We start from the raw sequence: 72,089 nt of genomic DNA, 5'->3' as shown, positions 1-72,089 counted from the left end.
AACAGGAAACTAGAGGCACGCATCCTGTTTCTTAGATCTGATGACAGATCTGGGCCATGACCTTGGTCAAATCCCAGATCTGTTATCGGATCTTACACAGAAATCACAAGCAGCTAACCTGAAGAAAAAAAATCTTCGTTGGTGCAGGGAGAAACTCGGCAACAGTTTGATCACGATCGAGTAAGATCCCACGATCGATGCTTTGATACCATGTAGAATGATATAGGATGTTGTACCGAACCCTGGTTAGAGAGAGAGAGAGAGACGACAACACATAAAGAGAAAACTTAATTCACTTAATCGACATTAGGGCTCTCTCTATGTTAAATAGAGAGAGTCCAAATTAATAAATTACATCCAAGTCCAATATTTAATAACTTTTCAAATAACCTCCAAAACTAAGAAGGTTTAACTTTAAACCACCTACTCTCAACATAAATCAAGTCATTGAAGGAGATCATTCCGCTCTCGAAGGAAAAGAAGAAAGTCTTTCCCTTTTCAATAATTGATAGGAAACGAACAAATTTGGATTTTAAAAAAGCATTACCATTTTGAAAGGCAAAGCGTTCGGTAATATCGTGTATTTTCACACTTAGTCAAATTAGAGATTTTCAAAAATTTGGCTAAGTATAGAAGAAAAATTGATAAAAGCTCAATATTAGCCATATGTTCTTTGAGTCTGGGCTTGGCATAGGTCTCATCGATAAAGGCTAAACTAGCTAATCAAAAGGTGGGAAAAAGTTTTATTTTTTACCTTTAAATTTAAGCGAAATTCGAGCAAAATTCAAGTTATATATCGTTAGATGCGTCTCGAAATTCTGAGTATAATGGTATTTTACTTTTTCGAATTCGGGCTACCGTTGGCCTGAAAATCACATTTTTTTTTAAAAAGACTGTCTAGATGGACAGGGTTCGGATTTGGATCGTATTGGATCCAATACATATAATCCAAATTAATATGGATCTTGACTCAGTCCAAGACCTATATTAATTAGGAATTGATCCAGCCCAAGATCCAAATGGATTTTGGATATGAATTTGGATCATAGATATGGATCCAAATCTAAAATCCATACCCAACGAAAATACAACTTTAAATTCAATATTTAGGTTTGAATTGAAGTTATTTAAAGTTAAAAAGACTCTCAAAGGGATAAGGTACCTTCTGGAGGCTTCTGGACTTTTAATTAGTGATAAATAATTAATAATTAATTTTTAAATTATAATTAATTCTGAATTTCAGAATGTGCTAACTAATTGTACTCTCTAGAAGAATCCTTACTAGTTTGAGAGAGGCTTAGGGTAGAGAAGTCTAGAAAGAAAAAAGACTACATGAATTAGGAAAGAAGGTGAAAAAGCCAACAAGAGTTTTAAAAAAATTGGAAAGAGGGTGGAGGACTCCCAAATGGGAAGTCCTCTCTCTAGCCCACTTTAGAAGGGGCTGGAAAAGAGGGGGCGGGGGCCATCACCCCGTATTCCTCTATAAAGAGTCAAAAAGAGAGAGAGAGAGGAAAATAGAGAAAAGAGAGAAGGAAGAGAAAGAAAAAGAAAAAGGGAAGAGAGGGAAGAAGAAAAGAAGAAGAAGGAGGAGGCTCCACCTTCTTCTCCGGGCATCCGTCTATTTTTTCGGTCTTCCAAAACCTTTTTTCCGGCCTTTCAAGCTTTAAGAAAAAGGTTCGGGTGTTCTCTTTTGATCTGGATGAGGAAAAGAGCCTAAATAAGATTTAGGCAATATTTTTGAAGAAAAACCATAGATTTTATTTCAGATTTACATGCTTTGATCCATGAAAATCGATGTATGCATACTTAGAATATGCATTTTTAATTCTTACGTTAGTTTACATGCATATATATATATATATATATCTGTGTGTGTGTGGAACATATGTATATACATATATTTTTGGACAGATCTGATCATCGCGATGGTGGGCAGATCTGAACCCTTGTTCGTTCTGGACAGATTTGTCCATTGGACTAGTGGAAGGATCTGGACAGGTTAACAAGGGACTACGATTCTTGAAATTGAATCTGAACCATGAAAAAAAATTATATATCTATTTAAAGAAAAAAAAGATATCATACTTGATGCAATTACTGTTCGGGACGGGACGGACAGCTGTCTAGTCTCAGTCGAGCCCCTGATTCGGCTATGCAGGTGGCTCGGTTTGGCCCCCAGTCGGCTGGGTGTGGTTCGATAATGCACAGACCCAGCTGACTGGGTTCAGCTGGGCCAGTAGCCTGAAAAAAAAATATTTTCATAAATAGAAAATAAAATAAAATTTTATTAAACAGACCCTTTTTAGCTCGGCTGGACTGGGCTAAACTGGACTGATCTGGGTCGGTTCAGTCCCAGCTGACTGAGTTCGGCTGGGGTTGGGACTGGGACCCTGTAAAAAAAAAGAATAATAATAATAATATATTAAAAATATTTTTTTACTGGGCCCAGCCGATTCTCTGGATCGGCTGGGCAGTGGATCAGACCTGACTCAACCGACTGGATTGGCAGGGCAGGGCCTGGGCCCCAGCCGATTGGGTCTAGTTTGGCCAGACTGCTACAAAAAAATAGAAGTTAAAAACATAAAAAAAAATAGAGAAAAGGTGGGGTGGGGGAGGGGGGTGGGGGTGGGGGTGGGTGTGTGTGTGTGGGGGGGGGGGGGGGGGGGGGGGGGGGAATTCCTCTTGGTTTGGCAAGCAGGTTCGGCTGGACAGGCTTATGTCTGCCAGGCCCAGCCGACCTGGGTTCGGCTGGGCCTTGTGTTTGTAAATGTGTCAAAAAAAAAGAGTATATATATATAATAATAATAATAATAATAATAATAATAATAATAAAATGAGAGGGCTTTTAACCCAGATTCTCCGCATATGCTGAATGTGGTGTTTATGTTAGCTCATGCTTGTATATATATATTCAGATTTTTGCACATTAAATGCATAGTTTTGAGCTTGACTAAACTCTTGTTGGGTGTACTTATTTCCAGATTTGTCTATTATGAATGATTAGACTTTGTGCATGTCAAAAGTCTAGTTTTCGCATGCTTATGATTGGTTGCTTTACATGATCAATATTTTAAATGCAATGTTACTTACATATGCATGTAGTGGGCATTTGCAACTCCTGAAATTTGATGTTCTGCATATGCATATTTGCATGAATGTTCACATATTGAGCATGAGATGATCCATAAAAAAAAACATGTATTTTGTATGATCATGTAAACACATGCATGTGAAATTTGTTGTTCATGTACATTCTTGTTTAACATGCATGAATGTGCATTTGCAAGCATGTTAAATGAATGCATAAGTAGCATGTTCATTATGATTTTTGCATTAGATGCATCGGTGGTCAAAAGTGGATCACTGTAGGCTGCATGGGTTTTGAGCAGGTGTTGCTCCATGTTTAGTTTTTATTATGCATTGAAAAAATCAACTTAATGTCTATTGAATTAATTGCATTGTTCCATGTTACCACGGGTTGTAGTCCCATGATGAGTTTGTTAAATTATGTATATATAAATAAATATATATATATATATATATATATGCATACATATACATATATAAGTATATATATACATATATGTATATATATATATACATATTTCTTTTTTGTTTTCTTATTCTCCAAATACCCAATAGGGGTATTTTGATAAATCCCCATGTAATCTCTTCCCCTTTTCTTTTCTCTCCTTTTTTACTTTTTCTTTTTTCTTTTTTCTTTTGCTTTTTGTAAGACCACAAGGGGCTCCACTCATCTTGTCGTTGGGGCCCCAACGGTCATATTTATGACCATTGGGGCTCCCAACGACTAGATGGGAGCCCCCTTGTGGTCCCTTCTCTTTGGTTTCCTCCTCTATAAATAGAGGAGGCTTTCTCTTGTATTTGCAAGGGTTTTTCACCCTCTTCTTTCTTTCTTCAATAATATCCAACTTATGACTTTTAGTCATTTTTCCCTTTAGTGGGTTTTTTATACACTTTTAGTGTTTGTGTTCTTGGCTCTTGAGATCACTCTTGAAGAGTGGTTTGCTTTATTGGTGTTTCCGCCCCTCTTCATTACATGGTATCAGAGCAAGGTTGGTGATCGTGCTTCTCTTCTTTTTATTATCTTGGGACGTGTGCCTCTCAAACTTTTGAAGAAAGGAAGACTATTCGGTACCTATGGAACACGATTCTAAAATAAAGCTTTCTTTTAATCTCAATGGATCCAATTACCTTATGTGGGCCTCCGCTATGGAAAATCATCTAAGAGGTAAGAAACTTTGGGGTTTTGTTATGAGAACTACTCCCGAACCCTCTCTTGTTCTCACTAAAATTGAAAGTGGGATTCAAAAAGCTTTAGATGACGATGAGCGCATCAAAGCTATCAATGATCATCAATCCAAAGTTGAGGATTGGGAAAGTAACCATGCCAAAATTTTGGCATGGTTTATGAACAATGTAGACCTCAAAAAATGTGCCAACATTGCAAAATTTAGAAGAGCCAATAAAGCATGGTTCTTTCTTAAGGGTATGTATACCCAAAAGGATCTAGCTAGACAATTTTTTTGTCAAGAAAAAATCCGTTGTACTAGACAAGCGGATATGAGTGTCTGCGATTACTTTAGTTCTTTAACCCCTCTTTGGGATGAGCTTGTTCTTCTTGAGCCCAAATGGGTGGCTCTGGAAGATATTGAGTTGAGAAGAGAACAAATCGAAAAAGAGCATTTTTTCCAATTTCTCCATGGTCTTCGGCCGGAATTTGAACAAGTTAGAGCATCCCTTCTCCATAGAAGTAAAGCTTTACCCATTGAAGACGCCCTTGCCGAAGTATGCCAAGAAGAAACTCGACTTGGCCTAAGTATTAAGAGTGATGAAGTTTTGGCTGTTACTAGGCCAGGATCAAATGTAAAAGCATATAGACCTCCCCACTTTAACAAAAATAATGGATATAGAAAGGGAGTGATTTGTCACTATTGTAATGAACCGGGACATATTAAACCGGTTTGCCCAAATCTTAAGGGAAAAGTGGCCACAGTTGGAGAAAATTCTCCAAAGAAGGAAGAAGAAAGTGTCAAAGAAGGAGATATCAAAGAAACTCTTAATCATATCTCCGAAGTTCTCCAACATTTTCTCAAGACTTCTTCATCTTCAACATCAGGAGCCATCATCGCCTATTCTTCATCACCTCCAGGTATGTGGATACTAAACTCCGGTGCTTCTTTTCATATGACATCTTATAAAAACTCTCTTTCTAATGTTTCTTCCGAAACCCATATCTTCTTGTTAAATTATGTATATATAAATATATATATATATATATACATATACTTATATATATACATACGTATATATATAAGTATATATATACATATATGTATATATATATATATATATATACATTTTTTCCTTTTTTTATTCTCAAAATACCCGATAGGGGTATTTTGGTAAATCCCCATGTAACCCATTTTCCCTTTTTCTATTTTTCTTTTCTTCCTTTTTCCTTTTTTATTTTTTTCTTTTTTTCTTTTTTATTTTCACCTTTTTTAAGACCACAAGGGCCCCACACATGTAGTCGTCGGTATGACCGTTGGGGCTCCCAACGACTACATGGGAGACCCTTGTGGTCCCTTCTTCATTGCTCCCTCCTCTATAAATAGAGGAGGTTTTCCTCTTGTATTGCAAGGGTTGTTCACCCTCTTTTTCCTTCTTCAATAATATCCAACTTATGACTTGTTGGTCATTTTTCCCTTTTGTGGGTTTTTGTATACACTTTTAGTGTTTGTGTTCTTGGCTCTTGGAATCACTTTTAAAGAGTGATTTGCTTTATTGGTGCTTCCGCTGCTCCCCCTTTTTCATTACATGGTATCAGAGCAAGGTTGGTGATCCGGCTTCTACCTTTTTGGTGCCTTGGGACGTGTGCTCTCAAGCTTATGAAGAAGGAAAGAAGATCTTTCGGCTCCGATGGAACGTGATTCTAAAGTTGAGCTTTCTTTCAAGCTCAATGGATCCAATTATCTTATGTGGGCCTCCGCTATGGAAAATCATCTAAGAGGTAAGAAACTTTGGGGTTTTGTTACGGGAACTACTCCCGAACCCTCTCTTGTTCTCACTAAAATTGAAAATGATGTTGAAAAAGCTTTAGATGGCGATGAACGCATCAAAGCTATAAATGATCATCAATCCAAAATTGAGGATTGGGAAAGTAATCATGCCAAGATTTTGGCATGGTTTATGAATAATGTGGACCTCAAAAATTGTGCAAATATTGCAAAATTTAGAAGAGCCAATAAGGTTTGGTTCTTCCTTAAGGGTATGTATACCCAAAAGGATCTTGCTAGACAATTTTTTGTCAAGAGAAAATTCGTTCCACTAGACAAGCGGATATGAGTGTCCGTGACTACTTTAGCTCTCTAACCCCTCTTTTGGATGAGTTTGTTCTTCTTGAACCTAAATGGGTGGCTCTGGAAGATATTGAGTTAAGAAGAGAACAAATTGAAAATGAGCACTTCTTCCAATTTCTTCATGGTCTACGACCGGAATATGAACAAGTTAGGGCATCTCTTCTCCATAGAAGTAAAGCCTTACCCATTGAAGACGCCCTTGCAGAAGTATGCCAAGAAGAAACTCGACTTGGCCTAAGTATCAAGAGTGATAAAGTTTTGGCCGTTTTTAGGCCCGGATCAAATGTAAAAGCATATAGACCTCCCCACTTTAACAAAAATAATGGATATAGAAAGGGAGTGATTTGCCATTATTGCAATGAACCGGGTCACATTAAATCGGTTTGCCCAAAGCTTAAAGGAAAAGTGGCCACGGTTGAAGAAAATTCTCCAAAGAAGGAAGAAGAAAGTGTCAAAGAGAGAGATATCAAAGAAACTCTTAATCATATCTCCGAAGTTCTCCAACATCTTCTCAAGACTTCTTCATCTTCAACATCCAGAGCCGCCATCGCCTACTCTTCATCACCTCCAGGTACGTGGATACTAGACTCTGGTGCTTCTTTTCACATGACATCTCATAAAAACTCGCTTTCTAATGTTTTTTCCGAACCCATATCTTCTTATGTTTCAACGGCCGATGGGACATCTTTAAAAATTGGAAGTATTTGAACACTTGATTTTAAAACTTCTCAAACCTTCTTTATTCCTAAAGTAAGAGTCGTTCCAAAAATTAATCTAAATCTTTTTTCCATTTCCCAAATCACCGATCATGGATGCCAAGTCTCTTTCTCACCTAAAGATTGCACCGTGCAGGTTCTCGAGTCAGGAAGCTGATTGGGCAAGGCCATAGAAGGGGTGATCTCTATTCTATGGATTTTTTGACTCTTCCATCTAAGTCATCTTGCAATCTTGTAAAGGACAAAAGTATTGGAATTTGGCATGAGAGACTTGGTCATCCAAATTTTGTAAAAATGTCTCTTTTTCCTTTTTTGAACAATACTTGTAAAGACAATCACATGACTTGTAAAGATTGCATTTTTGAGAAATCTAAAGCTACTCCATTTCCTCAAAGAAATTATTTCACCACTCGGCTTTTTGAACTTGTTCATTCCGATGTATGGGGACCTTCCCCTATTTTGTCCAAAGGAGGATTCTCGTACTATGTGGTCTTTATTGATGGCTTCACTCGATTTACATGGATTTACTTCTTAAGCCGCAAATCTGAAGTTTTCTCCTTCTTTAAAGAATTCCATGCGATGGTTAAAAAACAATTTTTGAGAAACCTATCAATTCTTAGGTCCGACTCGGGAGGTGAATACATGTCCAATGAATTTCAAAACTATTTAAAAGAAAACGACATTTGCCATCAACGTTCTTGTCCAAACACTTCACAACAAAATGGTCTTGCGGAAAGAAAGCATAGACACATAATAGAAACCACAAGAACCTTATTAATCTCAAAAAATATTCCAAAATCTTTTTAGGCCGAAGCGGTTCTAACCTCAACGTATCTTATCAATAGAACTCCTTCATCTTCTTTAAAAAATCTTTCTCCATTTGAGAAACTTTACAATATGTCTCCCGATTATAAAAGACTAAGAATTTTCGGATGTAAATGTTTTGTTTTAACTCATAAAAATGATAAACTTTCTTCTAGAGCTATTGAATGCATTTTCTTAGGATATGGCGAAAAACAAAAAAGTTATCGATGCTTTGACATATCAAATAATAAACTTTATATCTCAAAAGATGTTACATTCTTAGAAGAAGAAAATGGTTTTTCGCATAAACCAAAAGAAGATATAGATTATTCATTTTTATTTGACTTATTGCCTCAAGAAAAGGTCATCGATGATAATGTTGAATCTAGTGAATCGCTCATAGACGACTTTTTTGAACCTCCAAATGATGACCAAAATTTACAAAAAAAATGTACAAAGGCTGTAATAACCTCAATTTTTGACAACTAATTATTTAAGTTTATTGGAAAATAACGGGTGTTTTTCTAAATTTGGGCCTTGGATCCATTACCGAATCCATAAAAGAATGTGTAAATAACCCACAATGGGGTATTAAAACTATACTTATAATATTTAAATAAATAATTAATGATATTTATTAGAAGAAAAAATAAATAAATAAACTTTAGTATATAGGGTCGGACCCACAGTTGGATCCACGGATCCAACTGAAGATCCGTCACTCGTAGGCGAAACCGGGTCCATTATTAAAATGGACCCAGTGTCGCGGGTCACGGGCTCGGACCCAGACCCGATTTCATTTACAAAGGGGGGGGGGTGTAAAACAGAATCGTGCATAGGGCACAATTCTTGTTTTCAAGAATCTGAAACAGAAAGGGGAGGGGGGGTTACGCAGGGCGTAACCAACCCTGCAACTCGCAAAAAGGGTTCGGTGGGCCGATAAAAGGAGGAGTGAAGAGGGGTTTTTCCCTCTTCACTCAGTGGATCTCTCTTCCCACGTCTCTCCCCGTCTCTCTCTCTGTCTGTGAGCGCACGCCGGAGGGCAAAACGCCACCGGCTGCCATTGAAGCTAAAATCAAAATATTTGCTGCAAAGCTACATCTTATGCATATCGTACACTAACTTGAGGTATTGAATATCGTACACTAACTTGAGGTATTGACACGTGCACCACCCCTTGAGGGTTCACATGCTGATTAAGATGTGTAATGTCATCAAAGTGTGTATGTGACGTGAACATGTATGTTAAAGCATGCATTGACATGAATGCATAGGCTAAATAAAATCATATATGGGATATGAGCATGTGTATGGAATGAAAGCATGAAATTTAAATTAAAGTTGTGAACTCATGCACATGTATATGTATGTTATTGTTTCATGCACACCTTTAAATTGTCCTAAATGAATGCGCATTGAAAAGCATGTGAAAAGAATGCATAAGTGGCATACTCTTTATGGTTTTTGCTTATGAATGTAGTTGTTAAGACATGTAATAATATGTAATAATACATCTATATATATATATATATATAGATGTATTTACCATAATACCCGATAGGGGTATTATGGTCTTTTCACAAGTACCCAATAGGGGTACTTGTTTTATTTTTATTTTGCTGTTTTTTATTTTTTGTTTTTATTTTTTTAAATGTATTTTGGGATACCGAAAAGGGGCCCCACAATGGAGTCGTTGGGGCCCCCAATGACTCTATTGGGAGCCCCCTTTGGTCTCCCTTCTCTTATAAATAGGGGGAACCCCCCATGTATTTTGTATGGCTCTTAGAGAGCTCCTCTTCAATAAAAGAAATATTCTTTTATGTGTGTAGCCTTATTATAAGGCCCTTCGTATATCCCTTGGTGGATTTTCTCTCTTGTGCTTGTTTCTTTTGTCCGTGTTGAACATTGTGAATGCTTTGGCATTCTTGAATTCTTCCGCATACTTCATTACATGGTATCAGAGCCATACGATCTTCTAAGGTAAAATCGTGTCTCTCTCTACTTCCTTTCTTTCTCACATCTTTATTTTGTAGCAATGGAAGTCAAGATTGATCTATCATTCAAACTCAATGGGAAAAATTACATGATGTGGGCATCCACAATGGAGAATAATCTCAAAGGCAAGAAGCTTTGGGGTTATTTAATGGGAACCATTCCAGAACCCCAACTTAAGCTCACAAAGATGGAAGGAGATCAAGAGAAAACACTTGAAGGCGATGCTCGTCTCAAGGTCATTGAAGATTATAATCACCAAATGGAAGATTGGGAGAGCAACCATGCAAAAATCCTAGCATGGTTTATGAATAATGTTGAACTCAAGGTATGTGCAAATATTGCAAAATTCTGCCGGGCAAATGAAGCTTGGTTTTTTATGAAGGGTATGTTTACCCAAAAGGATCTTGCAAGAGCTTATTTTTTGCAAGAAAAAGTAAGAACCACAAAACAAGGTGACATGAGCATACAAGATTATTATAGTGCTCTAAATCCTTTGTGGGATGAATTTAGCTCTTTTAGAGCCTAAATGGGTGGCTATGGAGGATGTGGTACTAAGACAAAAACAAATGGAACAAGATAAATTGTTTCAATTTTTATTTGGGCTTCGTCCCGAATTTGAACAAGTTAGATCCTCACTTCTCCATAGATCTATGTTTCCTCCCTTAGAAGAGGCTATTGCCGAGATTACTCAAGAAGAGACTAGGCATAGCATGGGTAAAAGCATAGAGGAAGTTCTTGCCGTATCTAAACCCGACAATATGTTAAAACATACAAACCACCTCATTTTGGTAAGCAAGGAAATGGAGAAAGAAAAATGATTATATGTCATCATTGTTATGAGCCGGGACATATTAAACCTGTTTGCCCAAAGCTAAATGGGGCATTCAAGCCAAAGGTGGCTTCCGTTGAAGAATCATCCACCAAAGAAGATGACGGCAAGAACGGGGATCTCAAAGATACTCTTGGACAAATCTCCTTGGCTCTCCAACAAATTCTAAAGACTACTTCTTCAACCTCCGGTGCCGCCATTGCCTCATCATCACCTCCCGGTACGTACTCTTGGATTTTAGATTCCGGAGCCTCTTTTCACATGACTCCTCATGAAAATGCATTAACCAATGTGCACACCAATTCAAAAATATCTTGCGTCTCTACGGCCGATGAAACTTTTCTCAAAATAAATGGTATTGGAACTCTTGATTCTAAAAATGTTCAAAATTTTCTTGTTCCAAAAGTTAGAATAGTTCCTAAATTAAATCTTAACCTCTTTTCCGTTTCTCAAATAGCCGACCATGGATGTGAAATATCTTTCTCATCCCAAGGGTGGTTTGTGCAGGATCTCCGGTCCGGGAAGCGGATTGGGCAAGGCCATAGGAAGGGAGACCTTTATTTTATGGATAACTTAATACTTCCAAATACCTCATTTTGTACTTATGTCCAAGACAAAAATATTGAAACTTGGCATAAAAGGCTTGAACATCCAAGTTACTCTAAAATGTATCTTTTTCCTTTTGGAAACAAGTTTTGTAAAGAAAAAGATATCAATTGCAAAGATTGCATTTTTGGAAAAATGAAGTCTACTCCTTTTCCTATTAGAACTTTTGTGACAACAAGACCTTTTGAATTGGTGCATTCCGATGTATGGGGACCATCTCCGGTTCTATCCAAAGGTGGTTATTCGTATTATGTTACTTTTATTGATGATTATACTAGATATGTATGGATTTATTTTCTTAACTTTAAATCGGAAGTTTTTAACTTCTTCAAAGAATTTCATGCAAAAGTTCAAAATCAATTTCAAAGTCAAATATCCATTCTTAGATCCGATTCGGGTGGAGAGTACTTATCAAATGATTTTCAATCATATCTAAAACAACATGGCATTTGTCATAAAAAATCTTGCCCAAGAACTCCTCAATAAAACGGTCTAACGGAAAGAAAACATAGACATATTTTAGAAACCACTAGATCCTTACTTATTTCTAAAAATATTCCTAAAAGTTTTTGGGCCGAAGCCGTGTTAACCTCCACCTATTTAATTAATAGGATGCCATCTTCAAAATTGAACAATATCTCTCCTTATGAAAAACTTTTCAATATGACACCCGACTACAATCGTCTTCGTATTTTTGGGTGTAAATGCTTTGTTCTTTTACATAAAAGAGATAAATTGTCACCTAAAGCAATAGAATGCGTATTTTTAGGATATGGTGAAAATCAAAAGGGCTATAGATGCTTTGACTATAAGAACAATAAATTATTTGTCTCCAAAGATGTGACCTTTTTAGAAGATGAAAATGGATTTGAAATTTTGGAAAAACCAAATGAAATTGATTATATGTTTATCAATGATCTTTTAGAAGACTCAAATGATGACCTTTTGAGTCATCCAGAATTTTTAGAAAATACTCATGATAATGGTGTATCACCAACTAATGGTGACAATCTCCAAGTATACACTCGGCGTGAGGAAGCAAAACCTATTAGTGCTTTAGAAAAATTCTTGCGGCTTAATGAACCCCTAGAAGAAACCTCCCTTAGGCGTTCTTCTAGAGAATCAATTCCACCTAATAGGTTTGTCTCATATGAAACTATCTCACCTAAATATAGAGCTTGTCTAATTGCCTTGCATTCTTACTATGAACCTTCCCACTATAATCAAGCAAAAAATATTCCCCATTGGGTTGAAGCAATGAAAGTTGAACTAGATGCTTTAAATAAGGCTAAAACTTGGGAAATAGTTCACCTTCCTCCAAATAAAAAAGCAGGATGTCGATGGGTCTACAAAGTCAAAACAAAAAGTGATGGTTCCCTAGAACGTTATAAAGCTAGATTAGTTGTTAGGGGATATTCACAAGAATATGTCATCGATTATGAGGAGACTTTTGCCCCCGTGGCTCGCATGACAAGCGTTAGAACTCTAATAGCGGTAGCATCATCTAAGAAATGACCTATATTTCAATTAGATGTTAAAAATGTCTTTCTTAATGGTCAGTTGAATGAAGAAGTATATATGGACCCTCCGCCGGGAATTAATGTTAACCAAGGTCAAACTCTTCGGTTATTAAAAGCTTTATATGGTCTTAAACAAGCCCCTAAGGCTTGGTATGATAGATTTAGTGCTATCATGTTAAAATTGGGATTTCGTTCATGTTATACTGACACTGCTCTTTTTGTTAAACGTGCAGGTAATAGTATCATCATCCTTCTGCTTTATGTTGATGATATGATCATCACTGGCAATGATGAAAGTGATATTCTTAATGTTAAAAATATGTTAAAACATAATTTTGATATGTCTGGTCTGGGTTTTCTCAGGTACTTTCTTGGTATAGAAGTAGCATACTCTCCTCGAGGGTATATATTGTCACAGATGAAGCTTGTTGCATACATATGTTCCAAATCTGGGATTTCAGATGACAAAAAGGTGGAGACTCCCGAGGTTATCAATGTAAAACTTCGACTGGAGGATGGAGTTCTGCTGGATGATCCTACGCCCTACAAGCAACTCATGGCTCCCTCACCTATCTGACTATCACCAGGCCGGATATTGCTCATGTTGTGCACTCTGCAAGCCAATTTCAGCATGCTCCTACATCTGTGCATATGAGTGTTGTGCTCCGGATCATTCGATACATCAAAAATACTTTGACTAAAGGGCTATTCATATCCTCACTCTTTTCCTTAGACTTACTGGCTTATACTGATGCTGACTGGGGAGGAAACCCAAATGATCGAATATCAACTACTGGCTTTTGTGTTTTCCTAAGAGATTCGCTAATTGCTTGGAGGTGCAAGAAACAGCAGAAAGTCTCATTGTCTTCTACTGAAGCAGAATACAGGGCTATGACAACTACTACAATGGAGCTTGTGTGTCTTCGAAGTCTTCTTCAAGATATGGGAGTCGAAATTACCGGTGCTTCGAAGCTTTGTTGCGACAACAAAAGTGTCATCTACATTGTCAGCAACCACACCTTTCATGAGAGGACTAAGCATATTGAAATGGACTGTCACTATGTACGTGATGAATATCTTCGTGGGACAGTTACACTGCCATATGTCACTTCAGAATATCAACTTACAGATTTCTTTACCAAAGCCCTGCCTGCTCCTCGCTTCTTGTTCCTTCTTGGCAAACTTTCGGTCATTTCCCCGTAAAGTTTGAGGGGGGGTGTTAAGACATATGTAATAATACATCTATATATATATATAAATATAGATGTATTTACCATAATACCCGATAGGGGTATTATGGTCTTTTCACAAGTACCCAATAGGGGTACTTGTTTTATTTCTTTTATTTTGTTGTTTTTTATTTTTTGTTTTTATTTTTTTTAATGTATTTTGGGATATCGAAAAGGGGCCCCACAATAGAGTCGTTGGGGCCCCCAACGATCACAATTGTGACCGTTGGGGGCTCCCAACGACTCTATTGGGAGCCCCCTTTGGTCTCCCTTCTCTTATAAATAGGGGGAACCCCCCTTGTATTTTGTATGGCTCTTAGAGAGCTCCTCTTCAATAAAAGAAATATTCTTTTATGTGTGTAGCCTTATTATAAGGCCCTTCGTATATCCCTTGGTGGATTTTCTCTCTTGTGCTTGTTTCTTTTGTCCGTGTTGGACATTGTGAATGCTTTGGCATTCTTGAATTCTTCTGCATACTTTATTACAGTAGTAATGGTCAAATTGGATCATTAGTGGCTGGGTGAGCCTCGAGAACCAGTTGTTCTCTGTTTTAGTTATTTTGATGCATTGCAACAAATCAAATGTGATATTATTGTTTTACCACACTGTTCTATGTTGTCACGGGCTGTGGACCCGTGAAAAGCTTGGCATGCTGATGTGCAAGCTTATGTTATTAATTCTGCATGTAAATTTGCAAATGTAAGAGAGATGAATTAATAACCAGATAAAAGAAAGTAAAAAAACAGTGTAATTCACTTTCTCCTTGATGTCCCTGCTTTAGCGTGGGAATCTTGGATGTTGCGGTTTGGGGAAAACCGTGAGGATACAAAAACTCTGTGTGCATTGTTGCCCCTGAACCCGATATTGAGGTTCTTCTCTTGGCCACGGTTTTAGGGAGAGTCCGCAACTTTTCCTGGGGGTGGTGTGTTTTGACACAGTTGTTGTTGTTTAGTGTACCAATAAAGTGGCGTCAGTGGATGCTGTTTTCCATTGTGTCGCTGACTTTGGATGTTGTTTTCCAAGGTTCCGATAGATGGTGCTGTTTCCTGATATCGGTCGAGGGCTAAGTTCGGAACCCAGTAATAAAATACAAATTGTGTGTGAAGCTACCCCGAGAACCTACTTGACCTCGGGGACTGTACCCGTTTGGTGTATCCGCGGGCAATGGTAAATTAAAAAGAAGAATTTAAAGATTGTGTGCATTTAATAGGACATGCATATGGAAAGAGGGGAGTTTAAATGAAAGATAATAAGGGTTCATGCATTATACATAAATCATGCATATTCTTGCTCTGCATTAGTTCATGCATGTTTACCTGTTCACTTGGTTGTTATATATTGATCATTGCATGATGTTGATCTCTTTTGCATTCAAATGCCTTTATTGATTAAATTATAATCATTGTTACTTACTTACTGTTCCCTCATGCTTAATGTTTATTTTATTGTTGCATAAATGGTTAATTGCCTTATAATTGGGTTATAATTGTATCCTTCTAAATTATTACATGGATCTTATTTATGTTCTTTTTCTTATTTGATTCATTAGGGAAACTTGTACGCAGAATTCTTCGGATTTCTGACCCTCTCATTTTATTGGTTTTTCCCAGACACCGGTGATCAGTAAAATTGACTCGCTTTTGAGGGGATACGAGGGTCACGTTTACTTCAGACGGCTTCACTTACAGACAGAGTGGCTCTACTTCTGTTTTCTTTTAGTTCTTCTTATTTCTTGCAATTTGTTATTTCACTTTTGACATTGAATATGACTCTTATTGATTCATTAATAAAAGAGTTCAGTTGATTGGTTATGAATGATAAATGTAAGTTGGTTTGTGGTGTGTGGTTATCCAACTGAAATTGGAACTGTAGGGACCCCAGGTCTCTAGGAAGTTTTCCGCAACTCTTAGAAAAAAAAACTAAATAATTATTCCGCATTTTCAAAGGGTATGAATTGGGGTCGTTACAATAAATAGGGGACTTCTCCTTGTATTTTGTTTAAGCTTGTGAGCTCAAGCTTTTCCTCTTTTCTAATATATTGTGGCATTTCATGCTTTTGTGTATGTTTGTATTGCTTTATGCTTTTATGCATATTTGTTCAAGTATTCTTTGAGTGATTTTGTGCACTTCTCTTGTGAAAAATTAGTGCTTGTATGCGTATTGTCTCTTTGAGGACATTTTTACATTGATATCATTCAAATTCCTGTTATGCATTAAATCATGCATATTTACTTGTTCTCTTATTTGTATTATATTAATGATTGCATGATAATTGATTTCTAATGCATGATAATTATTTCTTATTGTTTAATAATTGTTTTCTATTGTTTAATAATTATTCTCTATTGCTTAATAATTGTTCTTTATTGCATGAATGATTATTTGAATAATGATTTTGTTAAAATTGTATCTCTCTAAAATGTTGCATAAATCGTATTTATGTTCTTTTTACTTATTTGATTCATTAGAGGGACTCGTACACAGGATCTATGATTTTGACACTCTTATTTTTATATTTTTCATAGCCTCTGAGGCCCAGTGAGGAGATCTGCTACTACGAGGAGCTACGAAAGATACACGACTGCTTGACAGTTTTACTTAGAGACAGAGTGGCTCGTACACAGGTCTATTTATATTCATGTACACATGTTCTCAGACTCTATGATTTAATTAATGAAGTTGGTTGTTTTCGTTGATGGTAATGAAAGATCCCTTATGGTTGTGGATTGGTTATGACTGTAAAAGCCTCGGGTTTCTGGGAATGTTTTCACAAATGTTTAAAAAACAAAACAAAAAATCACTTTTTTTTAACAAGTATGAGTTGGAGTCGTTACATGTTTTGACGCATCAAGCATATCAAGCAAGATGATATTCATATTTTATTGCCTTAGGCTAATATATATATATATATATATATACAACTCTGTGTATATGACTGTGTTCCAGTGTCATAAGTGTTTATAACTGTTGTGTCATACCAAGAGTATCCACATTTTGTCCTGTTCAAGTATATCTATACCCATGTGACATATAAACAAAACATTTGAACTAGTTAGTGTTTATCTGTCTAACATCCTTGGAAACCAAAAATCACTTAGCAAGGAGGCAGATTGTTAGCTATGAAAGGTTTTGCTGAAAGCACCTTGTTCCAAATAATGAAGGTTAAGTTCAGTACCTTCAATATGTAGTGTTGTGGCAGAATAATAATTTAGTGTTCTAGCTTTTTCCAAACAAATTTCAGCATCTCTCCAGTGTGAAAGACTGGAGTACAAACACGCAAGACCTTGCCATACTTCAGACTCACTGACTCTCTCATCCTCAACCTATGAAAGAAAAGTATAACATTAACCACCGAAACCAAAACAAACGGGAAAAAGTAGACAACGATAAAAGAAAGAACATCAATAGATTACAGAGCCAGACATGGGGTTCTCATGACCTTCAAAAAATAAAGCATTTGATAGAAATTACGGACATGGATGAAAATAATAAGATGCTCGATTCACAACATTATGCAATTTTTATTTTCATACCATAAGTAGCAATAGATCTGCAAGACAACTTTAGGACATGCAAAGTGTCATGAGCCTTTATAATGTTTCATACACTTAAGTGCTGAAAAGCCATTTAAGGCATACATCTAATTCATTTCTAAAGTGAGTCTGTTGCTCATAATCAAAGATTAAATATTTAAAAATTGAAAGTTAGCAGAAGTTTTATCAGAGAATCAGTAAAAAGTTTATGAAAAAGTTCCCCATAGAAATAAAGTAACCACAAGAAAGAAATATCTGGGCATGGACACAAGTACACAAAGATCCGAGTTGCCATGAACTATGTAACAGCTCTGCCAGCAAATCCCTCAGATTTATATGGCAATGCTCCCACATAGGGACCCCTTGGATAGAAAAAACTGCAGAATTGATGTCCAAATTGCTTGTCATTGTTGGTTCATTTGAGGTATTAGAGGAAAACATGGAACCGCTTTCTTCACTTGCAGCTTCTGGACTCAAATCCAGTGGATATATCATAATTTCATGAAACTTTGGTATTCCCATATGACCCACTTGCACAGATGAATTTAAAGAAGATTACTAAAATACCAAACTGCTATTTGGCAATAGATTGGACCATATGGAAGTTTAGCAATGATGTAAACTTGAAAACAGCATAATTAGGGACCAAAATACAGTGAAAAAGCCTCATGATTATCAGGAGACTGTTTGAATGATATTTGAACTGGAAGTCGGTTGTTACTTGGAGAAATCTTCCTATGACATGTATTATTGGATAGTTTTTTGAATCCTAACTCTCATATAGCAGATCCATGAGTTCTAAGGGTTAGAAAAAGTTTACAACAAAGACAAAAGTGACACTTTCTTCTTGCCCACAAGCAGAAAATCCAGGAAAGCACAATGTCCTCAGTTTTCTCTCTGATGTGTTCTAGAATCAAACACAAAAGAACTGCAGAAGTTTCTCTCTTATTGTGGAAAATAAAGGCGTGAATGATTGCCATATCAAAAGCCATTTTTCTTGTATGTCAAGCAAAGGAACTTGCTAGCAGAGCCATTGGCAAAACAAGGAACCACAATGATTAGTAAGTGGAGTGATATGACCAGGAAGCACAAGTTAGAGTGCCTTTCACTTTGTCTGTATGTAGTGTTTAACCACCATGGGAGCTCGTTAATTTTATAAGCTTTCCAATATTAAATTGAGACATAAATTCATCTCCTGTCCAAAAAATATAAAGCTAAAAAAAATAAAATAACAGCCACAGTAACAACAATCCTGCAACTATATCAACCAAAACTGTAATATCTCCTAACTTTTCCGTGATTTTTTAAGTCTAAAAATATAAGTTTTAAATTGAATACTTATATCTAATTTGATAAAATCATGGAAAATAGTTAAATATGGGCTGACGTCAGCTAGGTCTAGACTTGGTCTAGAGCCCACTAATAAGATCTAATCATGTTAAGTAAGATCTATGAAATTTATTGTTTTTAGCCTTTAAATTCAAGCGATATTCGGGTTAAATTCAGGCGAAATTCGGAAGCGAAATTTAGCTAAGACCTCATTAGATCCGTCTCAGAGCGTAGATCTCGTAGGAGATCTATTTTCTCAAAATTGGATAACGGTTGACCCAAAAAATGCATTTTTCAAAATTGACCAACCTTTATTTTTAAGTTTTTTTTTTTGTCTGGATCGGACTTGCATTGGACCCAAGTTAATATGGATCTAGACCCAGTCTAGGATCCATACTGACTAGGATTCGATCCGGATTGAGATTCAATCGGATTTTAGACATGGATTTGGATCATGGTATCCAGGATCCGCTACCGAAGATCCGAATAAAGTATTCAGAATCTAATTTAATTCAGATTAAAAAATAAATAAAAATGCCCTCCTATAATATTTCGGCCATGAAATTTCAAGTTTATCTATATGATAAAATTCACAAGCATTACACGTAGTCATTTTAAAAAGTTTTTCAAATGAAGAAACATTGTTTAATGAGATTGAATGAGTTTTATTAATTAAGTTGAAGTTAAAATGGCTTCGGCCCAAAAAAAAATTTGAATATTCTTGACAATTAAAAGAATTCTAGTGGTTTCTATTGTATGTCTATGTTTTCTTTCCGCTAAACCATTTTGTTGTGGAGTTCTAGGACAAGACCTTTGATGACAGATTCTATTTTGTTTTAAGTAGTTTTGAAAATAATTAGACATATATTCTCCTCCTGAATCTGATCTTAGAATAAAAAGATTGCTTAAAATTGATTTTTAATCATTATATGAAATTCTTTAAAGAAAGAGAACACATCGAATTTATGATTTAGAAAATAAATCCATGTGTACCTAGTGAAATCATCAACAAAAATCCGAGGGACCCCATACATCTGAATGTATTAATTCAAAAGGTCGTGTAGACACAAAAATTCTTTGAGGAAAGGGAATTGCTTTCATTTTTTTCAAAAATGCAATCTTTACAAGCTATATCTTTTTCATTACATGTATTTTCCAAAAAGGAGAAAAGAGACATCTTTGAAAAACTAGGGTAGCCAAGTCTCTTATGTCAAACATCAATATTTTTGACATTTACAAAATTACAAAATAACTTGCGTGAAAGAGACAAAAAATCCATAAAATAAAGATCGTCTCTCCTATGGCCTTGCCTAATCAACTTCCCTGACTGGAGATCCTGCACGGTGTAATTTTTAGGTTAGAAAGAGACTTTGCAACCATGATAAAAAATTTGAGAGATAGAGAGGAGATTTAAATTTATTTTTGGAACTAAAAAAATTTGATAATGTTTTGAATCAAGTGTTCTAATACTTTCTATTTGCAAAAAAGTTTCATCGGTCGTTGAAACATAAGATGATGAAGGATTAGAATAAACTTTAGAAGGAACATTCTTATGAGGTGTCATATAAAAAGAGGCACCCGAGTCAAGAATCTACATACTTGGAGGAGATGAGGATGATGCAATGGCGGCACCCGAAGTTAAAGATGATTTGAGAAGTTGTTGAAGTGCCTCCGATATTTGATTAAGTATATCTTTAATGTCTCCTCCACTTTTGTTTGCTTCTTCTTTCTTAGGTGTGATTTCACCAACGGAAGCAACTTTTCCCTTAAGCTTAGGACATACATGTAAAAGCCTTGAAAAAAAAATCATCTTATGAAGCGGATCCGGACTCGGACCCGAGCTCGAGCCCGACCTGGACCCGCGACCCGGCTTCTTGAATTCTCGAGAAGCCTGTGTCCTTAAAAGGACACAGGCGCCTCGAGCGAGGGGCAAAAACCCTCGCCCCTTCTCTCTCCTCTACTCCGTCTCTCTCACGCTGCCGCCGGTGATTGGAGATGCCGGCGACCAACTCTGTCCGATCGCCTCCTCCTCTCTGAGTCTGGCAGACCCCCCGACGACCCAAGAACCCCCTCTCCGTCCCCTGTGTTGCAGGACGCCGGCGATCGAAGCTGACGGCAACCTCCACGCATCGACGACCTTCCCGTCGCTGGCGATTGCAGCCGTCGGCCATCTCACCCTTCGAGCTGGCGTCGGCGACCCGCCGTCGGCCACCATCTCCTCCCTCTTTTTCTGCAGCGATCGGTGACCTCCGATGATCGCGCTGACGAGCTCCGACAACCCACTATTTCCTCCCCTTCCTCTGTGGTCACCGCCGACCAGAGCCATCGACGATCGTGCCGCCGACCTCCTTTTCGTCCGACCGTTGGTTGCGCCAGAGCCCTCGACGTCAGAGTCTCCTCGATGGTCTTTCCCCCTTTTTCTCTCATGTTGGGCCGACACCACCCAACATAGGAGCAACCTTGACGTCGGCTACGCCATGCCGGAACCCTGTCCTCGGCTCCCCTTCTTCTGTGGCCACTGACGACCGGAACTATCGGCGACCATCCACCTTTGTTGCCTCTTCTCTCTCTGGCTCCTTGTGAACACCCCAAATTTTCCAACAAATTTTCTTTTGCCCCTGGGCCCGTTCTCTAAATAAATTGGGCCAATTTCTGATCAAATTTCCATTCATTTCTCAAATTCACTAGAATCCAGACTCAATCTTCATTTCTGACCCAATTTTTGATCCAAATCAGATATCGGATTCAATTCTAATCTCAAATCTCTTATTGTTCAAAAAAATCAATTCATGGTACTTCCTCGGGTATTTTATCTGAATCCAATCTCAATTCGGGATCCAAAATCCATATTTTCCCAAAATCTTGGATCCAAATCCATTTCGGGGGTCATTTTCTGAAATAAATCATGTAATTTTCACAAAAAAACCCATTTTAGAAAAACTTGCAATTTCAAAACCAATATCTTATAAAAATATTTCAAAAACCTCGTTTTGGATCCCATTTTCTAAAAACCCCCGTATTTTCCTCATATCTTTAGAATTTTTATCAAAAAGAAAAATTCCCGAAAAATATAGCTTCCTATACCATTTTTTAGAAAAACTTGTACACAGGCCTTCTTTCTGAAAAATGTTTGTAACTAAACCTTCTTGTCAAAAATTTCAAAACATGGAGGACCCAGGTTGAAAATCCTAACGGCCTTCCATTGCGAGAGAAGCTGCAGAGACCTCTCTCTCTCTCTCTCTCTCTCTCTCTCTCTCTCTCTCTCTCTCTCTCTCTCCCTCGATCTCTCTCGATCCTTCCCTTTCTGCCTATAAGAAGAGGCATCCAAGCCTCTTCTCCTTTATCGCCTCTTCACCTCCTGATGCAGACCACGTCCCATACCCAACAGCACACAGCCGTGTTTCGAGTTTGGGTCCGAACCCGAGACCCGGATCCAGCCAATCCCTTTTAAATAACCCAACTTAGGGTTGTGTGCGGGGGATGGAGAAAATATCAATACTGCAGTAGTCTTTTCCTTTCTGTTTTAGTTTTCGTTGTTATTCATTTCCTTCAGCCGCACATCCTTTATGGTTTGGTTTCTTGTCATTTTGTGTTTGAGTTCTTTCTTTTTGTCAGCCTGAATATTTTATTATTCCTCTGTCAGTCCTTGGTTTTTGTCCTTGCCTTCTTTGCTTTCCTACTGGTTTTTCTTCATTGCTTGTTTCAGCTTCACGTCAGCTTTGGCAGCAGCCTTTTGATTATTGCATTTATGTTGTTTGTTTGCTTGCCAGCTGATACAACACTTTTTCATTTTTCCTGGTTGGTTACGTTGTATTGACTCGTTGTAGTCTTTCTCAACAAATAATAAATTATTGACTGGATCGATTGATCCTTTGCATCAGCGTTTTCCATTAAGTTATTTGTTGTTGCACAATTACCCGTGCATTGAAGAATCAACATCAACGTCAGCCCCAAGAGCAGACAACCTCCATTCCGTCATTGTTTCAAAGAGCATCAACGTCGCCAACCATCTCAGCAAACAGGAACATTGCAGCCGACCTTCCACACAGCATCAGTTGGTAGGTCTGCCCTGCGACAGTCCCTTAACGTGGTTGTTTGGGAGTTCTCACGTGACAGCAAAGAGCAGCCACATCAGATCCAAAACATCGTGAAGGCTTCATCGTGCCCTTCACTGCATCAAATGGTATCAGAGCCCAGCCCCTCCTCCTTCGTCAACGGCCTGACGCAAGAAGCGAGGAACGGTCCTACGAGCAAAAAGACGAGAGAGGAGATCATGAAGCGGATGTTCGACAAGTTGACGAAGATACAAGAAGATATGCTATGCCTAGAAAAGGAGGTAACCAGTTTGTCAAAACGAATGGATGGAATCGAAGATCGGTTGGTCATTCTTGAATCAACGATGGAACAACGCGCATTTCCAACACCAACGCCGATAGCAGATCCGGTTGACAGCGCAGTGGCTCGCGTGAATCACATCTTCGCGAAAACAGGTCAGCCGATGCACCCTCAGCGTGAATCCCATCTAACAACAGATAACCATGCCCTGCTCCACAGTTCAAAGGTAAATGAAGGAAATGAGAATGGTACTCAAACAGTAAACCATCTTGAGTTGCCAAAAATGGATAATAAGGGTGTGAATGTCTATCTTGAAAATAATATCAAGTCTGGGGGTGTGACACAATCTCTGATGCGTCTTCTTGGAGATACTGATTCAAAGGGACCTGATTACTTAGACCTTACATTGGTCGAAACGGTTTGGGAGTTGACTGCAAATAATATTATTATGGTTTCAGCAACGGGGAATGACGGGCCTCTTTATGGAACATTGAACATTACAGCAATAATTGATCTTTTGAAGCTGTTTGGGTTTGCTTTTGGGAGCAAGATCCTGAACAGGGATTTCTCTATGGACGGTGAGCAGAGCCACTATGCATTCGGGGCAGATATAGTGAAGTTTTCAGCAGGTGGTCCAGTTTTTGGTAAGCATGCTTGTATTGTTGGGATTCTAGCCAAACCCTTAAGACCGCGTGCAGGAGGGACAAAAAATCAGCTTGTGCTTCCATGGGGTGCCATAGCAGATGGTATAGAAGGTCAATTTCAAAACCAATCTACAGGCTTTAATTTGGAATCGTCCAGGAATATCGATACATGTTGCCTATCGTCAATGTGTCCGATTTATGTGTACCGTGGTGACAAAAAGTCGTCAGAGTCGACTTCTTTCCAACCAGAGGAGAATGATGCAGAGCACGTCCCATACCCAACAGCACACAACCGTGTTTCGAGTTTGGGTCCGGACCCGAGACCCGGATACAACCAATCCCTTTTAAATAACCCAACTTAGGGTTGCGTGCGGGGGATGGAGAAAATATCAATATTGCAGCAACCTTTTCCTCTCGGTTTTAGTTTTCGTTGTTATTCATGTCCTTCAGCCGCACATCCTTTATAGTTTGGTTTCTTGTCATTTTGTGTTTGAGTTCTTTCTTTTTGTCAGCCTGAATATTTTATTATTCCTCTGTCAGTCCTTGGTTTTTGTCCTTGCCTTCTTTGCTTTCCTACTGGTTTTTCTTCATTGCTTGTTTCAGCTTCACGTCAGCTTTGACAGCAGCCTTTTGACTACTGCATTTATGTTGTTTGTTTGCTTGCCAGCTGATACAACACTTTTTCATTTTTCCTTACTGGTTACGTTGTATTGACTCGTTGTAGTCTTTCTCAACAAATAATAAATTATTGACTGGATCGATTGATCCTTTGCGTCAACGTTTTCCATTAAGTTATTTGTTGTTGCACAATTACCCGTGCATTGAAGAATCAGCATCAACGTCAGCCCCAAGAGCGGACAACCTTCATTCCGTCGTTGTTTCAAAGAGCACCAACGTCGCCAACCATCTCAGCAAACAGGAACATTGCAGCCGACCTTCCACACAGCATCAGTTGGTAGGTCTGCCCTGCGACAGTCCCTTAACGTGGCTGTTTGGGAGTTCTCACGTGACAGCAAAGAGCAGCCACATCAGATCCAAAACACCGTGAAGGCTTCATCGTGCCCTTCACTGCATCACCTCCCCACCCGATTCTCTCTGATTGTGTCTTCTCTCCCCTCTTCTCTTTTAGCACCACTTCTTCACCCTTCCACCCTTCTACGCATGTGATTTTCTTCCTTCTTCCCAGCCTTCTTCCTCTTCACTTTTCCTGAAAGGAAATTCCACTCTGAAGCTTCAAGCAATCCAAAGGAGATCGATCTCCCCCTGCAGCTAGAGGTAAGCGATCACCTCCATCCTCCTCCGATTTCCTGTAAAGATCTCTTTCCCATTTCATTACATTCTTCATTGTTTGTGGTAACTCATTTCAGTTTTCTTCCCGTTTTTTTTTTTTTTTTATCTTAATGCACCGGTGGTAGGGTCGGCGTGCATCTAGCAGGATTGACTCACCCCTTTGCAATAATAACAGAATATTCATTCCAACAATCCCTTGTGTTTACGAAGTTTTTTTTTTTTTAAATACTTGTTCATACTCGGTTTTCTTATTTCATTATCATTACCGGTTTGCGTATGATTTCCTTCCTGTTTGCATCCTGTCTTCCTTTTCTTTGATTTTCGGTTTGTATTTCCGCTTTGTTGTTTTGATTTCTTAGTTTTATGGCGATTCATTTTCTTATATCAATTACTCCCCTCTGTTTTATAATTTATTTTGATTTTCTTTAGTTTACTTAAGGCCAAATCTGCGTTTATGCTAGTTAGATTCAGTGATCCCGTGTGGTGTATCTGAATTCCAATTTGATTTTTGTTTATTACTCTCTTGTTATAAAGCTTAATATTATTCTTTGTTTTACTCGGTCTTTTAGTTCGACTTCACATCATATCTTATGGTATATTGCATTAGATCACATCTACGCCACTGTGGATCGGGGCAGATTCATGGTGAGTAAAACCTACTGCTAAACCTTGTCGCCACAAGGAAGCTGCAGGGAATTTGGGTATCAATGTCCCATGTAGTGCCGTTCATCCCCATTATCATCCTGCACATCGCATCCCATCGTTGTGTTGTTTAATTTTAATCTTTCCCATTTTAACTTTCTTGTTGATTTTTTTTTATATGTCTCCAGCCCCATTTTTATGAATATTAGAGTCTTTGTGTAAATGTATGATACAGATAGATTTTCCATTGAGAGGGGTGAAGTTCAACACTTCTAATGCTCAATTATTTTACATTGCTCCTGTGCAATTACAGAAGTATTTTCATTCTCATTTCATCCACTTGCATTTTGTTTCGATTTTTCATTTGCATTCCTGCATTTTTTTTTTTTTGCATCTTTAGATGCTTTAGTTCACTGTTTCATCATTTCATTCTGAGCAAACATTTTCATTCTACTTCATCGTTGTCTTTTACTTTCAGTTCCACCATCATAGCACAAGCATCGATATCATCTGCATTCTTCTGTAGCCTGCCGTTGTTGCAGAGAGTCATCATAATGCTCATCTTGCATTGGTCTGGTCTTGGCATCATCATCTCTTCATCTGCACTGCATCGATTTGCATGTGTGCATCATATACATATGTTGATGCTGCATCATCATTAATATCCGATATTTGTTTCAGCATCTCATTCGATTATCCAGCATCCTCTACAATCTGTGCATCTTCGTTCACATGTCAGCTGCATATGTTCATTTTAATCATCTGCTGATTCTTGTTTGATTTGTTTTTGTTTCTTTTATTATTTTTCTTTATTTTTTTTTGTTTCTCTCTGTTTTGACACATTTCATTATGTATTTGCTTAATTCTCTCTACACTCAATTTAGACTTGCCGTAAAATAAAATTCTATTGTAGCGAACCCATCATCTGAGTTGATTTTTTTTAGAATTCCACTTCACTGCCGTGAACTATTTTACACTGATACGAGAATCTTCCTGAGTTCACGTCCCAACATATTGGGTTGCTGTGGATTTTGTTGAGTTGATTAAAGTGCAAGGCTTAACCTATTGTGACTCTGCTGCATACCTGAAATGGTAGAATTCCATCTGTGTAATGGCATATACATTGGAATGTTTCAGCAGGACCTATGTTTTTTTTTAACAGCAGATTATTTGTTCTTACAGCAGAGTCTCTAACGTTAGTTATCCTATTAGCATCGATAACACCTGATTAGCATAAACATTCATTTAAGTGAATGCAAGATGGAGGATTTAGCTGTCTGAAATGGTTATGCAGTACATTCATTACTGCTACACCCCTTTGCACCCTTTTTCATCGTGTTCCATCCCCTGCTTCAGCTTGCTCCAAAGCAACAATACATTGTTCCCAGCTCTTCTGCAAATACTAGTTTCAATCATAACCCAGTTATCAGAGACAATTCAAGGCCTCAAAATGGTGTATATCATGAGTTAATAACAGAAAAGCCAACCTCCATGTTGCAAGTGCAAGTGATGCTTATGATGAAGATTCCAAATCCAAGTCATGAAGATATTAAAGAGGTTTTGGGCAAAGGTGCTGGCAAAGATACAGTCCAATACCTTGAAACGATTTTTACATCAAGAAGGAAGGCTGCTTACAGTTAACACTGGAGCTAATGTGGGATTTTACTATGCAGCTCCAACTCTGCAATTGATATTCATCTCACATGCTAACAAAACCAAAGCCGAAAAGTTCAAAGTTTGCATTTCACAAACACTTCACTATGTTCTCCATTTCCCAGTCAAAATTGAACTTTTATGGAAAGGCAGGGTTCAGTCTTCACTTGCCAAAACAATACATCCTTTCACTCAAACTCGGCTACTTCCAACACCTCACTCACCTTCTTACTTCACTCCCTTTACCTACAGCGTCCCCTGCACCACTTTATTACGCCAGTACTTTCACTTGTGCATACTGCATAGCTATCACAGTACTTGTCCCTCTTCTCATCCCAGCACTCTCACATTTTCATCAGTTGCACCTCACACTCTACCAATTCAACCTTCACACCACTGCCAGCATGGCTTTACTTACAGTGATATTACTCTACCTTCCAGCCACCTTGTTACAATCACAGACTTTATCTCATTCACTTAGGTTATCTTCACATCCATCACTCCCCCACAGTCCAATCACCATTAACCTCCAACCTTCACAGCACCAGCTGCATTTCAATACCTCTGTCATTTCATTTCCCCTAAGTATCCCCTTCAATTCAGCATGTCCACCTATGGCATTCTCCCTAACACCAGCACCTTTGCGCCCCACAGAAGTTTTTCCTCTGTTTTGTTCTTTCATTAGGTGCATCATCCATACACCACTGTGTATAAATTCGCTGCATACACGTTGCCATCACACTTTGTACCCGTCATCTCATGACACCCCAACATCATCATTGCCCTGCATATCCAGCATTTACCTTGTTCGTGGCATTAGGTAATACATCGATTTCGTATCCAGCCACTCTACCTGTGTGCTGTCAACTCTTGCAGCAGCTTCATTGCACTCATATTAACCCTTCCAGTTCCAGTATGCCTTCACAACACCTTTTGCTGTGACCTCATTATGTTCTCATAAGCACAGCAGCACTGTAGCTCAGCAGCCCAAGGACTGTTGTGGCTTCCCACATCCCCATCACATCTAACTCCATGACCTTCCCTGCATTTAATATTCACTTCTTCATACATCATTGTACTCTCCCTTACATGCCTCCACATCCAACATTACGTTGCATATACATTCCCCCATCAACCTAGGCATCATATTTAGATAAATATATGCACTTAGTCCCTGCGGTAGGTCTTAGGTTTTTTACATCATCATCAACTTGGGTATTTCCATCCTAGATTAGGTATAAGCGTGTGCCTTTCTTATTAGGTCTAAGCATTACCTTTAAGCATGTACATTTTATCTCTCCCTGTATGTATGCACTCTCATATACATTTGACATAAATCTTTTCACATACATGTTAGTTCTCATATAATATTCCTCGTTCTCCCATATATCTTCTGTGGATTGCTTCATACTAACTTTGTTTTGCAGGGGTATGCAGAAATTGTTGAATTCCTACTTAGATTAGGAATTTTTGTTTCAAATTCAATTTAAAACTTATAATAATTAAACCAGAATTTTACATTTTCTGTATTAGATTAGAATGTATAAGCATGTAAATATTATTTATTTCATATTAATTTTCTCTTTTATTTCAAAATTTCACATGATGGAACACGAATGGCACGTGCACCATTCTAATAAAAGATGATTAAATCCTAAGTTGACGATTTGCATCAATGGTCATAGTGAAGGTATGAACAAAACTTATGGTTTTCATCTTTTATGGAATAACAATGGATCAACACCGGATCTCTTTTAAAAAAACATTATATTTTTCTAAATACTTTCCTCCTTTATCAGAGTTTAATTTAAAATTAACTCAAAATATATATCAATGACCATAGTCAGGATATATTGAGAGTTAATTTCATTTTAAACTTTATAAAGGCACTAAAAAGTGTTTTATTCTTCATCTGAATTTAAATATGATTATTATATAATACATTTTATGACCATAGTCAGAAATGTATTATATCTTCAATCTTATTTCAATTCATTTAAAGAATGAAATATATTTTTCAAACCCCAATTTCAAATTCTTTTAATTCATTCATCATTTAGGATAAAATTACATCATATTTTCAAAATTCTTTTCTTATTATTTCAAAATCCAAGTGATTTTGAGACAATCCTTCAAATATCTTCTTCATTTCTCAAATTAATCTTCAATTCTTACTCATAAATTCAAATTCATCTTCATATTCTCAATTCTATTTTTACTTCAAAATTCAAAAATTCAAAAATTCAATATTCTAATTTCAAAGTTCAATTTAACTTTGAAATTCCGAATTCATCTCTAAAATTCAAAATTTCAATTTTCAACTCAAATTTCAGAGTTCAATTCAACTTTGAAATTCCAAATTCATTTTCAGGATCAAGATTCAATTTCAAATTCGATTCAATATTCAAGATCGTGTTTAAAGTTCAATTTAAACTTTGAAATTTCCAAATTCATCTCCTGATTTCAAAATTCAAGTTTGAAGATCAGGTTTCATTCTCTCTCCTTCTTTCCAATTTCAAAAAATCGATTTAGGATCTCTCAGATCCAATTTTAGGTTTCATCTGGATTTCCAAAATCCAATTCTATCTTCAAATTCCATTTGGATTTCTCAAGTCCAATTCCATATGGGTTTCCAATCCAAATTCAAATCCAGATTTGAAGTCCAAATCCAAGTTCAAATCCAGATTTTAAAATCCAAATCCAAGTTCAAAACCATTTTTGCAATCCAAATTTCAGATACTATCTCAAATTCCAGACTTTAAATCCAAATCCATTTTTTCGAGTTCCATATTTCAAAACCCAATTCTAAATCTCATCTAGATTTCTTAAATCTCATCCAGCTTTCATTCTGATTTCAAACTTTAAATCTAGAATTCCACTCCATTTTCAAATTCCATCTTGACTTTCAATTCTAAACTCCATTTTTGAAGTCCATATTCATTTTTCAATTCTTATTTTCTAATCTCCCTTCTTTAAATTCAGGTTCATCTCAATCTTTGATTATTTCAAAACTCAAGATCTATTTTAAATCTTAAGTTAGAAAATCTAACTTCTTCAAGTCCATCTTCAACTTTCAAAAACCATTTCTTCACAAATATTCTCAAATTCATTTCAAAACCACTTGGATAAATCCCAAAAATTTTGAATTCCTTTGCTCAAAAGCATACATCTTTGCATTCGCATTTCACAAAGCATGATTCTTTGTGCATTTTAGACTTAGAATAAATTCTTAGACAATATTTAGGCAAAGCAAAAAGGCAAAAATTCGATCATTGGTTCGATTACCCCTGGTAAAGGCACCAGGAATGGTCGAACCTCGTACCGACGAGCGAATCACGTTTCTCCATTTTCCCGCAAATTTTTCAAAAACGGAGGCGAGTAATTTTAAAATCTTTTTCAAAATTGAGGTCAAGTGAGACCTTTGCAAAAGAGTTTCTCTCTCTTCTTTCTTTTTCATTTCTCTCTTTTTTTCTATCTTTTATTTTCCCCTTTCAAAAAGGGAAATAGAGGTTAGAAAGGCAAATAGAAGGAAAAGAGGGAATACAAGAGGAAAAATTTTGCGGTTATTACATCATTTTCCCCTAAAAAGAATTTCGTTCTCGAAATTTTTCCTGTAAGATTCTCGTAGAGAACGTAGTATGAGGGGATTGGTATCGACAAGGATGCACGTATGTGTGCGAGATCCCAACATATATCCCAACATATAGAGATCAGTCTCGACAAAATTCATACATGATTTCTTTGATGGCAAATCCGTACTAAATCACGGAAGTCTTATCAGAAGACAGTTAGAGTGTATGTTCACTACTTTCTACGGATGATAGACACAAATTATTGGATGAAGTTTCCTTTATTTTATCATAATCACGTTGTTGTTTGTTGTCCTCGCTATTTCTAAGAAACTCTTTGTCCTGGTAACCTCCACTTATTCCTATTTCCCAAAATGGCCCCATATTTTCACAGAAGACCTAAACATAACCTCAAATCAAGGTCTAGAATCTTTCATAGAGTGGCCCTTCTAAACACAAAAGACACAAACATGTCATTATATCAAGATTTAAAATCAATAACGATCAGATTCTGCTACAACTAAAAGCCAAATCTATTGATTCATGATAAGCTATCTCTATCAATCTTATTAAACTCCAAATTAAGGCTTTATATTGAATTTGAAGATGGAAAAACATTGGGCTTGAATTTTGATCTGAATCTGGATCCGGATCTAGATCCAAGATCCAAACTCATACCCAAAACGAAAATGGATCAAGATCTGGATCAAATCCAGATTTACGTAGGACTTAAATAAGACCCAAGTCCATATTAGTTCAGATCGTAGGCCTTGGATCCAATCCGATCCAACTCTGAATCCATTTCGACAAACTTCTCGATTTTCAAAAAAATATGATTTTCGGGCAACTGAGACTCGAATTCAGAAAAGTAAAATATCATTGCACTCAGAATTCCAAGACGCATCCAACGATATATTACACGAATACCAAATTCTGAATTTCGCCCAAATTTCGCTTGAATTTAAAGGTAAAAAATAAAACACTTTATCTCGCTTCGAGTGGCTCGTTACGACCCTGTCGATGGAACCTGGGTCAAGCCCAGACTCAAAGACATTGGTATAAAATCGAACCTCAAACGATTTTTATCCCAGAACATAAGAAGCTCACAATGATAAATGCAATCAAAATATGAATAAAAATAATCATTTATAACATGCATAAGTGAGCTAATAAAGTGAAAAAGATGAAAAAGAGAAGAGTGTTTTCTCATTGAAAGATGGATTGTTAGTCAATTTGGCAATAACCATAGCTTGCTAATAATCCATATTCTCTTCTATGCAAACATATCCATTCCAAGTGCTGATTAGTGAATGCAATCAAGTTGCAGAAATAAAAATATTAGCAATTTTTTACCAACTATTAACACTACAGGTCTTCAGAATTATAAGGTGCAATTCTGTACATGTAATTCAGTGCCATAACATAATCATGTTGACATAATCAGGAGTCCTTTCAGGATGGTCTATGTAACATATGATATTCAAAGAATTCAATCATTGTCCCCAAAAAATTAAATGAACATAACATTTCATATCAACATCATTTCTAGATTTACCATATAAATGAAAGGTCTGTCATGCAAACCTGACTGATATTTTTTACAGGTCCAGAAGTCTTTCTTTGGGCTTGAACAAGAGCAAGCAAGAGACGATATGTCTCAACAGCATCCATGGAAAAAGACTTGGCAATTTTCAGCTTTGCTTTCAGTCTAAGCAGTGGACCTTGGTCCCAATTTCCAGTCTCGTCTAAGGCAGCATCAACAACCACTTCAGCCTCTGAAAATCGTTGTTGAGCAGATAAAACAAGGGCAAGAAATCTCCATCCTTTTATGACTGAGCCGCCTGTGGCATCAATGAATCCTCTCGCACAGTGTAAGGCAGCATTTGTATTACGATGTTCTGCATATTGAAGACCCAGATCAAATAGTATATCTGGATTGTTGCTTTCAAAGGAGATTGCTTCATCCAATGCTTTCAGAGCTTCAGTCTGCAGCTGAGTTCTTTGAAAGTCTGAGGAGGCAACTTTTGCTTGCTTTCCTAGACAAATGCCTAGTAAATGAAGACCAATGCCCTTTAGGTGTTCCAGCCTGCCTTCTGAAATTGCAATAGCATGTTGTGCATATGATACCCCCTCAGAAGCAAGAAGACAATCCTCACCACAGATTTTGCTTGCTAACATTAATGCCAAAAGATCAGATGGGTTTTCATGCTTGCTAAGCAATTTTCTTAACAAGCTTAAGGCAACACTATTCTGTCCTGCTCCAATGTAGCAAAGAGCTAGATTAATCCATTGTTCACAACGAGTAAATATCCCAGGTGTAATCTCTTCATATTGTGTTGCTATTATAGATGTCAAACCACAGAGAGATAGTGCAACTGTGACATGCTCCATCACATCAGGATCCCACTTGATCTTGCCAAGACAAGATTTATGTAGGACAATCATCAAGAGAAGAATTGCCTCTTCTAGATTATTTTTAGGAACATATGAACCATCAATCTGAGCACCTAAACTAGGCGCGCCAGCTTCAACACCACCAAACAAAAGAAAGGCAGCAAACTCCTTCTGAATCTGAGCACAACATTCATCATCTAGATTCCAATGACTAAGTAGAGTGCGTCTGTAGGCAGCCATTGCTTCTTGATAGGACCCTGCTTGCTTCCATAGTTCTGGAAGAAGCACAACAGCCTTGCTTACTACCTCTTGCAACTTATTATCCACCAAAACCTCTGGTATACCTTGAGGAAACATTTTTTCAACAGCATCAAGGATGCTATTACATTCATTAGCAGCTTCTGAGACATCCATATCAAACATCAGTCATGGAAAATAACAAAAAGAGCAAAGGAAATCTTAACATAAATAATATAATGAAATGAAATACAACAAGCTTAAACAATCTTAACATGAAAGTATGTGATTTTCAATTAAAAAAGTTCACAACTTCCATGTAAAGGATAAGGAGACACCATATTCCAATAACAGGACCTATTTTATCATTTCAAATATTTCACATTTTATGATAAAATGAAGCATGCAACATAAATTAACCAAACTCTCCATAGACTTTCATATGGACTTCTGTCAATGCTTCCACAGCTTACGTAAATCACCCAAACCTATCTACACAATTTATGAGCCTTAAAGAAAGCTATTAAAATAAATTTCTAGTTTTTTTTCACTTAAACACGAATTTGAAGGAAACTTGAGAACATTTGTTAATGACATCAATTACTTATCAAATAATGAATGCTAATCCTGACAATAGAGAAAAATGAAATACATTACGCTTAAACCTACCTTGAAAGTAGCATAATTGTCAATTAGGAAAAGGTTCACAATTTCCATGTAAAGGATAGGAGACAACATTTCAATAGCAGGACCTAATTTGTCAAATCAAGCATTATCTAGTTTGTGATAAAAATGTACATGGCATAAACTAACTAATCTTTCCATACACATTTATATGGAGTTCTGTTATGCTTATTAATCTTAAAGTAAATAAAGCTATTAAAATGAATTTCTAGTTGAGTTCTTTCCACTTAACATAAATACAAACTTAAAGAAAAACCCGACACCCCATTGGAATGATATCAATTGCTTCCTGAACAACACATGCTAACCTTGAAACTGCCAAACTTTCCATTTATCCTACCTTCTTTCACGTGGGCTGATTTGAGACTGTGATTTAAGATTGCCAATTATTGTTAAAGGCATGTTATAGGAGGGAAAAAATGAGTTTACCACAGCGATTCCAGCCTTCACAACTAAATCCTTTGTAAATCAAATCCACTTACCTGAGAACACCTTAAAAGTCACTTTCAATTCAAGAGTTAACTTAAATAACTTTGACTTGCCTTCATACAAAAAGAAAAGGTAAAAATATACACCATTTATCACTTACAGGTTTGGGTTGGACATCCGAATGAGCTAAGTCTATTTAGCCAGGTTGGGTATTAAATGATAGAATCCAATCAGCTTTTAGATTCATATTCAGTTTTGCCCATAGATCTGAATGGATTCTCTTATGCAGGCAAAATAAACTTCGTTTCAAATTGGAAACCCTTTGACTCATGAGCACCCATTTTTTGAAAAGCATGGGCCAAATGTTCAATGGCTGAAAACCTACAATAAATGTTTTTTGGACAATAATAACTTGTAATAAATGTTGCTTGCAATACATGTAATATGTCATATGGGTAATTTTTAAAGCCTCCTTTGTTTCATGCAACTTACATAGGAAAGTGATGAGCTGGCAATCCTTATGTAATACTTTCCCACCATGAATGAAACAAACATCAAATCATCATGGTGGGAAAGTGCCATGATGGCACAAGTGGGCCCCTGTTTTTCCCACCATCTACCACTTTTTATGTGTAAATCCTTTCATACCCCCCCCCCCCCCCCCCACTATGAAAGCTTTCACAAGGTAAGACTGAGCTGGCAGGTTTTTTTAGAAATCCATGCCCATTCCCATGTAAAGCCTTTCCTTTACATGGGAATGAACAACGAGCCCTAAATGTCCAACATTCATTGTAGTTAACATGTTAAGCATTAAGGCTTCAGGGACTTAAGTTCTACTCAGATTTGACCAAATCTGATGGATTTCGGTCGTATCCCGAATATTCGGATTTGGATTCGGTTGAAGTGATCTGAATCCAATCAGTCAAATGTGGTATAGCCTACATCCGAACTGAATCCGACCCATTTACATCACTACTTATACCATGTTCTTTCTTCACAATTTTATTAGGAAGTCCACTCAAATAAAGCATACAATGCATTCATCATCGATTATGATTTCATTCATATTCCTGAAAATTGGATAAAGCAATGGCCAATCGCAACTGAAAGGAAGCAATGATGAATGAAATAGAAAATTGGGACTTTGAGAATTTGTCTCTCTAAGAATGTGATTAGCTGTAAATGGGTGTGCATTTTGAAATTTAAATTAGATGGGCCAATAAACATTTACAGCTAGACTTTTAGCTAAAGGGTACACCCAAACTTATGCAAATGAAATTAAGACACTTTTTTGTTTTTGGCAAAGCTTAATTTAATGCATGTATTCTTTGCTTCTATAGAACAAAGTGACAAAGGTCTTTGTTGTTTTTTCAGTTTGAATGACGTCCTTGTTTCTGCATAAAGATATTTAAAATAAGATAAAAGTGCAAAGACTGAAGAAAGCTATTTATGGGATTAATATATCTTCATTAACATGGTTTGATAGGTTCACAAGGTCATAGTGAAATTTGGATACGAGAAGTGTTATTAATCTTTATGTATGAGAGAGGGAGATGGTAAATGATATCATGGTAACAGAACGCTTTGTAAAAAATCAAAATGTATCTAAAATCAAAATATATCTAAAGTCAAATGTTTGACATAAAAGACCTAGCAACATAATGCTACTTTCTAGGTAAAGAGGTGCAAGGTTCAAAAAAGAAATTGTTGTCTCCAAAAGGATAAGTTTTAATCTGTTTAAAGAGACATGGAACACAAAGCAGTAGATAATCAAATTGAGCCAAAGATAGATTAGGGGCTAAGAAAAATAAAGAATTCATGGATGTTGTTAGCTAGGATATAACAAAGGCTAGTTGGTAAACTCATATGCCAAACCAGGTCAAATAAGAAAGCAGGGCTAGATAGACTGGCAGTACAAAACGTATGTGCTATTCACAAATTGATTATGAAAAGAGAAAAAAGATAAAAGAAAGAAAATATTTATTTAACAAGCTATCACTAGACCAAACACAGCTTGCAATATAATGTGGTAATAAATCACATGCATCTTTCTCTTTTGTTAAATATAGTGGCTATGAATTTTATTTTAAGGTATTTGAAAAAAACTAAAAAGAAATACTTAATGCTGATCATGGCCATTGCTATGATGAATAAATTGATGCAGACAGGGCTGGTTCTATAAAGAATGGTATACAATATACTTGATTGTGCATGTGGAAGAAATATAGTTTCTTAGAGAAGAAAACAAACTATTAGTTACTACGGTGTTGATGTATGTTAGACCATAAATATATATAACATAGATTATCTTTTCATAAGCAAAAATTATTAGTGCTGTATCATACCGTACGATACACATCATAACTATTTGAAAAATCAATATGATACAAACTCATATCTTGATATGGTATGTATCATATGTATCATGCAATAAGGAAGCATATTGTACGATACACTATGATATGGTGCATATCGCATGATACATGTTTGGTGGATTTAAAAAGGTGCTGAACTTAATATTGTTTATGTCCAATTTTAAAAAACCCCATTAGAGCCAGTTCTCTCATTTGTTTAGAAGATAGTGGAGAGGAACCCAAGTGTCCTAGGAGGGTTTAGAGCTTTTTGGGGCCAATTTTTGAACAAGGGAGAGGGATTTTGCATTTTTCACACCGGAGGAATTTTTTTATCCATTTTTCACTAAAAGATGTGGATTGAAGTAAAAAAAATGAAGATGGAGAAGAAGAAAATGATGATGATGATTGATATCATCTAGTTTTTTTTGTTCAAATTTTGAAATAGCTTGGTTATGCAAAACTTTAAGTACTGAAAAGTACTTTGTGATTTTGTTTTTGTCTACATAAACATGCGCTTTTATGAATAATGTGACTTGTTAACTTAGTTTCACTCTATGTTACAATGATTCGTGGACTCGAGGATGCGGGATTCAGATTCGACTCGAAAGTTCAAAAATGGGACACGAGGACACAAAATATTTTAACATTAAAAAATGGATTTTTCATTGAAATAAAATTAAAAAGTAATAAAATATTGTTTTAAAAAATATTAAAATAATGCCATGTGTGTTCATGTTAGTGTGTCCGAGTGTGTCCACTCATGTCACCAAGGGGCACACATCCAAAATGGAGTGTCCCTATGACAGGTTTCATTGTTTAATATGTGATAGAAGTGCATATTGTTTTATAATTTACATTTTTCTTATGAGAGATGCATGTGATTCATAGCATATTATCTCCAATATTGGATATTCGATCTCTTATGTAGTTCGTAATTGTTTGATATGTGATATTATGGCTTTATTTTGTAGCTAATATTATTGTTTCTTGTGTTGTGAATTTTTTTAAAAAAATCCTTTTTATTTTTATTTTTATTAAAAAATGTGATTTTTTATTATAAGATACATATCCTGTAAAACCCGAAAATTTTTGCTACCAAAATTTTTGTTTATATTATAAAATATTTCAAATTTTGCAAATTGGGCCTAGATCCACATTTCGGATCTAGGACCCATAAAGGGGTAACTAGGTATAAATGATATAAATCACGATTTAATAATAATAATAACAATAAATAAATGAAATTTTAATTTTTAAAAAAAATTATCTGAGGATCCACAAGTTGGATCCAAATGGATCCAACTTGTGGATCCATATTGTTTGGACTCGGGTTATGGGTCTCGGGTCCGGACCCGAGCCACGCCCCTGTGTAAACAACTTTTAAAGGAAAGGGGTTGCCCGATAAAGCCTTAACAAAAACAGAAAGGGGGGGCAAGGGGGGGGGGGGGGGGGGGGGGGGGGTTACGCAGAGCGTAACCGACCCCGCACCCCTTGGCAAGGGAGAGGGCTTGGGGCCAATAAAGGGGGGAGTGGAGAGGGGGTCTCGCCCTCTTCACTCAGCCTCTTCTCTCTCGGGCTCTCTCTTTTCCCCCGTCTCTCTCCCTGTCAGTGTGCGCAAGCCGGAGGGAGGATCTTGTCGCCGGCGAGTTTTGGCAACCAACAGTCACCACAGGCCACGGCGAGGACTTCCTGTCATGGCAACAGCAAGGAACGTCAGCCGCGGTCTTACCCACGTGATTTCAGCCTCCGATCGTCGAAGAGGTCGCTGGAAAATTCTTCAAAAGGTACGGCTCTTCTTGGATTTGGGTGAGGAATCGAACCTGAGTTCGATTTTGGGTAGTGATTTGAGAGGAGGGGTTCGTAACGCCCGGAAAATTGTGAGAAATTTGGGGTTTTCGGTAGGGATTTCAGTTTCTTTCTCTTTTGCTGTATTCAAGCAGTGATGGGGTTTCGGTGAGGCCCTAAATCGAAAAAAAAGGGGGGGTTCCGATTTAGGAAAAAGGGGTTTGCTAACAATGAATGGGGAATTTGGGGGTTTTCGTTGTAGACCTCATCTAGTAAACCTATTGAACGATTTTAGGTCTGAAATCTTTCCTTAAGGGTTCCTAATGTGGGGTTTCTTTATCTTGAATATGCATAGGGAGAGCCATGTATAACTTGGCTTAGTCAGGTTACATGATGTGTATTACGTGCATCGCACAATATAGGTCGTTATGAAGTTTCTTTTAGACAAAGCTTTTTATGCTATGGGATTAAAAATTTCAGGTGTTTTAAGAGGTGTAGAACTGTTTGCTATGTTATGGTTTGATGATTTCGTGCAGTTTGTCATCTAGTTCAATTACCTATGATTTTTGTTCTTTGAGCTGTGATTAAATTTGATCCCTACGAAACTCTAGGTTCTGTCATTAAACCAGAATTTGTATTATAATAAAAAGACTATGCTAATGTATCAGTTATATCAAATATATTCCTGTGTGATTATTAATTGATATTCAATCTGAATACATATGTCTTAGTTACCTGTTATCAGACTTGAGTTCTATTCATTTTCTTAACTATTAGAATTGAGTTAATCCGAGTTCATGTGATCATGTATGGTCTTACACAGTCTTATATCATTAAAGCATGTATATTTTTGAAGAATGTCCTGATTTCTATTAGCATGGCTGATTTCCATATGTTTCCATAAGTTAGCCGAATGATGTTAATCAGACTTCCTATTTTCATAAATGAATATACAAAACCCTAACCCATTAAAACATGAATAGTGTAATACACTGCTGCTAGGTTCATGAACGGTTAAAGTCCGATAGAATCTTGCATGCATTACCTAATGTGATGTTGTAGGCTGTCTATTGACATAAGATGGTGCTTTAGTGTAGTTAAGCTCAAAGTTTGTAAGATGTAGCGTGGGATCATTGCAACATAACCTGAAAATTTCAGTTATGTATAATAGTGCTCATGTTACACTGTTTAGGGAGGATGGCTATCTAAAACTGAAATTTTGTATGTAACGTATCTTGTTTTGTTGTCTCTAGCTGAACATTATATTCTTGTTCAGAATTCTATGAGTAATTTAAAGGCTGGTATATTGTTTGCCATGGAGGAGTATGATCTCACTTGACTGTTATGAATCAGATTTAATGGAAATATGTTCTAAATTTTTTATAAATACTGTGTATGATTTAAATTCTGATATTAATAAAGGAAAACCTTGAAACCTACACACACCTATCTATGTGTCAAGGACAGGTCGGAATGTTATTTCTCAGAAGGTTATGTGAGTGTTATTGTTATGATTATGGTACTCATGACTGTGGGCATGATTCAGTTATTAGTAATTCTTTTTGCACATGTACGCTTGATTATTGTGTGAAATGGTACATATACACTCACACACTTAAAGAAACCATGGATTTGGTTAATACCCATATGTGATGTAGGTAACACACACATATTGAAAATGCATATGAATGAGTTATGACATGCATATGTTTGGGTGTATAATTGCATAAGTGCACATGCTTTTGGCACTTTGGCCTAGTGTTTGAATGAAACACTAATTTGGTTTTATTATGTGATGCACCGATGGCCTAATTGGACCATCATCGGCCTGGAGAGTCGTGGGTTTGGTTTTCTTTTATTTATGTTTTTAAATGCATCACTTAAACCACATAAGATGGTTTGGCACATTACTACACTGTTCTAGTGGTTTATACGGGCTGGAGTCCCGAATGGGTCCCTGCGAGGGAGGATGCAGGGTTTTCACTTTACTTTTGCATATGTGTTGGAAACTTAAAGAAATGGACTTAATTAAAAATATAATGAATAAGAACAGTGTAATATACATTCTGGGATATCTCATCTGGAGTATGAGAATCTTGGATATCCGGTCTGGGGGAGACTGTGAGGATACAAAAACTCCGTGTGTTGTAATTTGGTCCCCTGAACCCGATATTGAGGTTCTTTCTCCTGGCCACGGTTTTAGGGAGAGTCTGCCACTTTACCCGGGAGTGGTGTGTTTGACACAGTTGTTGTTATGGTACCAAGGAAGTGGCACATGTGGGCGTGGGGTGTCTCTTGTGTCTCCGACATTAGATGTGGAGGTCTAATGTTCCGATGGATGGTGTTGTTTCCTGATATCGGTCGAGGGCTAAGTTGGAACCCAGTAATAAAATACAAATTGTGTGTTAAGCTACCCTGGGAACCTACTTGACCTCGGGGTTTGTACCCGTTTGGTGTATCCGCGGGCAACTGTAATTAAAAAGAGGAACTTAAGGATGTGTGCATCTAATAGGGCATGCATATGGAAAGATGGAACATAAATGAAAGATAACAAAAATGAATCATGCATTGCACAAAATCATGCATTTTTTTATTATGCATTAGATCATGCATGTTTGAATCATTCTTGATATCATGACATGATTTGGTAATAGCATATGATTTACTTTGTGAAGTCATGCTGCAAGGTTTGATTATTTAGTTCTTTATATATGACACCGCTTTACTGTTCTTGACTGGTGAGTATGTGCAATTGTTGGTAGTTATGGATATTTGAATGTTGCAAATTTTATATCTGCACTCACTCAAATCACTGCATGAAATCTTATCCATGTTCTTTCTCTCACCTGGTTTCTTTAGAAGTAGTTGTGCTCAGAATTTCGGTTCTGACACCCTACTTTGTTGGTTTTTCACAAGACATGGTGAATAGTGAGGCTGGACTGACTACTAGGGATGGATGAGAGTCATACTTGGGCTTGTCAGCTTCAGCAGAGGACATAGTGGCTCTTTCTTTTGTCTTAGTTCTTCTTGCTTCTTTCCAGTTGTCGCTTTATTTTCAGTTGAATAAAACCGTGTCTTTGAAATTTTCTTACTCATTAATAAAAGAGTTTTAGTTGGTTGATATGGATGATGATTGCAACTTCGTTTGTGGTGGTTGGGCTATCTAATGGAAAGTGGAACTGTGAGGACCCCAGATCTCTAGGAAGGATTCCGCAACTCTTAGAAAAAAAACATCTGCATTTTTAAAGGGTCTGGATTTGGGTCGTTACATATCCGATTGTGGGTCCAATTTATACGGGCACCAATACGCTTTTTACAACCTTGCACCCACATGCTATAGTGACCTTGGGTGGCATTGTTTCATCTTAATTTCCAAGCATTAAGCATCTATATAATCTGTCAACATGAACTTTGATGTTCAATCAAGAATTTTGTCTACTCTTAAGTGACTGAATGTTTAACTCTGCACCCTTGACACCATATGGGTTCCAATGAGTTTACATGATATAGTTCTCACTTGTGAATGCAGCATAATACAACAAGCAGAAAACAAGTGATGACATATTTATATATACTACACCAGGAAGAGTTGCACATGCTTCACAGAATATTGCATGCCAACTGATGGTACCAGCTACCAAGTGCCAAGTGCTTAATTTGATTAAGGATGGTATTTATAACCACCAGTATTGTTCTTAGGAGGGTTTTTCTCAAAGAGATTTTAGAAAAACTGGTTTTCCTAGAGAAAATATCGGGAAAAACTCTGTTTTAAAAAAAATAGAAAATATAAACAATGATAAAAAAAAGAAATAATAGGTTTCAGTGGTATTCCTCTTATGAAAAATATAAAGACTGTTAGAGAAGTTTTCAAAATATAAAAGAACCAGAGAATAAAAATTATATAGTTACAATATTTATATATATAAGAAATTTTTTAGAAAATATCACACTATTATCGTGATATTTGTTTTAAGGAGATATTTTGAAAATAGTGACATGTTTTCATCAACTGTTGTGAAAAGACATTAATATTGCTATATTTTCAAAATATTAGTGATATTTGTGCTCATGCATTGTGAAAAGGTACAAAAAAAATACATGCATACATCAGAATTCAGCCACATCCTTACAGGTCATTCAAACTGATGATAGGCAATATTGAGTGGCTATGGGCCAAGAAAAGTTGATAAAAAAGTGTTTTTTACTTGAATGTCCACATGATCAGAGAGTAAAAGGGAAATTTCATTTGCACGAGCAAGAAAAAATAGTAGTACAAGATATCTAAGATGTCAAACAAAACTTGCTAACAATAATACACACCAGTTAACCTCCCAAGCATTTGGAGAGACTTGGACTTCAAATATATAGCTTCAAGCACCAGGCTAACTGCATGCTGGGAAGCTGAACTCAGTGATTCACTGCGAGAGCGACTCCTCCTTGATGCAGGTTTCTCAGCCGGAGTTTGAAATCGAGTAATAGCAGCCTGAAGATCTATACCATCAAAGACTCGAAGAGCAGCTTCAATATTACCTTTCTGATACTCTAACCTACCAAGGAGAGCTCTAGCTTCCTGACATATCATAAAAACCAATGTTATGAATAGTCATAGTTAAACAAAATGAGTTCTCTAAAAGACATGAACACCCAGCCACATGTGACGTGTGCACAGTATTCAAATTCTATGTAATATAGTATAGTATAGATATGTGTAAAGTAACTTTATTAGACCTTCATGTAAATACCTATTAAGAAGGGGGTATATTAGACTTTTTGTTTTTTTTCTTTTTGATGTACTCTAAGGAGGTCGACCCTTTATGTAAGAGAGGCCTTCTCTCACACGATATTGCTTTTGGAATGAACATTTATTTCTCCCCGCTTTTGAACCTCTTCTAACCCTAGCTCCTCTCCCTCTTCTTTCTTATTGTTTCTAACATGGTATCAGAGCTAGAGTGTGAAGGGAAGAAGAACTGAATATGGAAGGAGGAGAAGAAAGAGGACTCAGTTTAGGCTTGCTGGCAACTGATGTCACCTTGGGAGGAACGACTGGTCTGTTTAGACCAATTTTGGTTAGTTTGACTCCTCCACTTGCTAGGGTTTGATTTTAGAAGTTTTACAAATCAAACCCCATTGGATTGGAACTTGTTTTGGATTTTTAGTGATTTAAGATTTTTGGGGTTTTTTGAAAGGTTCAGTCCAGATTTGAGAAAATTGTTGAATCTGGCTCAGTTTTTAGTTTTTAGGAGCCCAAATCAGTTTTATTCAGGTTGTTTTTGCTATAGAAGGTTGGAAAATTTGTTTGGGTCAACTGTTTTGGGGTTTTTGAGGAGATTTAAGCCAGTTTTAAGGTGCTTGTAGTAAGCTATTTCTAAGGTTTTCAAAGTGGAGAAGTATCCAAAGTGTTTTTGATAGATGCAATTCAACTTAGCATTTATCAAATAAATCGTACGCCTTTTGAAGTACTTAAAGGCATATCCCCCTTTCAAAAACTGCATGGAGAAGCTTCAAACTATGATGTGTTGAAGGTGTTTGGTTGTGTATGTTTTGTTTTGCTTGCTGACAGATATAGAGATAAGTTATCTCCTAAAGTTATCAAATGTTGCTTTCTTGGTTTCACTGATGGTCATAAAGAATACAAGTGCTATGATTTGGTTGGAAAGAAAGTGTGGACATCTAGGCATGTTTTGCAAGAGTGTGCTATATTTTAGTTAGTATGGAGAAATGACAGAAAATGAGACTGACTTGTTCTTTTTTATTCCCTTTGAAGAAAGAGAAGGTGGGAGAGAAAGGATGGAGAGTCAAGGAGAGCAAGTCCTGACTAGAGAATAAGTTTCATCAAACCTACTCAAGGAGACATGAAGATGTTATTGAAATTTCATTTTTAGATCAAATAAAAATGCAAGTGAAGAGGTCAATCTTGATCTCATTCATGTGATAGCTGATTCAGTACAACAACAACAAAACTTAGAGTTATCATCTTCTTCTTCCGCGTCTTCTTAGGTACGTAAAAGTTCTAGACCCTTTGTACTTTCATCTTGTTTTGTCCTATGAGTCTTTTGCACCACATCATCATGCTTTCTTAGCCTTAATTCATTTCTATGTTGAGTCTGAGTCCTATACAGAGGAATGCAAGCATGGAAACTAGTAAAACCTCCTTCAAAGAAAAATATTATTAACAACAAATGGGTATGCAAGGTAAAGCCAAAGGCAGATGGGTCAGTGGAGAGATATAAAGCCAGATTGGTAGCTAAAGGATACAATTAGCGTTTTGGAATTGATTTTGCGAAAACTTTTGCTCTTGTGGCTCATATGACCACAATTCGTACTGCTAACAGTAGCTTCCATACAACAGTGGGATCTTTGGCAATTAGATGTCAAGAATGCATTCCTGAATGAGGATTTACAAGAGAAAATATATATGAAACTACCACAAGGATACTCAGATCCAGAAGGCAAAGTATGCAGGCTTCACAAAGCTCTATACGGTCTCAAACACGCATCTCGAGCCTGGTCTGAGAAGTTCAGTTTAGCAGTGAGATCACTTGGTTTTGAGCAGAGTCATCATGATCCTTCTTTGTTTGTGTCTTCCTCTACAATGGAAAAATGTATATTGTTGTAAAGATTTAAGGAGACTTTAATAACGAACAAAAAGTCCACCAATCTTCAACTTGAGTAGATAACAAAAATGTTCTCTAAGGAATACACCTTCAACACCCATAAAGAGAACTACAAAGTGTTCTAAACGAACACACTCAAAAACCCTACAAAGGGGATATAAAAATATATATTTTATTCAATGGAAAGATTCTGCAAAAGCGTACATTACAAGGAGGGGAAAACCCTTATATATACACATTATGAAGGGGAGTTAGAGCTCATTCCCAACGGCTAGATTTCTAGCTATTGGGAGAGCCCAACGGCTAGAAATCTAGTCGTTGGGAGATGGAAAGGCTTAGTCAAACTTAGTTTGACTAAGTCCAAATCTGTAACGCCCCAAAAATCCACGACTTGTAACTTTTTATGAAAAGTTTGGAAGCTTTGTAATCAATCATTAATCAGAGTTTTTAAATAATAATTCAACGAAAAATGGTGTTTAAAATAGCAAGTCAATGGACCTTGGGCGTATTACAACGCAAACTTTCCTTGACAAATAGATTTGAAACTTCGTACATTTTAAGAAACCAAAGAGATTATGAAAATGCAGTTTAAGACTTATACAAAAGAGAGATTTCTAGAAAAACCTTTATGCAAATTTACAGAAATATCTTCAAGAGCGAAACATCAGAAAAAGAGTCTCATCTTGATCTCATCACGTCATCGTGCCATCGCAAGTTGTATCACCTGTACACCACCTGCACATGAAATGGGCCAGTTTCACGAAAAATTGGTAGATACGCAAAAGAGTCAATATAGAACTGAAATAAGTCATGAGTTATATTTAGCATCTGCAATAGACTGTGCAAATGAGTAAGCATTTCTAACATGAACAATTGAGTATGCAAACAAATAAAGGTTTACAAGGTGAGCAATTAACCATAAAATCAAGTGAGCTATCAACTATCACAAGGTATACACGATTTTACGGCAAGTAACTACCTAACTCATAAGGTGCAAGCAATTGCACAACAAACAGTTTATAAGTTGCACGTGGTAAGCAATCATACGACAACAGTTATACTAATCACAAGATGTAAGCAACTTATAAGACAAGCATCTACATTAGTCCTAGTTATAAACAGTTCGTGGATTACGAGCTCTAAGCAGTCACATTAGACTTAAGATGCAACAAGTTCTATGAGTTGTAAGAAAAATATTTTTGGAATATTTTGAGTTATGAGAAGAGTTCAAGTGGTTTCAATGATATGCCTATGTTTTCTTTCGGCCAACCCATTTTGTTGAGGGGTTTTAGGGCATAACCTTTGATAAACAATATCAGTATCTTCAAGATACTTCTTGAATTCATTTTAAAGATACTCACCTTCGGAATCAGTTCTAAATATCTTTAATTCGCTATTAAATTGATTTTTAATCATCTCATGATATGATTTAAAGCATGAAAAAACTTCATGCTTATGTCTAAGAAAATATATCCAAGAATACCTAGAAAAATCATCCACAAAAATCACATAATAGGCAAACCCTCCTTTTAAAACAATAGGTGTTAGTCCCCAAACATCCAAATGAACAATTTCGAAAGGTTTAGAAGTAAACATAGATCTTTGTTTAAAAGGCATACTTCTCATTTTTCCAAGAATACAGTCATTACAAGAGAAGGTATCTTTACAAAGATTTTTAGCAAAATGCAAATAAGATAACGTGATATTGGGATGACCAAGTCTTTTGTGCCAAACATTTATATCCTTATATTGGACAGCATTACAAAAAGAATTTTTAGGAACTTGAAGAAAGTCCATATAATATAAGTCTCCCTTTCTAGAGTCTTCCCCAATCAATTTTTCGAACCAACGATCTTGTATTAAACATTTATCAGAGGAAAATTTAATATCACATTCATGGTCCGAGAGTTGAGAAACGGAGAGAAGGTTCAAGTTTAATTTTGGTATAAATCTAATTTTGGGGATGAAAAAGTTTTGAGTTTCAAAATTCTCAACACCTTTAATTTCAAGAGAAGTCCCATCCGCAGTAGAAAAAAAAGATGGGGAAAGATTTTTTGAATATCCGAAAAGAGAATACATGTTTGGGGACATATGAAAAGACGCACCCGAATCCAAAAGCCAAGAAGTTTTACCTGGATGAGAGAAAGTGGATACAGCGGCTCTCGAGATGGCTTCCTTGAGGAGAGTTTGAAGTGTCTCCACAATTTGATTTAGTGAAAGGGATCCACTTGAAGAAGTGTCCTCTTTTTGCGACTGAGAGGTGGTGGCCATGGCTAACAACTTCTTTCACTTGGGACAAATAGGTTTGATATGCCCCGGTTCTTTGCAAAAATGGCAAACAATTTTGCTATAATCTTTTTTCCCACCTTGTCCACCATTTCCTCCTTGATTTTGATTTTTAAAATGAGGGGGACAATAAGCTCTTAAATTTTTTTCGGGCCTAGACACCGCTTTGACCCCATCGTTCTCTTCGGAATTAGATGGAACTGCAAGTACATTTGACCCTTGCTTACTTATACCCATACGGGTTTCTTCCCCACTTAATTTGGTGAAAACATCCTCAAGAGAAGGGAGAGTAAAAGATGACAAAGGAGAAGACCTTATTTGCTCAAATTTGGGCCTTAACCCATTCAAAAAATTGAAGAATCGATCTTCTTCTAATTGTTTGTGGCGAAGTTCAATCGCCTCACTACTCCATTTTGGTTTGAGCATAGCAAGCTCATCCCAAATGGAAGAAAGATCGGCGAAATATTTCATAATAGTCATGTTGCCTTGAAGAAGAGTTAGAGCCTTCTTTTGAAGATAATACTTATGGGACAAGTCTCTTGAGGTATACATTTTCTCAAGATACTCCCATGCTTGAGAAATCTTTTTGAATTTGATAATATTCGCATTGATTTTTGTCTCAACGGAAGAAAAAATCCAAGACAATATTTTGAAATTCTTAATTTCTCATTCATCATGCTTCTTCTAATATTCCTCAAAGGCTTTGGTTCTTTCCTCCCCTTCAAGGATCTTAATTTCACCTTCCTCCATCAAGGTGATTTTTTGTTCCGGTTTCGGGATTGTGCCTTATACATAACCCCAAAGACCTTTTCCTTTTATGTGAGCCTCTATTTTTCTGGCCCAAACGTGATAGTTTGAGCCATTGAGTTTAAATCCAAGAGAGAAATGAAACTCTTTTTCACCCATTAGAGAGGAAAGATGGAAGAAGAAATACGTACCACAATAAGACTTATAAGTCTTACTTGTCGTAATGCCCTTTTAAAATATTGAAGGAAGAGAAGAACACACTCCAATCTCTAAGAAGCCAAAGACACGTTTTTCGAGGCACTCGAAAAATAAAGAATCATACGATCTTCAATCTTTAACCAAGCTCTAATACCATGTAAAAATGTCTTCAAGAAGACCATATGCATACAAGCTCTAATAATTCACAAGGGACGTACACAAGAGCACCCAAAGAACACTTGAATAATTATGCACAAAGGCATAAAATAGCACACACATAAAAAAATATCTTCTCTATTGAAAACGTAAAAGGAGCTTGAGCTCTCAAACTTGAGAAAATACAAGGGGAAAACCCTTATTTATACATCACAAGAAGGGCCACATAGGGGGCTCCCAAAGGAGTCATTGGGAGCCCCCAACGGTCACATTTGTGACCGTTGGGGGCTCCTCAACGACTCTTTTGGGGAGCCTCCCTAGGTGGCACAAACCACAAAAAAGGAATTAAAAAGAAAAGAAAAGAAAAGAAAGAAAAAAATAAAAGAAAAAATACAATCATATTCTAAATGAAATATGCATAAAATAGGAAATTACAGAAATACCCTTTTCAAGTTATTATGAGCAAAATAGATATATATATATATATATAGAGAGAGAGAGAGAGAGATGTATACATATATACATAGTCTCTCTCTCTCTCTCCCTCTCTCTCTCTCTCTCTCTCTCTCTCTCTCTCTATATATATATATATATCTATGTCACACGGACTCGGCTAAAGGGTTGCCGCACCCGCGTCGACACGCACGGACTCGGGTGCGGACTCGGGTGCGGCTTTGGACTCGGCCCGGACTCGGTCAACTCCGAGTCGGACTCGGTCAACGAGTCCGGGCCGAGTCCGACCACATTTTGGACTCGGTCAACTTTGACCGAGTCCAAAATTGTCCAGTTCGAGTTTTAAATTTTGTTTTGGATCCGGGTCGGGTCGGGTCCAAACCCGACCCAGATCCAAATTTTTTTTGGCAGCCGAACCCTAAAAGGGGTTTATCGACAGGGAGAGGGGCTTACCCTCTCGATTTTGCCTCTCCCCCTCAGCCCCTGCAGCTTTCTCCTGCAACCACGCCGGCGATCCGAACTCCGGCGACAGGCAGCCATCGTCTCCCCCTCCGTCAGGTATGTCGACCCTGCTCGTAGCCTCCCTCCCTGCACCCTCTGCTCGCAGAGGAGGGGCTCGGCCCCCTCCCTGCACCCTCTGCTCGCAGGGGAGGGGCTCGGCCCCCCTCCCTGCACCCTCTGCTCGCAGGGGAGGGGCTCGTCCCCTCCCTGCACCCTCTGCTCGCAGGGGAGGGGCTCGGCCCCTCCCTGCACCCTCTGCTGGCAGAGGAGGGGCTTGGCCCCCCTCCCTGCACCCTTTGCACGCAGAAGAGGGGCTCGGCCCCCCTTCCTGCACCCTCTGCTCGCAGGGGAGGGGCTCGGCCCCTCCCTGCACCCTCTGCTGGCAGAGGAGGGGCTCGGCCTCCCTCCCTGCACCCTTTGCACGCAGAAGAGGGGCTCGGCCCCCCTCCCTGCACCCTTTGCACGCAGAAGAGGGGCTCGGCCCCTCCCTGCACCCTCTGCTCGCAGGGGAGGGGCTCGGCCCCTCCCTGCACCCTCTGCTGGCAGAGGAGGGGCTCGGCCCCCCTCCCTGCACCCTTTGCACGCAGAAGAGGGGCTCGGCCCCCTTCCTGCACCCTCTGCTCGCAGGGGAGGGGCTCGGCCCCTCCCTGCACCCTCTGCTGGCAGAGGAGGGGCTCGGCCCCCCTCCCTGCACCCTCTGCTCGCAGGGGAGGGGCTCGGCCCCTCCTTGCACCCTCTGCTCGCAGGGGAGGGGCTCGGCCCCTCCCTGCACCCTCTGCTCGCAGAGGACCTCCCTGCACCCTTTGCACGCAGAAGAGGGGCTCGGCCCCCCTCCCTGCACCCTCTGCTCGCAGGGGAGGGGCTCGGCCCCTCCCTGCACCCTCTGCTCACAGAGGAGGGGCTCGGCCCCCCTCCCTGCACCCTCTGCTCGCAGAAGAGGGGCTCGGCCCCTCCAATATTCCCTGTTTTATTAACTTTATTTTATTTACTTATTTAATTATTTTCTTTTCAGTTTTCACTTTTCAGATATAATGGCGAGTTCTAGCGGTAGTGTCAATACATTTGGTTCAAGTTCTAACCCTGAATTAGATGTTTCTCAACCACTTTGGAGGCTTGTGACAAAAGGGATAAAAGCTAGTAGTGGTGGTGGTGGGAATGTGCAGTTTCATTGTAATCTATGTAAGACTGTTTTCACAGGTTCTTATACGCGTGTGAAAGCACATCTTTTGCATATTCGTGGTCAAGGAATTAGGGCATGTTCTGGGGTTGACAAAGACATGTTAAAGCAATTAAAAAAAGAACAAGAGGAAGCTGAAAAGAAGAAAATTGCAGAGATGAAAAGCGATTCGATTAATTTGTCTTTTCCTACTGCTAGTGATACACAAGAAGAGCTTTTAAAGAAAACAAAGATGGAAAGCAATAAAACAATACAAGCGTCATTCAAAAACATGGCAAGAGCAGAAATTGATAAAAAGATTGGTCGATTCTTTTACTCAAGCTCAATTCCTTTTAATGTAGCTAGAAGTCCATACTGGAAAGATATGATTACATCTTTGGCTAATTGCAATTTGAGTGGTTATGTGCCTCCTAGTTCAGAAAAACTAAGAACAGTCATTCTTGCAGAGGAAAAAATAGAATTGAAGACTTGCTAGAGACCCAAAAATTTGCATGGAAACGACATGGAGTGTCGATTGTTTCTGATGGGTGGACTGATATACAAAGGCGACCACTGATAAACTTCATTGCTTACTCACTAAATGGGTCAATCTTTTTGAAGACTGTTGATGCATCTGGAGAGTATAAAGATGCTGAATATTTAAAGAGATTATTTGTTGAAGTGATAAAAGAAGTGGGTGAAGAAAGTGTGGTGCAAATCATTACTGACAATGCTCCAGTTTGCAGTCGTGCAGGAATGAATTTGGCAAGTGAAGATACATATTCACATATTTTTTGGACTCCTTGTGCAGCACACAGTTTAAATTTGGCACTTAAGAGTATATGCAATCCATCAAAAGATGATGCACATGCACATGAAATGTGCTTATGGATTGAGGAAATAGAGCATGATGTTCGAAATATTAGAAATTTTGTTGTAAACCATCATCATGCCCTTTCTATATTTAATAGGCATTCTGATCTCAAGTTACTGAAAGTTGCTGAAACTCGTTTTGCTTCTCTAATTGTTATGATAAAAAGAATTAAGCAACTCAAGAATGCATTGATGATGATGGTGGCTGATCAAGATTGGGATTTTTACCGTACTGAAGATGATGTCAAGGCTCAAGCTATCAAAAAATGCATCTGTGATGATTTTTGGTGGGATAAAATTACATATTTTGTTGAATTTACAGAGCCTATTTGGGAAATGCTGAGAGAAGTTGACAGAGATGTACCATGCTTCATAGAATTTATGAAATGTGGGACAATATGATTGAAAAAGTTCAAAGTATCATTTTTAAACATGAGAAGAAAGATATTGCACTTGATGATATCAGAATTTTACAATCATGTACATTCAGTTTTAGTGAGAAGATGGGATAAAAGCAATACACCTTTGCATTGCATGGCACACTCTCTTAATCCAAAATACTATGCAAAAAAATGGTTGACAGCAGGTGTTGGTCGTGTTTCTCCAAATGAAGATCCTGAGATATCAAGAAATAGAATGATATATTTGGGAAGAGTTTTTAATGATCCTCACATGTTTAAGGTTGTAAATAGTGAGTTTGGCAAGTTTTCTACTGGAAGATTTGATTCTTTAGCAGCACTTGTGGCAAGGGACGAGGAAGATCCCCTTAATTGGTGGGCAACATATGGATCAGAGACACCAAATCTGCAACGTCTTGCAATGAAGTTGTTATCTCAACCTGCTACATCATCTTGTTGTGAAAGAAATTGGAGTACATATGCTCAAATTCACAACATTAAAAGAAACAAACTCACTAGTAAAAGAGCAGAGGATTTGGTATATGTTCACTCAAATCTACGATTAATTTCTCGCCGCACCAAAGAAGAGTATAGGTACTTTTTTTTCTTTGTATTCAAAGTTTGTATTTAAATATTTCATATTTGTATTCAAAGTTTTAAGTTAGATACTAATATAGTGATTTTTTGATGCAGTTGTGGACCATCCAAGAATTGGGATGTAAATCCAGAAGATTTTGACTTGGAGGGAGAACATAATTTACATACTCTCAACATGGACTACATCGATCCTGTTCTTCCTTCTAATTCAGACGATGAGGCAGATTTATGATAAGTTTTGTTGTTTATCACACTCACAAGCTTCTTTATGTGTTATATTTTGGTAAGTTTGTGTTGTTAAGAATTGCTTTTTTTTTGCTTTAAAATTTACAATCTTTATGTGTTAATTTATTGTTATATATATATAATTATAATATTTAAAATATATATATTTATAATATATATTTTTTAATATATATATATAGCCGAGTCCCCGTGTCCAAATTTTTTGGAATTGCGCCGCACCCGTGTCGCACCCGCACCCATGTGACATAGCTCTATATATATATATATATATATATATATATATATATATATATATATATATATATATATATATATATATACATACGAATATATATATGTACATACAATGAGATTAAGGATTACATTTTAACATTTTCTCCCAGTAACGCAAAGCTTTGTCAGTGCTTTAACAGTCTCTTTCAGCTTAATCATGAGTATGTGAGTTCTTGAGATGGGTTCCCGATGGGCAATGGGGGATGGGAGCATTCCATGGTTACTATCGTACGAGCGGACCCAATTCATTCGACTATTTCTTTTGAGGGGGTTCCTTCCCATTCGTGGGGAAGAGATTGGTTGTCTCGACTCTCGACATCACTCCCCAATATGCTTCCACGGCTAACGAGACATATTAGCTCGGTTGTGGGATACTTACATCTTGTGACTATCCTTGTCTGCTAAAAATTTGATAATACACTAAGTTATTGCTTGATCGATTGTGAGCAGAGGTTCAGGGCAACATCAGAGGAAGAAGTCATTGCAGGCATAGTTGTACCTTGAGCTAGGGATGAGCGAGGTGAGAATTCTTTCTTCCGTTTGGCAGGACAACCTCCCACGCCTTCTATTATAGGACTCTTCGGGGAAAAGGCTCTCCTTTCTTTAAAGGTTTTTTATTGGTTTTCTCGTTATTGGGTTCGTTGGATCGACTGGCCCTCTCATTGTCGGTTCATTCACTGGCTCATTCACAGGGCCTGCTGTGTTGAGGTATAAGCTCTATCAATCCACCCAGGAAAAGAGTGGAAAGCTGCTGCTTTTCTTATGATAACGAAGAAAGTTTTTTTTCAAGAATGGCACATTGATATCTTCAATCCAAACAGTGGTTGAGTTTATTTTTGAAAGAACCAGAAGATTTTTCATCTAAACTCCAAGGATATAACAAGTTACCTATTTATTTGATCAGGAATCTCTCTCTCTCTCTCTCTCTCTCTCTCTCTCTCTCTCTATATATATATATATATATATATATATATATATATATATATATATTATAATATATAACCTTGCGAGTGTTTTTTGCTTAATCCAAATCCATAGATGAGTTTAACATTGCATATTTATTCGTTAAAACTGTGTAGGGAATCAATACATTGAATTTGCAGAGATCTTGAAACATCTTTTGTTTCATTTAAACCTTTATTGATGCCTTTGTCCCTGTATTGGGAGCTTATCTATGTCACCCCATTTCTGCTTTCAAATCTGAGTTGGACAAATGTAAGCTTAGCCAGATATTTGAGATGGAGTTAGGGCCTTAGGGGTAGCATGTTATTTTCTTGGGTTGGAAGTTGCATATTCAAAGAGCTGAAAATTTACAAATAAATTTAACATCCAGATACTGTTATATGTATCACCACTATCATTTTACAACAAAAATCTAAAATAATGAGACAAAACAAACAAAAAATGACCATGCCAAGCAAATAAAAATATGTAGAAATAAATTCTCGAAGTTTTGCTGTTCCAAATGCAATTCACAGGAAAACAAATGAAATACCAAGCCTAAATATGCAACAGAGCCAGAAATGTAAACAGAGATCAAAGGACTTTTTTAGCAATAGTGGTTGCTTCAAGTCCACCAATTGGTGCACGATCAGAGGCATCAAAGTTCATATCAAGTACCCAGGTAACATAGACATTTGAAATAATACCTATATCTGTGCGCCTGACTATGTGTACATTGTGTGCATATTGATGAAGAAGTAGAAACAGCACAAGGGGTAGCTACGTCATGTTAATATTTTCATAAATTTGAGTTCTCATGCTACTACGGCTCTTGAATCATAAAACATGACTCACTAGACTTCAAAACCATGAGCAAAAGAGAAAACACAAAATACAAACTTACCTCATGGTTAAGTGATAGCCCCCCTTGAAGCGAAGACTCTGCCTCCTGAATGTTTCCTTCATCAAGCATTGCCACTACATCTGATGTTTTTATGGAAATCCCATTTGCGGAGGCCTCTTTGACAGCCATATCATTTTCCAAAGCCTCACCCTCTTCCTGTCTCATTCACTCAATTTAGTAATTCCACAACATTTTCAATTATGTACCATGATATGCTCATGGAATAGGGTGACCTGGAAATTTATAAAATAACTCCACATTCACCTATATCAAAATATCCATGTCTTGATTTAGTTTATATAATAAGCTAATCAATATAAAACTAAGAAAAAAATTATGCAAACAAACTAAAGAATCAACAATGTGATAGATAAAATGGCATAAATTCAAAATTGTCCAAAAGGATCGCTTCCAAAAAATATTTGAATGTGACAAAATAAACACTGTAATGCTAAATATAAAGATTCAGACTTTGTGATAATTCAAGCCTTACACAAGTATACAAATGCTTTTGCCAGCATTTTGAGAAGAGGGTCCTTCAGTTTGAAGCCCCAATGCCTATAGTTATCTCTGATCCAAGAGCACATATTACTGGTTCTTTCTGTTAATAGACTCACATATAGGAGAAAAAAATTGACATATTCTTTCAATTAAATAAAGAATGATCCATTTCACAAATTGTTTATAATTATTGCATGAGATCAAGCTTTACTTTCAAGCTACAATGTCACAAAGCCTATAAGGATGTATTCATGTACATATAAAGCATTCACTCAGAAAAGATCTACTTGAAGAATAACTTTTAAAGCCCATTCAATGTGATATGAAACCATATCACTAACCCATCCAGAAAATTGTAATATGTAAACTAACTCTAATGTTTCAAGTATACAAAAAGAAATACTCTTAATGGCGCATATAGATACTTTGGATGAGAATTCTCATGGAAAAATGAATTCTCACTTCAAGAAAAAATCAAGAAAGAGAATTCACACTCTCTAGAAAGAGAACCTGGTTTCATAATCCAGATTTTGGATCGAAACCAGGTTATGAAAACCCACAAAATGTGGGATTTTCAGCGGGAAAACCTGGTTTGACGGTAGGCTCTCCAACCAACCCTCCCTCATGACTAGATCGACCTCTTCCAACCAGAAACTGGTTGGAAAATGGCCGGCCATCCACAAATTGCGAAAAAAAGTTGTTTCTCTTCAGGTTTTCCGAATGGTCACCAACAAGAAATGGCTGGCCGGTATCCTTGTCGAGGAGTACCAGTCGGTCCAGTCCAGACATTTTCCAACATGACTGACAGGAGATGGCCAGACTACAAATGAGACCGGAGCAGTATATATATATATATATATATATATATATATATATATATATATATATATATATATATATATATATATATATATATATATATATACCACTGAAACTGCAATGTTTATGGATTTTTCTTTCTTTTCTCTTAAATCTAACCGTACTGATGTGATCTACAAGCTTGGTCTTATAAGGACCAGCTCTCGAATCATCTGATTATGATGCATAAGCCAGAATTTTTAAGCCTTTAAAATTAATAGCTCATAATCTTCATAAGTATTCAAGCATCCAAAAATCATATTTTTTCATTGAAAATACACAATTCAACCGTTGATTCCTAGCAAATTCACCATGCTGAACACATTAAAATGGTTGGATTTGCGAACAAAAGTGCTGGAAATGCCCAGTTCACACGGTAGTTATTTCTATTTCTCATATTATATATATATATATATATATATATATATATATATATATATATATATATATATATTATAGTTTATTTGTTTATTTACATTTATACATATAAAATCATAGATGTTTCTGTTTCTAAGACCGCGTATATATATACAACGATTCTTTTTTTACCACATATATAAACAGAAACATTTATGATTTTATTTGTATAAATCTAAATGAACAAATAAATTATATATATATATATATATATATATATGTTATCACCATAGCAGAACAGAGAGAAAAGCAGGCATTAACCGTACAATCTTCCTGCTTACGATATTATTAATTTTATTTCTTAAAGAATCCTAATCTATAGACTATAAACATAAATAAAAGACAGCAGAAACTTATTAAGAAAATTACAAGAAGATAGTTTCCCCTGTGAGATTTGGATAATTAGCTCATTATGCAAAAGAAGAAATTGATTTCTCTGCCTAACATCATGTTTGATCCTGAATCTCTTAAAATCTGAGACAAAAAAAAGGAAAATAAGCATTCTAGAAGCAAACAGCTTACGACATTTAGGTTTATAGCCTAAAATCTCCAAAAAAATGCAAAGAAATGTTAAAATAATATGGATCAAAGAAATTATCGACAAATTTTAAAACCCGCACCTCTCACTTAAGTTTCCAGGAGCGAAACAGTCTTAGGCTTCAGACGCCAAGATCTCAATAAAAAAAAACCACGTGGACTCGATCTGATCTGTGTTCTCTCCGACTTTTAGCTAGAATCACATATCAGAACAAGAACCGTTGAACTAAAATCACAATGAGTAGTGTTTTCTCCTCCGATTATGAGCGCCAAATCACGAACCCGATCGGTCAATCCAATCTGACAGATGAGATTTCAATCATATGATAAGATAGAGATGGAGAGGATGAAGGATGCTCAGAGAGAGGCAGGAGCGCTCAGATCCGGGGAGGAAGCCCCACAGATGAGGGATCAGATAGGGGCTGAGGACGGAGGAGAGATCGAGATCGACAATGTGAGAGAGAGAACCAGCGTCTGTAATGACAAAGATCCAACCAGCTTCTGCAATGGCGTCCATGCACAGAACGAAGCACCTGAAGGAGATCGTCGGTCGATTACTGCCCGGAGGTGTGACACGACGACCCTGACGAGGGAGGAGAGAGAGAGCTCCAATGAAGGTGGCGAGAGCGATGGAAAAAAATAAAAAGGATGGTGCGGGTCGGGTCTGGGTTATTGTGTTGGATGTTAGAAAGAGATTTTTGGACATGATTCTAATGAGCTGCTCCAAATTCCTAGGACTGTCAATCGGTCGGGTTTGACGACCCTTAACGAATCCTATAGGTTCAGGTGATGATAGATAAAGAGGTCCAATTAGAATTCAAGTCAGGCCCGAAGAGTCTGATTAATATATGGATCAGGGTATGGGTTGTGAAATTTCATACCAGACCCGGATATGACCCGAGTTCCAAGTAGGATCAGAATTTTTTCATTATAAAAAAGATTAAAAAAAAATATTTATTTTAGCAAGTATGGACCATATGTGGTTCTTGTAATCCTTATAGGACTGGGCCTTGTTTCTCTTTATAGTGGGACTAATTGAATCTAGATCCTGGGTTTAGACCCACTGGATCCAAACCAGCTCCCATCCATTTATACCCCTACTAATTCTCAGTTTTGTTGTAGTGAGAATCAGTAAAGTGATTTATTTATTTATTGATGACGAGGAACCTATTCGAGAACGGGGTAACTTAATGTGCCTGTCATCCTGCCAGGTAAACCCACACTGGGGTTATTGACACCCAGGCCCTTATGGGACACACCAGTTAAAGTCACCCATACACCTGGTGGGAGCTGAACCTAGGACCAAAGGGTCAGGACTTTCTTCCCAGACCCACTGCCACTAGAGTGACTATGGCAGGTGTTAAAGTGTATTTGTGGCCAAGACGTTTATGGTAAAAGTAATTGGAAAAACGATTGTATTGTACAACAAAACTGATGTGTTTCTTGGAAAATTCTACATTTTTAAAAAAAATTGCCCATGTCCAAAACCACAACTTTTTAACCATAAAAAAACATTTTCACCGTTAGCACATGTAAATTTTCTCTGATATGCGCACTTCTCTCAAATATCCAAATATGTGAATTCTCTCTCGTATTTGAGAATTTTCTTCCAAATATGTAAATTCTCTTCTGCACAAATAATGTCTTCATACATGCTTTCACATTTGTGAACGCCCTCCTACTTGTGCCTCTTATACGATTTTTAGTAAAAGGAGTTTGATGAAAAAATTGACACTTAAAAAGTATGATGGGTATTTAACGATACTTCAAATGCATCACTAAAGCCATTAGCGACACTTAAAAAGCATAATAGATATTTAGCAACACTTCAAACGCATCACTAAAGCCTTTAGTGACACTTAAAAAGTACAATGGATACTTAGCAACACTTCAAAAGCGCCACTAAAGCATTTAGTCATGTGTCAATCAATTCATGACCTCTCGGGTGCAGCCAATATATATTTGAACTCCCTTCACTGGCCGAAGTGCATCTTGGATCTATCGATTATGTTATAGTCTAAGTCCTACTCATGGTGACTTGGTTGAATTGGGAGAAGCAGTTGGTATTATTGTGGGTCAATCCATTGGCGACTTAGGGACTCAACTAACATTAAGAACTTTTCATACCGGTGAAATATTCATAGACGGTACTGCAGAACATGTACAAGGTCATTCTAACGAAAAAATCAAATTCAATGAGGATTTGGTTCATCCCACACACACGTCATAGACATCATGCTTTTCTCTGCTATATAGACCTATATGTGACTATTGAGAGTTAGGATATTATATATAGTGTGAATATTCTACCAAAAAGTTTTCTTTTGGTTCAAAATGATCAATATGTGGAATCAGAACAAGAACGTCCACTTTTCATTTTAAAGAGTCAGGGTTCGAAAACATATTTATTCTAACTTAGAGGGAGTAATGCATTGAAGTACCGATGTGTACCATGCACCTCAATATACACACTGTAATATTCATTTCTTACCCAAAATAAGTCATGTATGGATCTTATTTGAAGGTCCATGCAAATCCAGTCTAATGCCTTATTTCCAACTTCTAGATGAATAATAATCAAGTGAGACACAAATTGTTTGCCTTGTATCCCTTGACGAAAAGATGGCAAAGGATTTCTGATTATTGCGAGTCATATTCAATGGGCATTGGGATTTCATATATATTGACATTCGCTGAGAGAATTCTTATTTATTGGCGAAGAGGCGAACAAATAGATTCATTATATCATTCCAATATGATTCGGAATAGGAGAAGGAACTAACGCCCCATTATAGTACTAGTATCGCGGTTGAAATATTCACAAATGGTATTTTATGTAGAAATAATATTCTTGCTTATTTTGACAATCCACAGAAGAACTAGTTCAGAAATTCCCAAATATGGCACCATAGAGGTCGACTCAATCATCAAAAAAGAGGGTTTGATTAACTATAGATGACCGAAAGAATCTAGACAGAAATACCAAATGAAAGTAGATCAATTTTTTTCTTTAGCGACACTTTAAAAGCACTGAGTGCTGCTACGAAAGTATGTATTTTGGAGAAAATTGCAAAATACAGTACAACATTTACATATTTTGGAAGAAAAATCACATGTTTGAGAGGACATTCATATGTTCTCATATTTTGAGAGAAATTCACATATTTGAGAAAAAATTCACAAATAAAAGATGAAATTTTCATATTTGAATATTTGAAAGAGAACACATAATTTAAGGGGCCAACAAAGAAGAAGCCTTTTTCTTGTTACCAATGTTCATCTCCTTGCTGTTGATCATCGTAGCTTTCTTCTGATGGTCCTTGTTCAATGAAAATTTTCCTCTTGGAAGGTAAGAAGGGCGCGCACTAGATTTTTCTTTCTTAACCTATTGCATTTTTGGCCATAGATGATTTTTACATCAAGTTCTTTCATTATCATCTCAAGCCAAATACAAAGTTAGAGTGAAGGGTGAGCCATTTCCTTTGTATAAGATGATCTGGCCACAACAGCACCTCCCGTAGGCGGGAATCACGTTGATAATGGTGCTAACAGATTCGTTAGGATAGACTGATGCACCTTAGAGTCAATTAGGCTAGCCAATATTGCTTATAAGTGATGTCAATGTATCAAATATGGCTGGATTCTGACCTGTTCCGGATCCATTAGGGTTAGAGTTTGAAAAAAGGGGTTCTGTTAACTATCTGGGTCGGACCCATAGGGTCCGATTATTATATGGGCAGGTATAGTTGATGAAGTTTTATACCAAACCAGGCCAGACTCAAGATTCGATTGAGATCCATGAATTTTCTGTGTAAAAAACTGAAAAGATATTATCTTATGGGGTATAGACTCAGGCTGGTTTATAATCCACATTAGATCCAAATATGTTTTTTCTTATGAAAGATCCAATCAGACCAGAACCCAGATCTGGCACCAACATCTAGATGATGGATCTGGAATTGGATCCACCCATTTTTGTAGGGTTCATCCCGTTTACACTCCTAGTTGCTTATGCAAAGCTGTTGCCGAGTCTAGTGTTCATTTTTTTTGGATCTTGTGATATCCAAAAAGGTGTGGGGCCTGGTAGTAGGGTCATCTCCTTCAAGTTTGGTGGCTCTAGCCAAGTGGGTAGTATTGGTTTTACTAATCATTTTTCATACCAGATCTGTTTTTTTACATGTAATATCCGTCAAATTCGGATATTTTTCTTTTTCAGTCGCAAAAGATCAAAACCATAAATGCATCTGATTATAATAGGATATTGTTATAGCTTACCAAGTGCAACTAAACAGAATGGAGTGTGGTCAAATATCAGATAAAATCCGGTTCGTTTGACATCCTTACACCTAATCTGCTTTCATCAAGGACCTCTATTGCTGGTAAGGTGTTTCAAGGCAGATCTGCATCAAATGTTGCTGACAACTCGATAACACTCTGTTTGGGAACTTGTGTTGGAGGGAGTTACAAGGAGTTGGAGAGAGTAGAACTACCAGAATTCAAGGGAAATAGATTTGGGATGAGTTGTAAACTCCCTCTTTTGTTTGAAAGCATAAAAACTCCTTCAAGGATTCATGCTTGTACCTACTACTGATTTCTCATATGTTATTTGGGGCTTATATATATATATAACATAAAAATTTAGGATTTACTGAGGTAAAATAGGCGAATGTAAGATTTACTGAGGTAAATGGAATAAAAATTTTGAACCATAAAAAATTTAGGAACTCACCGAAATCCTTGTCATTCAACGAGTTGCAAATACTTTCTCTTTTTAAGAGGCAGATGGGTATTTTGAAGGAGTTGGAGTCGTCTAATTCTCAACCTAAAATGTTGATTCCCTCCAACTCCTCCCAAACAGTAGCCAAATCAGTGAGATGAGTGCCGCATCAGATAACTGTTTCCAATTACACTACGAATATCCGGGTGACATGCTCCCAAACAGAGCCTAAAGGAAGTTGTAGTTCGGTTGCAAAGCATCAGATATGGTTGGACTCCTAAGGAATGTAATTACATTTCCTCGATTGTCAGTGAAACTAGGAGAGCCCCAAGTGCAGACTGCGTACTTAAGGACAACCTACCAGGTTGGCTTCCTTCGACAGCCTCAGATATACCCAGCTTGTCAATCCAAAGAAAAATCATAGGCCCAAAAGATAACCTTTATAGTGATCACTTGAGCACACTTGGAATAAAGACTTAACCCATATTAGGCATCGCAGGTGCCTTTCATTGGTGGGCTTTTTAAGGGCTTGGGTGTCAATAACCCCCACCCGGAGATTATCTGCTTTGTCCGGGAACTTCATCATAAAAAAAAAACCTTACTAGGCATTATTTTCCCATGAAAAAGAGACAAGAAAGTTTTGACAATTGGAGTCGGGGGAACTTATGGTATGTTGGGCCATCAAACGATACCTGACCAATTTAGTCTAGCGTTTACAGTCTTTAGACTCATAAGGTTGATTCATGAATTTAACTAGTCATGCTTCATTCGAGGTATGCATTGTGATTTTGTACTTATTAGAGGAAAAGTTAAAAAAAGAAAAAGTGCAATGCTTGACTGGTGAAGGAAGTGGAGAAGCTAAAGACCTACACTGTTTGCAAAACTAATTTAGGGCCTGAAGTGGGTAGTCATTAATTTGTTTAGATTTTGGGAGAACCCAAGGCTAGAAAATAAGCAGCATTCAGCAACGCATGTTTTAGTGTGGTGAAGAGCATGCGGGCAACCGAAAAACACGTCAAACAAAATGTTGAGTGCATGCTAAAAATGTGCATCAAGTTATATTTAGTTAAAGTCATGACCGCACAATGGCTACACAAAAATAGCTTCTCGAGACATTAGGAGCGTTTGCTGCTTCACGTGTGGTTTTGAGTCGCAACACCAAACAATCACGTCTCTGGTTGGCCATCATATTCCGTTGTGGTTCTGGTGCATGGGAGGGTGTTGTGTGTTCTCCCCCGAAGACAGATTCGTGTGTTCGGGGGTGTACGGAGGAATATCTTGGGACCCACGATAATTTATATGCCAATGTTACCCATGATGATTTTATAATAAAATATCATATAAAAAAGATAAATTACATACAAAAAGATATGTGTTTGACATAAATGTCCTTCCGTAAGATAGATATGCGTTTGATGAAAATGTCCTCCAGTAAATTGCTTTGCACATTCCCGCGAGTCCAGGTTATCGCCTTGGTTTTTAGTTTGTGTTACAACATATTGCCGCATTCTTGTTCCTGCCTTGTGTTACAAAATATTTTCCGGTTCGTTCCTACCTCGTGGAGATAACTATAAATCGATCGATTGGTTCGATCATTGGTTGGCGTCATAGGGAGATTTGTTGGCCATCTCTTTTTACAATCTTCTCTTCTTCTTCATTTTTTTTAAGCAGTATGAAAAAAAGCAATGATGCACAAACATTCCAACAAGTGCCATTAAGGCATCGTGAGTACCATTTCATGTCATCATGCTATTGTTGAAGAACGTATGTCATCGTGAGTGCCATTAAGGCATTTTGTTATTGTAGGTGGATGTTGGTTTTTTGACAAATGAAAAATTAAAGATATTTGTAGGACGTTGGGACCTGTTGACAAGAATTCTTGGTTACAGATGCGAGGAAAGGCCTCTACCCCATCCGGTATTCGCTCATTCACTCAATATATGCAATGTATTATAAATCGTGGTTGTAATAACATACTACCAATTTGTGAGATATTGTTTTGTTTGTTAATATCGATTTGCAAGCTATTATGCCGAATTGTCGTATCGATTTGTAATATATTATGCGATATGTATATCGATTTGTAAGATATTATGTGTTTTCTATAGCAATTTATAAGAAATTTATACTATGATTTTAAAACGTGTGCGTGCGCAATTTATATTATTGTGCGCTTGCGGTGACGATTTACGTATTCAAATCGTTGCTCATTTAATGATTTTTATTGAAATCACTTCATAGCGTCGTAGATATAATTAAATCGTTATCACGTGAATCGCTATCATCAACATATATATATGATAAATCGTTTCTTTTATTGGTATGGTAAATAACAACTCGATGCATAGTACAAGCAAATAACAAATCGTTGTTGCTTTTATACTGTGATTCATTCAATCATTTCTTCGACTTTTTTAACTAATCGATATCGTTGTTATATGCATTTTGAATAAATCATAGTAAACGTATGTGTTGGCTGAAGTAAATTGATATTTTACTTATGACAGTGGTGAGCTTATCATCTGGTTGCAGTGAAGATGATGTATCTCAATCATTGGAAAGTTATGGAGAAGTGAACATCTATACTAATGACGCACCTGAAGAAGTGAACATGTGCACTAATAATGCACATGATAAGAAGGGTGCAGGCATTAGATTCACTCTTGACTTGAATGTTCTAGTAGAAGAAATGCAATTTGATAATCAGGTAGATGATCATGTCAGTACATTTGACTATGTTTCCGTAGAAGGAATGTAGTTTAATAATGAGAAAGTTGCATATAAATTTTATAATGATTATGCCTTCAAACTTGGGCCTTCAGTGTTAGAAGGTATTCTTGGTAAAAAAATGCATAGGGTGTCGTGGTGAGAAAGACATATATTTGTTCTAAGGAAGGTTGTAAGAAGTCAAGTGAAAATCCAACAAGGAGTAAGCCAAATTTAAGATATGGTTGTCCAGCGAAAATGGTGTTAAGAAGACTTTCGAATGGAAAATATGTAGTTCCTACTTTAATCAGTGATCATAATCATGAATTAGCAGCTTGATTTATGATTCCTATGTTAAGGTCACATCGTTATACATATACTGTAGTTGAATCATTACACAAAAAGTTCTTCTATAAATAAACTGTATTAAAAGTAAAAATCGTTGTCTCATCTAGCCTTCCCATATACAAATCGTTGTACATATACTATATTTGAATCATTATACCATATTATCCTATAGTGATTTATACAATGACGTCTATGTCGGAGATGTATTGCTACAAATCGTTTCATGGTCAAACCGTTGGTCATGATGTATTATAACTAAATACTCATATTATTTATAAATGATTATGGTTGTAAATCACGTCGATTTGTATTTATGAAGTTACTGCGACAACAATATATCTTTTTTTTTCTTTATGAACAATATCGAAATGTAATATCGTGATTTACTCATATCGGTTTGCAACTGTTACTAAAATATTGTCAATGAAATAGTGATAGCAATTTGCAATTGTTACTTAAATCGGTATCAAGTTGTAAATCGATTTGTATTTATAAAGTTACCTCGATTTGTACTTTACTAAGTCTAAACATTGTGTTGATTTGTGTACACGTGCGTAAAACCCCAATCTATGTAAAACCCTAATATAGATCTATGTAAAATCCTATTCTATGTAAAACCCTACCCGACCCAACCCGTTGTTCAGTCTAAAACCCTAATCTATTTAACATCTCTTCTTCTTTTTTGCAGCAGCGCAACTTCTTTTTCTTCTCCTTCTTCTTCCTTATATTTTTCTTTCTTCTTTGTTATTCTGTGTTCCTTTTATCTGTGCTTGATAGATGGGGTTTGATGTTGATAACCTAGTTGTTCCACGCCATGAGAAAAGATCTGGATAATCTTCGATGATGATTATGGTAGTTATCTTCTGTGTGTACATCAATATATTCATGACACATACGCCACAGTCGTCGTCCCTAAATCGATGCCCACAGGCATGAATGAAGGACTTGGTTGCCTGTTGGTCATGCAAAGCCTTATATGTGTTTGATCTAAAACAAACGAGGAAATCATGACTGTGGCGTATTTGTCATGAAGTATATCAAAGTTTACGTAGAATATAACAATGACAGATAAGCTATAGTCATGCGGTTCCATATTCTCAACTCTGTCTCAAAGCTTTTTTCACTAGCAAGCTGGATTTCATGCGCACCTGGATTGCATTCGAAGCACATCACTATTTAGACATGGGGGTGATGTTGCTGATGATGTATGTTTTCTTTGATGATAATGGTCATGTGTTGTATCTAAGTCAAACCATTGCTTATGATGTATTATAACTAAATACTTATATTTTTTGTAAATCAATGTGGTTGTAAATCACGTCGATTTGTAGTTATGATGTTACCGCGACAATGATATATTTTTGTTTGTCTTTGTGAATGATATTGATTTGTATTAATGAAGTTACCTCGATTTGTATCATTGAAGTTACCTCAATTTATAGTTTACTAAGTCTAAACATCGTGTCGATTTGTTTATTGTTTTTCTTTTCTGCCTTTTATGAATTGATCATTATGTAAATCGTGATAGGACATATCGTTCACATTGAAAAAGTTTGTAAAGGCAAATTGCGATAGAACAAATATTGTTATAATATGAAACTTAAAGAATTATGGTTGTAAGTCAATTTGTATTTATCAAGTTACCTGGATTTGTACTTTACCAATAAACATCGTGTCGATTTATTTTTTCTTTCTCTTTTTTGCCTTTTATTAGTCATTGTGTAAATCATGATAAGACAAATTGTTGTACATATACTATATTTGAATCGTTATACCAGATAGTGTCCAATAGCGATTTATACAATGACGGCTATGTCGGAGTCAATAATTTGCCTTTGCTACAAATAATAGTCTAACTTATTTACGTGTTTAGTAAAATCGAGGTAATTATTGAATTTTTATTTCAACCCAGAGAGATTTACATAATTTGTATACACAGTTTTACAAAATTTGTATACACAGTCTACAAAATCTGTTACAAATCACTGTACATCATATTATTCCTGGGAGATAGCATCATTCATTGCCTTCTAGGTATTTTTGTCGGTTGAGTTTTTTTCTCTTTCGCAATTAGAAACTCCATCAATTTATCGCATAGTTCTGTGCAAAATTCAGGTATATTATCCTGAAACAAAAAGGTAATGTGACATCAATATATAAATTGAGTCCCTAATAATATAGGATAATAAAACATGTTTAAGTGCAAAGCATATAACGTCGAAATCAGGTTTTTGTTCATTATATATTATATCAATATACTTCATTACAAATATGCCACAATCAAGACCATTATTTTGTAAAAGAGCATCGTGTGTACAGTGAAACCTCCACTCATCAATGTCGACACCCAAGACGTATTTGAGGAATCCCCCATGTGGTTAATGCATAAGCAAGTAAATTATGGGCCACCGTACAAGATACAATACAGTTATGATAGAAACTTACTAAATGCATGTCACGTTGTATACCAGTGTAACAATCCAATGTGTCGTAGCACCATAGTTGTTTTTTCGTAAATACATCACGTATAAGACCCAATGCTCAAAAGATTTCTATAATATAGGAATCAATATCTGCAAATCGATAATAAAATATCTTACAAATTAATATGGAAATTCATATTGATAGCTTAAAAATCGATATTAAGAATCAACATAAAAATCAATATTAAGAATAAAAACAATGTCTTAAATCAAAATAATATCTTACAAATCGTGTTAAGATTGTTATGCCTCATAAACCTTGGATAACAGGTTTCTTTACTTACATTTTCACTTGACCAAAAGTCTCTGCAGTGATCATCGTTACCCCAACATTGTAGTCCATCTTGAAATCCAATTATGTATGGCAGTCAGTGGATGAAACTTTGTTAAACGAAACAATGATAATAGTAAGGTTAAAACACGAAGCAACAAGAGTAAATCAAAAAAGAAAATAAATATATAAGAGATCCGATATACCATGAAATAAGGGGTGACAGCACGTCTAGTATTGGATGTTGTGTTGCTTTGAATATACATGAAAAAATCATATATAGTTTGTTTACAACAAATATGCATGTATTAACATATATACCCATGGCATACGTAAATATATAACTGACTGGTTTTATACATACAAAATTACTGAGAGTGTTACCTTTTGCAAATTCATCTTGCAGCCGATCGATGCTATCTAGGAGCTCTTTGCTGAGTTTTTAAGCACCTTTTTTATGGATGTTCCACTAACATTAGCAGAATGTTTAATAAACGATCTGTCGCATTATATTGTAATTTCTTTCTATAGTACATAAAATAAATCGAATATATAACATAAAAGAGATAAATTTTGAAGAAACTCGTCACGAGGTTTAGAAAATATATGCCTGATTTGTCGTCGTTGGTCATATAGATGTTGTCGTCTCCTTTCTCGCCATTGATACCCCATTTAAGAAGAAGCAGGTTATATGTTTGACCCACAAACACGTCGTTCATAAAGAAAACATCGGTTCGTCTATTCCTTACTCATGAAGTAAAGCGATGCAACACCCTCTTGAACTTGTGCGATATATCATTCATTTATAAAGGAAACATCGTTTCACATACCCCTCATTTTTAAAAATCATGCGCAAAGTATATAATAAACAAAAAATTACGTGCAAAGAATTAATAAACAAAAAAGAATTTCAAAAATCATGCTCAAATTAAAAAAATGTCATGTCGATTTGTTTATTGTTTTTCTTTTATGCCTTTTACAAAAAAGAATTATAACTGGTTGCAAGCAAATCAGTATCAAGCAAATTGCGATAGCACATAGCCTTCATACGTACAAATCATTTCAGCCTTTTATCAATCATTATGTAAATCACTATAGGACGACAACCTTTTACAATGATTTATAATAATGAAAGTTAAATGCTAAAACGATAACGTTTTGTACTAACAAAGACAAAATCCTGCAATGATCATTACTTAAGAATGTTAAAGATTACAACGATTTACACTAATGAAAGTTAAATGCTAAAGCGATAACGATTTGTACTAAGGAATACAAAATCCTGCAATGATCATTACTTAAGAATGTTAAACATTAGAACGATTTATACTAATGAATGATAAATGTTAATGCGATAACGATTTGTACTAACGAAAACAAAATCCTGCAGTGATGATTACTTAAGAATGCTAAACATTTCAAAGATTTACACTAATGAAAGTTAAATGCTAAAGCAATAACGATTTATACTAAGGAATACAAAATCCTGCAGCGATCATTACTTTAGAATGTTAAACATTAAAACAAATTATACTAATGAATGCTAAATGTTAATGCGATAACGATTTGTACTAAAGAAGAATCTCATATATTTTAACTTTTGTAGGTTAATCTTATATATTTTTCAGTTATTTCAGTTATGTAATCAGTTTTTAGTATATTTTAACTTTTGTTGGTTAATCTCATATATTTTCCAGTTATATAATCATTTTTTTAGTTACTTTTATATGTTAATCTCAAATTTTTTAGAATAATCTCATATATTTTAACTTTTGTAGATTAATCTCATATATTTTCCAGTTATTTCAGTCATAAGTCTCTTAGTATATTTAAACCTTTTTTGGTTAATCTCATATATTTTCCAATTATATTAGATACTTTTATATGTTAATCTCATATTTTTTAGTACTTATTTGAGATTTTCTATTTGTTATTGGTTGTTATTTTATCAATAAAGTATTTTTTATTTTTTTATATTTTTAGATATATTTTTTATAATTTTTTTAAAGTTTTCAAAAAAAAATTTGAGGCTTACGCTTTATACCTCGAGGCTTACTCCTCGCCTCGATTTTTGGTGGAGCACCTCGCTACTCCTCAACACGTTTTATAACACGGGTCTCAAGTAAATTCAAAAGCCTTATTTACTTATTGGAATCCAATTGGATCTCTAAATGGGTCCAAATGTTAATTTACATAATGGGATCTAATTGAGTCTTCAAGTATATTTGATATCTTATTTTTTTAGTAGGATCCAATTTGGTCTCGAAATGGATCTAAAATATTTTTTACATTAGATTATATTTATTTGGGTCTTAAATGGATCCAAATCTCTTATAGGTTTGTTCCAAACCCTGATTTGTGTCTAAACTCTTTTCATATCCATGATGGTCATATATTGTATCTAAGACAAACTATTGGTCATGATGTATTTTAACTAAATACACATATTTTTTGTAAATGAATGTGGTTGTAAATCACATCGATTAATAGTTATGAAGTTACCGCAACAACGATATGTCTTTGTTTGTCTTTTTGAACGAAATTGATTTATATTTATGAAGTTACCTCTATTTGTATCATTGAAGTTACCTCGATTTGTACTTTACTATGTCTAAATATCATGTTGATTTGTTTATTGTTTTTTTTTTTTTGCCTTTTATGAATCAGCTATTGTGTAAATTACGATAGGACGTATCGTTCATATAGAAAAAGCTCGTAAAGGCAAATCATAATAGGATATTCAAAAAAAATTTGTGGGATGAGATGTATTTGATTGTCAAATGGGTTTAGGTGGGGGAGTTATTGGATTGGGTTGGTTGTGAGACCCATTTAGCTCTCATCAAATCCAAACTCAATCTAAACTATTATATATATAGATACACACACACACACATATATATATATATATATTAATTAAATTTATTTAGGTATCAAATTAACCCAAAAGTTATTATATTTAAGTAGGATCCATTTGGAATTTAGATAGATCCACAACTTATTACATTCTAGTGAAATTCACAGTACACTAAAAAGTTTCATTTACATCATAAGTGAATACAAATCTTTTTTTCTTAAGTAAAATCTATTTGGGTCTCCAATTTAATCTAGATCCAAACAAGTTTATTTTACCTTCATGAGATCTATTTAGGTCTCAAGTAGATCCAAAAGCCTTATTTACTTATTGGAATCCAATTGGATCTCCAAATGGGTCCAAATGTTAATTCACATAATGGGATCTAATTGTGTCTTTAAGTAAATTCGATATCTTATTTTCTTAGTAGGGTCCAATTTGGTCCCTAAAGGGATCTAAAATACTTTTTACATTAGATTAGATTTATTTAGGTCTTAAATGGATCTAAATACCTTATAGGTTTAGTCCAAACCCCGATTTGTCTAAACTCTTTTCATATCTATGATGGTCATGTATTGTATCTAAGCCAAACCACTGGTCATCATATATTTTAACTAAATACATATATTTTTTTGTAAATGAATATGGTTGAAAATCAAATCAATTATTAATTATGAAGTTACAGCGACAATGATATGTCTTTGTTTGTCTTTCTAAACAAAATTAATTTATATTTATGAAGTTACCTTGATTTGTACTTTACTAAGTCGAAACATCGTGTCAATTTATTTATTATTTTTCTTTTTCTCTTTTTCATGAATTAGTCATTGTGTAAATCACGATATGACGTATCATTCACATAGATAAACCTCGTAAAGGCAAATCACAATTGGATATTCAAACAGATTTGGTGGGATAGGATGTATTCGATTGTTGAATTGGTTTAGGTGGGGGACTGATTGGATTGGGTTGGTTGTGTGACTCATTTAGCTCTCATCAAATCCAAACTCAATCTAAACTATATATATATATATATATATATATATATATATATATATATATATTTTACACATATTTTTTATAAATAAATGTGGTT

General features: G+C 36.4%; 1 protein-coding gene across 1 annotated transcript; it reads right to left on the bottom strand.

Annotated features, from left to right (window-relative positions):
* Positions 1-17,185: 17,185 nt before the first annotated feature.
* Positions 17,186-55,469, bottom strand: LOC149839542 (protein NPG1-like). The gene is made up of 5 exons (XM_090004888.1): positions 55,305-55,469; positions 43,281-43,530; positions 34,875-34,934; positions 32,662-33,872; positions 17,186-17,405 (listed from the first exon to the last, which is right to left on the bottom strand). Exons 1-5 carry the CDS (start codon positions 55,467-55,469, stop codon positions 17,196-17,198), a joined length of 1,896 nt encoding a protein of 631 aa, XP_089861014.1. The 3' UTR covers positions 17,186-17,195.
* Positions 55,470-72,089: the final 16,620 nt, after the last annotated feature.

The sequence above is a fragment of the Nuphar pumila genome, chromosome 4 (genome assembly GCF_984573655.1).
Source record: "Nuphar pumila chromosome 4, dmNupPumi1.hap1.1, whole genome shotgun sequence".
Lineage (NCBI taxonomy): Eukaryota > Viridiplantae > Streptophyta > Magnoliopsida > Nymphaeales > Nymphaeaceae > Nuphar > Nuphar pumila.
Note: the sequence above shows the minus strand (reverse complement) of the source record. Positions and strands in the feature narration are given on the sequence as shown.

What these genes read in the sequence shown, in the direction of transcription:
- LOC149839542 (XM_090004888.1), bottom strand. Translation starts at nt 55,469, where the DNA reads ATGAGACAGGAAGAGGGTGAGGCTTTGGAAAATGATATGGCTGTCAAA. An exon ending in GGCTATCACTTAACCATGAG is followed by an intron (nt 43,531 to 55,304) that starts GTAAGTTTGTAT and finishes ATGATATGTCAG; the next exon opens with GAAGCTAGAGCTCTCCTTGG. An exon ending in GACTTTTAAGGTGTTCTCAG is followed by an intron (nt 33,873 to 34,874) that starts GTAAGTGGATTT and finishes TGGATGTCTCAG; the next exon opens with AAGCTGCTAATGAATGTAAT.